The sequence below is a fragment of the Chanodichthys erythropterus genome, chromosome 19, assembly GCF_024489055.1.
Source record: "Chanodichthys erythropterus isolate Z2021 chromosome 19, ASM2448905v1, whole genome shotgun sequence".
Lineage (NCBI taxonomy): Eukaryota > Metazoa > Chordata > Actinopteri > Cypriniformes > Xenocyprididae > Chanodichthys > Chanodichthys erythropterus.
Window position 1 is genome coordinate 20,912,568 of NC_090239.1, and position 57,015 is coordinate 20,969,582.

General features: G+C 36.9%; 3 protein-coding genes across 6 annotated transcripts; 1 reads left to right on the forward strand and 2 right to left on the reverse strand.

Moving 5' to 3' along the window:
- Positions 1 to 3,152: 3,152 nt before the first annotated feature.
- Positions 3,153 to 22,174, reverse strand: slc16a12b (solute carrier family 16 member 12b). Of its 2 annotated transcripts, none has more exons than XM_067369169.1 (7): positions 21,972 to 22,174; positions 12,953 to 13,040; positions 11,163 to 11,266; positions 8,666 to 8,809; positions 7,971 to 8,565; positions 4,533 to 4,792; positions 3,153 to 4,382 (listed from the first exon to the last, which is right to left on the reverse strand). In XM_067369169.1, exons 1-7 carry the CDS (start codon positions 22,027 to 22,029, stop codon positions 4,150 to 4,152), a joined length of 1,482 nt encoding a protein of 493 aa, XP_067225270.1. In that variant the 5' UTR covers positions 22,030 to 22,174; the 3' UTR covers positions 3,153 to 4,149. The 2 variants fall into 2 exon arrangements, with proteins under 2 accessions (XP_067225270.1, XP_067225269.1); XM_067369168.1 differs by lacking the exon at positions 21,972 to 22,174 and adding an exon at positions 14,590 to 14,814 and having other exon boundaries at positions 12,953 to 13,201.
- On the reverse strand, positions 19,162 to 29,295 carry pank1b (pantothenate kinase 1b). 3 transcript variants are annotated; one of them, XM_067369170.1, is made up of 7 exons: positions 28,808 to 29,295; positions 26,772 to 27,124; positions 26,294 to 26,547; positions 24,625 to 24,801; positions 24,419 to 24,542; positions 23,881 to 24,006; positions 19,162 to 22,229 (listed from the first exon to the last, which is right to left on the reverse strand). In XM_067369170.1, exons 1-7 carry the CDS (start codon positions 29,067 to 29,069, stop codon positions 22,170 to 22,172), a joined length of 1,356 nt encoding a protein of 451 aa, XP_067225271.1. In that variant the 5' UTR covers positions 29,070 to 29,295; the 3' UTR covers positions 19,162 to 22,169. The 3 variants fall into 3 exon arrangements, with proteins under 3 accessions (XP_067225271.1, XP_067225273.1, XP_067225272.1); XM_067369172.1 differs by lacking the exon at positions 28,808 to 29,295 and adding an exon at positions 28,009 to 28,787; XM_067369171.1 differs by lacking the exon at positions 19,162 to 22,229 and adding an exon at positions 22,264 to 23,030.
- A 20,368-nt stretch (positions 29,296 to 49,663) lies between these two features.
- LOC137008025 (5-hydroxytryptamine receptor 7) lies at positions 49,664 to 51,809 on the forward strand. Its single transcript, XM_067369812.1, has 2 exons — positions 49,664 to 50,142; positions 51,056 to 51,809. The coding sequence occupies exons 1-2, from the start codon at positions 49,664 to 49,666 to the stop codon at positions 51,807 to 51,809; spliced, it is 1,233 nt and encodes a 410-aa protein (XP_067225913.1).
- Positions 51,810 to 57,015: the final 5,206 nt, after the last annotated feature.

Here is a 57,015-nt window from a genome sequence, read left to right on the forward strand (position 1 = left end):
CCTAATTATTTTTCTTTCCTTTTTTTTTGTTTTTGTTTTTTACTGTAATATATTTTTTTTCAGAAATTTTCTTTTTCAGTTTACTTTTTTTGTAAGAGTATTTTTGTTCAGTCCCATGTAAATATATCTGCTGTGCTTATGTTGTACTGACTTGTTTACTGTAGTGAAGGAAAAAAAATAAAAATGTTGCAACAGCATGTGTGTGTATCTGCAAATATTTCTGTGCATGTGAACAATCTGATACATATTTTAGTATTATGGCAAAGCATACTAAAGATGGGGGTGCTTTTCATTATGCCCAACAGTGTGTAGGTGGTTAGGCAAAAATCTGGTAATATGAATGAAGTGTGTGCCATTTCATGCAAAAGTTTGATTTTGATAATGTTATGTGTAGTTTCGGTTGCAGTGCTTCATTTTGCAGGATATATGAGGTATTTTGCAGTTTGGGTGTGTGGTTTTGTGAATTGTGTTAAGTGTTTTGATAAAACCAGACTAGTTTGAAAAATTGTGTGTTAGCAATTGGAAAAAACTGTAACAGTTTTGAAAACAGTATGTAAGCGTGTGCAAATTGGCCTGTAACGTACACAGAGTTTTGGCAGTTGTTGTGTCTGAGTGAGAAAAGAATTCATGAAATTTGAGAGATGTAGTCATTGAATGCATTCTGTGCAAAAGCAATGATAATTGATCCTCAGTTTAGCCCACATAGACTTCTGTTGTGCTCACTGTGTGAAGAGTTTTGCAAAAGTGACCTAAGAATTGAGAAATGTGTCCTAGCGTCTGTAAAAATCTGTAATGCTTAACAATGGATGCAGTGTTTCCCATAGAATTTTGTGAGATCATGAGGGGTAAATCTCTGTCCCTCTGGTCCGGGGGCAAGAAAAGTGTGTGCAAATGGAACAGTAAAAAGTCTTTGCATCTGGACTTTAAAGTTGTGATACACTTTCTTAGTCTACATTACATTCACACTAGTTTTAAGAAGCCAAACGATCAGAATATTAGAATAATAATATTTATTATTATTATTTTATATTTATTTATTTTATTTATTTGTATTATATTATTATTATTATTAATTAATGTAAGACTGTAATATATATTATAAAACAAATGCATTGTGAAATAAATGTAAATTAAAAAAGGAATATTTCATAAAAAGTACACAATTTTACTTTACACTACAGTAGGGAAATTACAATACTTTGCCTTAATTTCTTCACTTGCATGAGATAAACACTTGAGCATTTACAGCTCTGGAAAAAATTAAGAGACCACTGCAAAATTAGCAGTTCCCTTTCGAGGGAACTCTTTTTAATTGCATATTGACTCTAATATTTAGCTTATCATCCAGAGTGTTTCATTTGGTTGCATTTAATTCTGAGGAATTAACTGGTGAGGCTTTGTGGAGTTTAAATGTCTATATATTACAGTTTTTTTTCAATTGCTAACATACTTTTGTCCATTCTGTAGTCACATTTTCAAAACTGCAGACTGTGAAGAGTTTTGAAAATGTGGTTTCAGTATTGAACAATGCTTGTTAGCAACTGAAAAAAAAAACTGTAAATATTGAGAAATAGCAGATTCCAATCTCAGTTGGAGGCATAGTCAGGTGTGGAAGTTCTTTCCATTACATGGACACACAGTAAAATAGGACTCTTTGAATCGGATTTGTTCAAAGTGTATGAAGAAGAGGAGCAGAGAGAAAATATAATAGATGGAGGAGAGGAGAAGTTGGATCAGGACAAGTGAGAAGAGGTAGAGGAGAGGAGGAAGAATGTGTGCTGGATTGTGCATCTCTGTTTTTTTCACTTAACATGTGCCTATGAAAGCTTAATTCTGTCATGAATAGAAAATGAAAAAAAGGTAATTGTGACTTTTTATCTCACAATTCTGACTTTTTTCTTTCAATTTCTAGTTTATATCTCACAATTCTGAGAAAAAATCAGAATTATGAGATGTAAACTCACAAATGCAAAATAAAAAATATTTTTGATAAAAAGTCACAATTTTACCTTTTATGCTTTTTTATTCTGTGGTGAAAAAAAAGCTTCCATAATAACAAAAGACCATGTATGTTGGATTTGTTGTTGAACAATGGCAGCAATTTCATGTTTCCATTTCAGTAAAAGCTTCATACTACAATTTTACTACAACGATTCCACTAACACTTTTCCATATTTACAAAATATGTGGTCTGCATAGGGCACTAGCTATCATCCCACCCTCTATGGGGGCATCATTAACACCACCCCCACCCCCAGCAAGGGGGACACTGACGTTCTGCACTGAAGTTCTCTCATCTGACCAGTAGCTGCCCTGAGCAATTCTGTCACTTTCTTCTTCTCTTTTTCTACTGTACATTCTGGAATAATGACTCACTTCTGTTGCCAAGAATGCACATTCAACACTCAACAAAAAATGTAGAATGGCTTACATGGACTATAACAGTCCACCTGTTACAGTTGCAGCAACTTCTATTTGCCCAATTGAATCATGATTTTTAGAATATTACTGTGCTTGTGGGGAAAACTGTTAAGTTGATTATCTTTCTAAACAGAATATTACAAAAAAATGTATCAAAAAACATCTTTGTTCTAAATGGAGAATCTCTTTTATTGTTAAATGAAATGGTGTCTTAATGCATTTGGTTTTCAGTATCTTCATGTGACATTCCATAGAGAACACATTGTAGTGATGTTGCATGATTAAATTGTTCACACAAAATGAAAATTTCATCATTATTTACTCACCACCATGTTATTTCATACCTGTATGACATTCTTTCTTTTATGTAACATAAAAGAAGATATATAGAAGAATGTTGGTAACCAAATGTTTTAGTAACCATTGACTTTCATTTTCACTCTTAGATAAAAAGAGATTCAATGGGGTTCTATATAGAATCTTGGCTCAATTTTAAAGAACCCTTTATCCACAAAGGTTGTATATAAAGAGAAATGTCTTAAATGATTACATAATTCTTTCAAGTTTAACAGGTTATTTCAATTTTTCTTGTGATAAAGTATGTTTATGAGTTGTTTCATTCATAAAATTTAATTAAAATAAAAAATGAAATGAAATAATTGAAATTCATTTCGTAAAATGATCCCATGATGCGAACCCATAAAAGGTTATATATATGAAGCACCTGACAGAACCCTTTATGGTTCTATATAGAACCTTTTCTTCTAAGAATGGAAAAAAAACACACAAAAAAAACAAAAAACAACAACAACAAAAACAAAACAGACATTATAGCTACGTTTTTATAAACGTATTTTTTTCACAAATAAAAACCCTGCTTTTTGTATGCATTGCTTGTTATAAAGACAAGCAATGTTTTTACCAGTAACTAATATCACTTAAACTTGCAGAATCATGAGATGACAATATGTGGATTATTACATATCTGTGGAATATTACCTATAATACTTTTTGTTTTTATATAGTCACATTTTTTTAATCCAATGAAATCGATGAAATTCACTATACCTAAAACTATTACTAAACATTTAGTTTAGACTGTTGAACATCAAATTCTAAAGGTTATATATTAGTCCCATGACCTAGTAGCCTCCCTACAAACAATATATCTTCAGCCTCTTTTGCGTAATAGTCCGAAGAAACTCATTTAAAAAATAGTTGAAGAACTGCTTAGCTGTAGCAACTCATGAAGGCATTGTTGAATAAAAATATCAGACCTTTACAAACTGTTTGCAGAGCATGAGCAAATGTACTACCCTTGATATCTGAATTATACAGCAGCTCAGACTGTCCATATATCTAGGGATCAGCACTGTCCTCTACTGGCTTAAATAATGTACTACAACTGGAGCTTCAAGTATAATAACCTAAATTTCTAATTCTGTCCACAGAAACCCCTGAAACACAAAGAATATACATAAGTCTTGATGTGTTGTACCCCACTTTCTTTAAAGGCTGCTACTGTAGATGACAATAAAATACTTTTTTAACAAAAAGTCAACAAAAGGCATGTAAAAAAATGTATACACAAACAGTTCTTCTCTCAATTAAACATTATTAATGACTCTATATATAATAACAATATGTCATACAATTGATTAAAAATAACTAGACGATTTAAAAAAAAAAAAAAAAAAAAAAAAGAAGAAGAAAATTGCTATTCCAATGCTAGGAAGTGGCTGGTATAATTATTGTCAAGTCTTTATTTTTAGAAGTAAAATAGTTCACTTGTTTGCCTTCACATGACACTAATTTTGGGTCTTTGCTCAGGCTGTTCTTTTGGTTTCTCCGGCAATGGCGAATGACAGCAACTGAGAACAGCAGGAGCGAGCTTGAGATCAGGGCGAACCCACTCAAAAAGAATGTTGCTGTGTAAGTCCCTGTGGTGTCAACCAACCAACCTATGAAAGAAAAAATCTTGAGCATGTTGTTGATTTCCACAGAAAATAATTTTGACTCATCACTCAGTGTGACAATGTTCCATTGTAATCTTTAATAGATAATAATAGAACTCTGAACTAATAAAAGTTAAAATACTTTGTGGCTTTTACCTCCAATGGGTGGGCTGACCAGATAGGGAACAGCATGGAGGAAGTAGACAACTCCGAGAGCTGAAGAGAGATATGTTGTCCCTACAACATCTGATGTTACTACAGGAATAAGGGCAACATAAGCTCCATCAAAGTACCCATAGAGCACAGAGAAGGGTACCAGCAAGACAAATGTGTGTAAAAGGGGGATAAAAAGACAACATAGTCCCTCCATTCCCACAGCAAACATGTAGCATATATTCCTGTACTTCTTCAGACACCTGGAAGAGATACAATAAGGGTGTTAGTCAGCATGATCAAAAGCAAACAACTGGCATTCACTATCTGTTTTCCTCATGACCTTTTTTTTTTTTTTTTTTAGCTTTTTGACCTTTTCAAATTTTAAATGACAGAAATTAGTTCAGTTTAATGCATGTTTAAAAATTCTAACATATTTGTATACACTTTGAAGACATGTTCACATCTTAGCCTGTTAGTGTTCCACTGTACCTAGATATACCTTTCAAAAGAGACCAAAACCATCCATATACTCCCAATGGTTCAAGAACAGCATGCAATTTACTTTGGGTATGCCTTTTTTTAGGTGTTTTAGGCAAATTTTACAGGAATGCTAAGGGGTCCCTTATGTAAAGAAAATATATTTACCTATATATGAATGATCAATATATTAAATAATTTAATGGTATATTTGAAAATATACAGAACAATATATTGTATTACAATATATTTAATAATATATAAGGAATTGCCCTTTTCATATATTAACAAATACGTGACAATATATTTACTAATATATCATAATGTATGTAATTTTATTTTCAGTAACACTCTTCATAATATATAGATGTAATGTATGTGATCAGATATGGTACTGAATGTGTATAAATATACTGCAGATATATTTACTGATACAGCATAAACACACATATATAGAAATACAAACCTGATTCCAAAAAAGTTGGGTCACTGTACAAATTGTGAATAAAAAAGGAATGCAATAATTTACATAAACTTAAATCTCATAAACTTTTATTCACAATAGAATATAGATAACATATCAAATGTTGAAAGTAAGACATTTTGAAATGTCATGCCAAATATTGGCTCATTTTGGATTTCATGAGAGCTACACATTCCAAAAACGTAGGGACAAGATGGCGGAAAAGTTAGATGTACATATAAGGAACAGCTGGAGGACTGCAATTTATTAGGTCAATTGGCAACATGATTGGGTATAAAAAGAGCCTCTCTGAGTGGCAGTGTCTCTCATAAGTCAAGATGGGCAGAGGATCACCAATTCCCCCAATGCTGCAGCGAAAAATAGTGGAGCAATAGCAGAAAGGAGTTTCTCAGAGAAAAATTGCAAAGAGATGGAAGTTATCATCATCTACAGTGCATAATATCATCCAAAGATTCAGAGAATCTGGAACAATCTCTGTGCGTAAGGGTCAAGGCCGGAAAACCATACTGGATGCCCATGATCTTCAGGCCCTTAGACGGCACTGCATCACATACAGGAATGCTACTGTAATGGAAATCATTCGCTGTTGCTGGCTAAAACTCTTTAGGTCAAAAAAGAAGCCATATCTAAACATGATCCAGAAGCGCAGGTGTTTTCTCTGGACCAAGGCTCATTTAAAATGGACTGTGGCAAAGTGGAAAACTGTTCTGTGGTCAGACGAATCAAAATTTGAAGTTCTTTTTGGAAAACTGGGATGCCATGTCATCCGGACTAAAGAGGACAAGGACAACCCAGTTGTTATCAGTGCTCAGTTCAGAAACCTGCATCTCTGATGATATAGGGTTGCATGAGTGCGTGTAGCATGGGCAGCTTACACATCTGGAAAGGCACCATCAATGCTGAAAGGTATATCCAAGTTCTAGAACAACATGCTCCCATCCAGACGTTGTCTCTTTCAGGGAAGACCTTGTATTTTCCAACATGACAATGCCAGACCACATACTGCATCAATTACAACATCATGGCTGCATAGAAGAAGGATCCGGATACTGAAATGGCCAGCCTGCAGTCCAGATCTTTCATCCATTGATAACATTTGGTGCATCATAAAGAGGAAGATGCAACAAAGAAGACATAAGACAGTTGAGCAACTAGAAGCCTGTATTAGACAAGAATGGGACAACATTCCTATTCCTAAACTTGAGCAACTTGTCTCCTCTGTCACCAGACGTTTGCAGACTGTTATAAAAAGAGGGGATGCCACACAGTGGTAAACATGGCCTTGACCCAACTTTTTTGAGGTGTTGATGCCATGAAATTTAAAATCAACTTATTTTTCCCTTAAAATGATACATTTTCTCAGTTTAAACATTTGATATGTCATCTATGTTGTATTCTGAATAAAATATTGAAATTTGAAATTTCCACATCATTGCATTTTTTTTTTTTTTTTTTTTTTTCACAATTTGTACAGTGTCCCAACTTTTTTGGAATATAATGTATAATGTAATATTTTATTTTATAATTATTTACATATATGTTATAAATGTTTCATATTTTTTTAAGTTAGTTAACAATAGCACAAGCACACCTGCATGTACTAAAGTATTTAACAAAGACTGTCACTGTGCTGAGGAGCGCACAGCCATTACTTTTTAAATAAAGTAATTATAGTTTTAATGGTGTTTGGCCAATCGTCAACCTCTACTCTTCAGCACAATGGTAACCCAAAAAACTCACACATACCAGAAAAAACTTTTGAATTCCAAAATATTAGAACATTAAACATTCCCTCTATATTAATATTGAGAAAAACACATGAAATAACACTTAATTTTTAACATTTACTCTCCTTTAACAGTCAGAAGCAAAGCATGCTGGGAACTAGAAATATGATGTAACTCATTCCAGGAATGTGTGTATATATGTGTGTACATGCATTCACATTTATATGGGAACATGTAGGTGCAATATATGTACACAATAAAGGATAAAACTTAATGAATATTACATGCAATGCAATTTTTGTCTTCATTTCTAAATATTTTATACACCAATATATAGCCATACATGTTCAATGCATATATTGCAGTATATTGAAAAATATAAGCACTAGTTTCCCATATATAGAAATGTATTATGTAATATATTGCATTATATTTCGCAGTATATTCCCATATGTTTTTATTCCGTAAGCGGTTAAACATTATTATTAAACTTTTAAAGGTTTTAAAAACATTTCTGAAGGTTTAAATTCATAATTCATTAAAGAATTTATCTTAGATTAGGTGTATTAATGTCACTCTATTAAGATCTGGACAAAGAAATTGTGGCTTAATTTTTTTTTTTTTTTTTTTTTTTTTGGATAAATAGGTCTGAAGAAAAGAAAAACAAACAAAATGTGGCTCAGTCAATAAATGACCTATTCCTTTTTTTGACTGTAATGCAATACTAACACATTGCACAAAACAACATACCTCCTGTCAGTGAGCCATCCAAATGTGATGTTTCCAACTATGTCAATGACCCCTAGAATGGACATCAGGAAGGCAGCATGCTGATGACCAACACCTACATCCAGCGCGTACGGCACTAGGTACACAAATGGCAGACTGCACCCACTGGCCAGCAGCAGGAAAGAGCCTGCCAGCACCAGGAAGTCAGGCATGAGCAGGAAGTTGTATTCTTGCATGGACTGAAGGCAGCGCTGTTTAGCATTCACTTCTGATTTATCACCTGCAGCCTTCCCCATATGAACGCCATTTTCTGCGGGCAGATTAATGCTATTCCCACACTCTGAATCCACTGGAAGAGGACAGGCCTCCTCTTCCTTTAGAACGATGGGCCGTAACAGAGCTCCACAAACACACAGGTTAGACACGAAGCCCCCTAAAATGAGGAGGGCCCCACGCCATGAATAGTGTTCGATTAGCAACTGTACTACTGGGGCCAGGATGAAGGTCCCGATGCCACTGCCAGACATGGCAATGCCATAGGCCAAAGCCTTTCTCTCACAGAAATAGATCCCGACCATGGCAATAGCTGGAGTATAGCAAAGGGCAAAGCCAATCCCTAAATAAGAGGAATATAAAATAAAACTGTAAACATGCTGAACTTGCTACATACCAAGTGCAGAATATGGGTCTCTAGGTCAGTGTTTTATGGGGCTTACCAGTTACCACTCCCAGGGTAAGGTAAAGATATTCCAGACTTGTGGCAAAGGAGCTGAGGACTAGTCCTATTGAGGCCAGGAATCCTCCTAGTATTACAGCTACGCGGCATGACAAACGATTCCCAATCAGGCTTCCGAGTGGAGCTGCAAAAGTAAAGTGAATAAACATGTATGTTGTGTAAGTCATACTGAACAATATGTAAAAAATTATGATGATGAAAGTCATATTTAAATAATATTTAATGTAAGCCGGGTTTCCATCCATGTACACTACAGTGTGGAAATTAAAGGGATAGTTCACCCAAAAATGAAAATTTGATCTGCTTTCCCCCAGGGCATCCAAGATGTAGATGACTTTTTTTCTTCAGTCGAACGCAAATTATGATTTTTAACTGCAACCGCTGCCGTCTGTCAGTCAAATAATAGCAGTGATTGGGAACTTGAACAATAAGAGTCGAAAAAACTTCCATAGACAAATCCAAATTAAACCCTGCGGCTCGTGACGGCACATTGATGTCCTAAGACACGAAACGATCGGTTTGTGCGAGAAACCGAACAGTATTTATATAATTTTTTTTACCTCTAATACACCACTATGTCCAACTTCGTTCAGCTTCCGGCTAGTGAGGTCTGATCGCGCTCTGACAACGGAAGTGATGTCTCGCACTCATTGAAGTATATGGGCGAGACATCACTTCCGGCACCAGAACGCGTTTTTTGACCTCACTAACAGGAAGCTGAACGAAGTTGGACATAGTGGTCTATTAGAGTTAAAAATTATATAAATAATGTTCGGTTTCTTGCACAAACCGATCGTTTCGTGTCTTAGGACATTAATGTGTCGTCACGGGCGCAGGTTTTAATTTAGATTCGTCTAAGCAAGTTTTATTTACTGTTATAGTTGAAGTTCCCATCTACTGCTATTATTTGACTGACAGACGGCAGCGGTTGCAGTTAAAAATCATAATTTGCGTTCGACTGAAGAAAAAAAGTCACCTACATCTTGGATGCACTGGGGGTAAGCAGATAAACATCAAATTTTCATTTTTGGGTGAACAATCCCTTTAAGAATTTAATGTTTCTTGAGCACCAAAACAGCATATTAGAATAATATGTGAAGTATCATGTGAAAATGAAGACTAGAGTATTTGCTACTGAAACTTCAAAGTTTTGAACAGGAGTGTATTTTTTAACTAATCTGAAGATATTACACAATTCTCAGATAATTGGTCACTATTACTGCCTGGGAACTGCTTGACAAGCTCCCAAACATGCAAACATAAAACATTGTATCTTTTCATCTGGGTCATTTTCGTCAGTTTTTTTTTTTTCTTTTTTTTCTTCATTACGCATTTAGGTATATATTTAGACATTAAAAAATGATTTACTGGTCAAGTTTTAGCATTTTCAGTTTTAATTTTGAGCATTTTTTTTCTATTTATATTGAAGTGTCAGATATTGTAGTAATTCAAGTTAGTAAGGTGGACAGCAGTAAAAGTAAAACCTTGAGGAATATTTATTTGAAAATGCAGATTTTAATTTAGAATAAAAAATGCTGTTATAATTTCACCATTTATTTTGAATTTGTGTGGAGGGGTGGGATTGGGCTGGGGGTGTGGTTGTTCTGCATTATAAATGTGTTCAAATCTAACCACTTCATATCTGTGTGCAGTCTATTGTGACTGGCTGATATTTATTTGGACCCCTTTATTTTTTTGGTCCCTTGTGGGTTCATAAGTCACAGTCTTGTACCACTCCGATGAACACGATTTAAAAAAAAATAAAAATACAAATAATTTCGGGGAGAGGATGAGGAAAAGAGTTACAGTCACAGCAACTTCTTTTTTTTTTCTTTTTCTTTTTTTTGTGCCAATTTTCCCAGAAGTATACATTTTGTTATCTTGAACACATGAATGGAACAAGTGGAATTGCTTTATTCCCTATTTGTTTTTGAAGAAATTCTTCTGCTAATAAGGGGAAAAGCTGCTCTCTCTTATTACATGACAACATATTACAACATATATGATTTGCAACTATGTGCTTACAGAAACCTCTGAACAGCATTGTGGTAAAAAAAGAACATGTCAGCCAAACACAATATTGGAAAGCTATTGAAATAACAGAATTTCTTACGTCTTTTGTTTACTAGTCAGCAGCCTAAAGATGGCCTTTCCTTAGCGATGTAATTCTTAAGATTGCTGTACTGTCAACAGCAGACATCACCAGGTGTAAGGAAAGCAAACAGGCCTGTTTTTTTGGGTCAAGCTTGCGACACTGGCGTGTCCTCTCAAGATGTTCGCTGTGTGTTGCTGACTTCAAGAGAACTCCCACAGACTGCAGGTCTTTCTTAATTTCTTATGCAACAATATTGTCTCAGATGTGCAGAACTTTGTAACTGAGCTCTGCAGATGGAAAGCCTATTTCTGACTGGCCTATGATGATGACTGTGATGGGCCAATGTGTGATGGCTTTAGTGTCCAGTATGATCATTACGTACCACAGAGCATGGTTGTGCAGTCCACTAATGAATGAATCCATGCTGTCCCAGAGTAATCTCTTGCAAAGTGCATCTGAAACTCAACGAAGAATATGGAGATGCATCTGGAAAAGAGAAAATTACAAAACAACTCTGATCAGACAGAACACAAACACACAAAAAAGTCTTTGGTCTTTAAAGGACCGTATTGTGACACTTCAGCCTAACAACATGCTTTAAAGTCCAGTGCCATTCACAGCCAGTTAAAATGAACAGATTGTGGGTGTCTGGATATGAAAGACTGAGACGAGGTAATGAGGCACAAGCCTCCGCAGTGCCTGTTCTGCACCTGAACAAACAAAACTAGATCACCAGGCAGGTCACTCGGGTCAGAGCATTCAGTATGGGTATGACAGCCAGCAACTCACGTCTTCTGCCACTGAGACAGACGTTTCTGGCCATCAGCCATTAAAGAAGGAGATGTCATTCAGTCAACCATTCCACAGTCAGTGTGAAAACACCATTGGCTTGAATAACACACACATACTTGGATGATAAGAGCTTTTTAAGGGGTTAAGGGTAGAGAAGAGAATATCCATAAGATAAAGAAGAGATTAAAAAGGCACATTTTCTGTCTGAAAACCACTGGCTGCACTTTAAGCTCAAAAAGAGTTTCATCATCTGGTACTCCTTGGGTTGATTATCACCACTTATCTCAGCAGGACTTAAGAAGTGGTCAAAAGAGTGCTTGTTTCAGAGGTGAGGTCAAATTAACTCTTTTGTTCTCACCAGCCCGCTTGCAATTTCATCCTAGTAAATGTTATTAGCAGCTTTGCAGACCTGTTCATCAGGTTCTCGCATTTCACACGATGCACCTCAAAATTTAAATTACAGGGCTTAAGCAACACAGTCAGTTCGTTGGCACATTCACTGCCTGAGGGGGAGCTCAAAATATCTAAATGGAACAGCTTGTCCGAAGCAGTATAAAAGGAAGACATTACCTGTTTAACATATTATATATTATAAAAGAATCCCTTATTTAGGGATTGGTTTTTTATATATATATATATATATATAATATGTTTTAAAGGTGTAAAGTCTTCCCTTTTTGTAGCAACAAATGACACTTACAACAGCACAAAATAAACATACACACACAAAAAAACTCCTTCTAAGAGGCCAATAGATGTAAAAACAACACTGTGTTATCTATATCCATTTGTGAACGCCTAAAAGTTGTTTTCAAGTCTGTCAAATGTAACCTGACCTCAAAGCTGCAGCAGAAACACCAGATAGCTCTTGTCACTTTGTGAACCAATGACTCATTCTAGGTAATTCTCAGAGTGGAATGAACTAAATATAGTGTTCTGTTGTGCCTCATGTACTGTACTATACAAGAGTATGTACTATTTGACAGGTTAAACTCATTTGAGGAACAAATCCAGATATTTTTAAGGACAGAAGGTTTACAAGATTGTGTAGAGAAAATGCAATAGACTTTTCCCCATGGATCTGACTTTTGACCTGGTATGTCTCTTGCTTCCCTCTCCTCTGTTTGTTCTTATTGGATTTTTCATGTATATTTGCATTATGTGTTGTTGTTTTTTTAAATTCAATAAAACATTTTGGTCACAAAAAAAAAAAAAAAATGAGTGACGTTATTCTTCAGCTATTGATTATCACCAAGAACTCAGTCAGTTAATAACCTGTGGTTTAATTATGGCTGAAAACAAAACACCTATCACTATATATCAAACTGTTCTAGTTCTATACAGGTATGAGCAACAGCATACATGCTCCAAAAAGCTTACCTCGTAACAGCTCTTGTGCAAACAGTTACCACAAAGCACCCAGCCACAATCATCCATCCCCAGCCTCCATCCGGAGGAAGGACCCCTCCTTTCTTCCTTTCCTGTGCCATGGAGTCTGTCCTTCCCACTGCTTTTATTTCCCTCAAACTCCAAAACTCCCAGTCCCAAACACACGTTGCACCTCTCTGCCGCCACACTCACTGGTCATGGAATTCCTTCTGCAGATGTGAGGCCCGGTCAGTGACTCCGCTGAGCGAAAGATGACACACACAGCAAAACAGGCAGGAATAAGTAACAAGCTCAGCTAAAATGATCAACAGGCACGCTGGGTGATGCACGTCTTCTGTAAGTACTGTAAACCAGGTTTGGGGCTCCTTTTGGGTCTTACAAATGATTCACAGTGAAAAGTGAAATGATGCATGACTGCATTAATGGGAAGTGTTTCTGAGAGAGAGCTCATTAACTGACGGGTTGCCATATTAACTTGAGACCTTGCAGTCTGCCTTCCTGACCCTTCTGACACTTTTGACCCAATTGAAAAGCTGATCTATTCTTTCAAATGATTTTAAAATCATTTTTGGAATTCTTGTTTTTGATTACCTAAAGTTAGATGGAAATGAACATTTATTAATATGTTTAATAATTTAAAATTTATTAATAAGTTGAATGAATAATAATTAAACAATAAACATTTATTACATTTTAAAATCAAAAGTTCACCTTTTGATTATTATTATTGCCTCTAGTAATTATGTGTGATTTTTAATTTCCAACCTATTATGGGTTCATTTTAATCCAGTCATAGAGTTATTTTAAACAATAGTTGGGTTAAATAAAACTGCCCAGATTTGGACAAACATTTAACCCAATTGCTGGGTTAAAACCACCTAATCACTGGGTTTTCAGAGTGTGCAACATGCTTTGTCGTACACAATGTACACTGTCAGGATAAGACGATTCCATTTTTTTCCCTTATTATGCAACCGAACTTGTAGTTTATGAGCCTTCTAATCTATATATCAGCCGACTGTGTGAACAGTTCCAATTCCACATTGTTTCACTACAGCATAAAAAACACACATCAACTCAATAGATTTCTTTGAAATTGGGCTTGTCTGTGACAACTGATGATTTCTGGGCTTATGCCCTCCTCCTCTCCCTCTATTCAAAGTGAATTATATGCAAATTGTGTCTCAGTTCTGATCTTTGACATGCAAGTCCATGCTAGGACTTGTAAAGAACTGCAGTGGTGGATTCACAGTGGTTCCCTTCAGAAGTTGTCTAAAGGGTGGTGGGGGTGGGGGGTTATTACATCTGGCACAACACAACATCTATTATTATTATTTTGTAGAGATTTATTATTGAAAATTGTTAACATTTAAATAATTTGTGAAATAATCATTTGTAAAATAATAATAATAATAAATAATGTAAAATATAGAATACAGCAAATGCTATGGGAATATATGATAATAACAATAATAATAATGTAATAATTTAAGAAACTGAGAAAAGGTTTCGTTGTTTTTTTGTTTTGTTTTTTTACTGCTGAAGAGCCTATAAGTTCACCAACGTCATTTGCTTCTAGAAACCAGATGTTTGAAACACTTCTCAAAGAGGTAAATTGAGGCACTTACCATTTTCTAAAACAACCGCAGACACGGTCCAAACATTCCCCATTCAACTCTTCTGCAATCACATGAACTGGTCCATACGTTTGAAACTCTTCTGCGCATTAGTTTAATTGAGTTGGTGCAGCATGTTCATGTTCATCATCCTGCGGCTTCCACAAGTGAACAAGTTTGCAGCTGCGGGAACATCACGCCACGATTGGCTACTGAACGTGTTTAAGCGTGAGAGCAGTGAACCTATTTACCTCTGTCTCCACTCCCCCTTACACGTGAAAAGAAAATTATGCAAGTAGCCTAAGCATGGCTGGGTATCGTGAGGATTTCCTTCTCTCACTTGAAACACTGGCTGTTTGGAAGTTGCCCCTGTGTTTGTGGAAGAACAACGCCACTGTTTACAAACATGCTCAACATCGGTTTTACCATTTATACGTAGGCCAACTATCTGTTATTTTTATGTTGCTACTAGGCAACATAAAAATAACAAATAAATAAATTCTTCATTAGACATGGTAAATAAATTCTTCATTAGACATGATGATGTCAGCCGTTCATCATTGCAGAATTTTTTTATTTATTTTTTCATTTTCAATTCGTCCATAACTGAGACGTAATAGAGTGCCCCAGGGATGAAGCGTTTTTGTAGGCAAAACCCGGAAGCGAGTTAGCATTTTAGGACTTCCGGTTCCAACGCTATAAAGCCTATGGGTTTTTTGAATGGGTTTTTGCTAAATCGCCTGAAATAAGGTCTGTGGGAAACAAAGCCTCTAAATACTTTCACGTTTTGATCTATGACATAAAACACACCAGTTATAACCCACTTGTGATTTTTTAAACTTTTACTGCGTCTTCAAATTGGCGGTTGCTAACAAATTGCTAAAAGAGACTACTTCCTTTGGCGGGGACTTTAGGCATCATCATTAAAAACGGGACATTTGGACAGCATTTCTCATGAAAAAGTGGAAAAGTATTCATACACAGCGCAGATCATAATCAATGAGCATGTTTTTAAATAGAGTTGTTTTCTAAATAAAGTTTGAGGACGCTTGGTGGTGACGACGTTGATCCGCAACCATGGTGTGCTGTAGTCCGTTTATAGCCTACTGTTAGCCTTTTATATCTGTCGACTTTATTTAGGCTTCAAAATCTATAAATGTTGTGTTAACTTGTAAAGATTATCTTGATAGACAAAATGTGTCATAACCCTTTGTTAAACACAGAGCTTATTTTCTGCGATTTTCCATAAGTCTATGGGAAAAATGAATAGGCTTTCAGTCGAGGGAACCCGCGCGCCGCTAACTTCCGGGTTGGCCTACAAAAACGCGTCATCCCTGGGGCACTCTATTGTGTGTGTATAAAACAGGCCGCGGTGATTAAAAAAAAAATCCCCATAAAATCAAAATGGTCAATTCTTATTTTTTTATATTGAATATTGTAGCATTCATTTAAATTATTTATTCGTGCAAACGATTTATTAAGGCGGGACAACCTGTCAGTCACATGAGATTGCAGCCATAGAGATAAGAGCGCATTTAGGCCGGGGGAAAACTACCCCAGGGATGACGTGATTTTGTAGGCCAACCCGGAAGTTAGCGGCGCACGGGTTCCCTCGACTGAGAGCATAGACTGTAAAAATGTTCCTAGGGGGGAAACATGGCATAAATGTGTAAGACACACCCCACTGGGGGAAACACTTCTAAATAGAGTATCCCCAGGGATGATGTGTTTTTGTAGGCCAACCCGGCGCACAGGTTCCCTCAACTGAAAGCCTATGCATTTTTCCCATAGACTTTTGGAAAAATCGCAGAAAATAAGCTCTGTGTTTAACAAAGGGTTATGACACTTACACGTTTTGTCTAACAAGATAATCTTTACAAGTTAACACAACATTTATAGATTTTGAAACCTAAATAAAGTCGTTAGATATAAAAGGCTAACAGTAGGCTAAACGGACTACAGCACACCATGGTCGCGGATCAACGTCGTCACCACCAGATCTTCAAACTGTATTTAGAAAATGACTTTATTTATAAACATGCTCGATGATTATGATCTGTGCTATTATGAATACTTATACACTTTTTCATGAGAAATGCTGTCCAAATGTCCTGTTTTTAATGATGACGTCTAAAGTCCCCGCCAAAGGAAGTAGTGCCTTTTAGCAATTTGTTAGCAACCGCTAATTTTAAGACACAGTAAAAGTTTAAAAAATCATAAGTGGATTACATCTGGTGTGTTTTATGTCATAGATCAAAACATGAAAGTATTTAGAGGCTTTGTTAACCACAGACCTTACTACAGGCGATTTAGCAAAAACCCATTCAAAAAACTGCGTTGTAACCGGAAGTCCTAAAATGCTAACTCGCTTCCGGGTTTTGCCTACAAAAATGCGTCATCCCTGAGGCACTCTATTGACTTTGTATTGCGTGAAGCTGCCTCCTTGTCATTTCTGACTTATAACAAAAAAACAGAACAATGCCTTAAAGCTGCTGTGTGACAAGGTGTACAGCAAACAAACTAAGAAACCTAGAACTAAGTTTTTATTAGCTACCGAACCGTAAAAGCCAGCCTTTAAGGAGACAAAAGTGGATACAGGCAATAAGATGTGAAGCATCAGCAGGAAGAATGGGTCAATTTTGGGATCCTAACACTCAGTTTGCCTCAGTAAGCCTACATGTGCAGTAAACATTTAGTCACTGTTAAGTCAAATATCCAAATGTCAGTTTTATATATTATATTTCATGTCGCTGATTACGTTACCCTCCAGTGGGCATAGTTCTAATATAGTAATATAACATGTTAGTTTTTTGGGTCAACAGCTTATAAAAACGTATGGGTTTTTGGTTCTATGATTTTTTAGCTTGTTTTCTGTACACCTTGTCACATAGCAGCTTTTAGACATTGTTCTGTTTTTTTGTTATAAGTGAGAAATGACAAGGAGGCAGCCTCTTTTTTTTCTTGTTGAAGTCAAGAAGCCATTTCACTTGTATATTGTCACAGAAGGGAAGTAGAAACTATCGCAACTTTAATTTTATGTTGACTTAGAATGACATTTTTAGTTTCCCGGTTTTAGTGATATAAAGCATTGCCATGGAAACAGTGAATATTAGAAAATATCAGCTGGATTCCCCGGCTGACCAATCAGTAATAAAGGGTTAATTCAACCAAAAATTACAAATTCTGTTAGCATTTAATTTTCAAACTCCATACGAGTCTGCTCCAGTAGCTGCCTCTCCAGTCTCAGCAGCCGAGCCTGCTGCTCCTGCCGCTCCAGCTACAGCTGCCGCCGATCCTGTCGCTCCAACCGCTGCAGAGGCCCAAGTACCCGTGGGTGGGGAACATGTGGGTGGGGTTCCGGCTGCATCTGACCCGCCATGGCAGCCCACGGCCCCTGACCCACCATGGCTGCCCTTGGCCCCTGACCCACCATGGCAGCCCTCGCCCCCAGACCCGCCATGGCGGTCTGGACTCATAGACTCGTCCTGGAGACCTCCGGTCATGTCCGTCCCTCTCCCTGCACCAGCGTGAGGTCTCCAGGACGCCCACCCCACCATCATCACTGATCACCTGCACCTGGACTTTTATTATCACTATACATTTGCTTTGCTTCTAACCACCCCAAAAGTGACTAGTAAATGTTAAAAAAATGCACTTATTGACACATACTGCAAAGGAAAAGAAAAAGTACTACATTAAATGAACAAGTAGTGCCTTAAATTGATACATGGAATAAGTATTAGTAGGCTATATAACAGATAAATACTAGTATTTAATGATAGAGAACCCTCAGCATTGGTCCCCCCCAGGGATGTATGCTTTCGCCTCATCTGCGGATTCATCTGTTATGATCCTGAAATTTGCTGATGATACCACACTCATCAGACTCAATCATCCAGGACAGCAACGAGTCGGTATACACACAGGAGGTGGACAGCTGAGATGACAGATAACTTTAAAAAAGTACATCTTCCTCTGCCTCCACCCACTATCCAAGGTTGTACTGTGTCTAGCACGGATTCCTTCGAGTTGGGAAAAGAACACCATTAACATAATCAAGCAAAGGATGCTAAAGAAGCACAACATGCCCAAGGACCTGCTGTACCAGTTCTACAGGGCCAACTTGTTCATTCCGTGCCTAGAAGAATTGGTGCTGTCATTAAAAATCATACAGGCCATACAAAGCACTAGTTACAAATTTTTGCATCACCCTAATTTGAGTAAAACTGAATTTTTTGTTGTATAAGTTATATTATTGTCCTTACTTTCATGTTATAAGTTAAATGGATGTTATATTAAACTTAGTCTGGTCAACATTTCAGAAATTATTTTTGTGTCTCATTGAGATATTGTTTAAAATGTTACTTCTCAAAGGGGGTGTACTCATTTATGCTGAGCACTGTAAATGTGCATTGTTGGTTTGTTCTAAATCAGTAACAAATTCCTTGTCTACTCAGGCATACTTGGCCAATAAAGTTGATTCTGATGCATGTGTTTGAATATCCAAAAAACTGGTGTAAGGGTTGATTTTTTTGGATGAAATGAAAGAAAATGAATGAAAAGCCATTAGACAAACCATTTCCCACAAATAACACATTTATTAGATATTTACAAAATAGTTTATTGACAAATGAAGTTAGTTTTTCACATGATATAACTCAAAACCAATATAAAAATCTCTTAGTGACATGAATTTCAGAGCTAGTATCGTGATCAGTTTATTCCTTATGAGGCGCAAGTAAATCAGGGGTTCCTATACGATCAACATCAAATGTTATATCATAAGAAATGCACTTAAAATTTGTGTAGTGATTCTGTTTGAGATTCATATGTGTGCTGAAACTTAAGTTAAATTTTTTTTAGTTTGGAAATATACTCATTAGGATCACATACAACAGACAAGTTTGTCAGGAGATTGAGGTCATTAATATGAGCATGGAATATTAACATCTAATTATCTAAAATGATATGATTTCTAAAGACAATTTAGCTCTAGAAAAAGCTTATAATTCAGCTGTAATGGCGATTCAGCATTCACAATTTAGAACATGCTTCCTGAAAACTGGGCATCAAACATTTACAGTTCGGGGCAGACAGAATACATTTTTGAAAGGAGAAAAAGGTTTCGTACAATTTTTCAAATAGCGCAAAGGATGAACATGCGTTGACATACGATCTGGTTTACAAGAACAGAACCTGATAAAAAGGCAATTTGACTACCTTAGATGGAGCGATTCATCCAAGTGCGACCCATCCAAGGAAAATGTCCTCCCTGTTCAGAAATCGCTTACATGCTTTGCATTGACTCAATTAAAAATACAATGTACCGACACATGCATTCAGTCTGCTGTGGCATAGGAAAAAGAAATCCCCCCTCCCCCTCCCCTCAAAAGAAACTGAAAACAAATACACTGTTAAGGATTAATGTACACAGTGACATCTGGATTTAGCATTAGCGACAATACACAGGATACAGAGATAAAGCCTTGTCTCCAGTAAAAGGCACCCCATAATACTTGGAAGTTACTTTTGTGGCTCAGAGAGATGTTGGGGTGCCATTGTGCATAATCCAGTCATCCAAAGACAAAATGGCACCCCACTGCATAAGGCAATTCTAAAGACTGAGCAGAGGAAGTAAAGCATGAATCAACAGAGAGAAGGAAAAGACATAGAGGCAATGCACTTAATGTACTGTTACAGAAGTTACAAGCAGCTAGAAGACACTTTCATATTAGCACAGGTCTGTTTTTGAGCTACAGTAACTGATGAACATGTAGTAGGTTCAGTACACACACAATAGGTGAATATTTTTGATGGTCAATCCTCCAATAAAAATTACATTACGGTATTATTCTTAATCCACAATTACTTTCTCAAAGAAGGTTTGGTCTTCATGATGATCAGCTTAAAACCCTACAAATTACAAGCTTGAAAACTGTTTATTTTATCAGTGATGTAAAAAATAAAGGATTTAATGTCTTGAGTACATATTTACACTGCTGAAGCCAAATGAGAAAATGCAATTAGTAGAAAAGTAATTGCTGTCATACTGTGGCTCAAAGGGAGGGAAAGGCAATACTTTTTTTCTTGGAAGTGCTTATGTTTCTAATCCGACATATTTAGACAGATTATAGTGACTGGAATAACTATTTTGGAATTTATGATTCCAGCTTCAGGAACACATATTTAACATACATCTGGTTCTGAACAATAACCTTCACAGTTCACAGTCAGACCCAGCTGTACAGTATTAATACATCAACAGTTAAAAGGTGTTTAGGCATAAAGTTAGAGATCCTCACATTGATACGTGAGAAAAAAGGCAAAATATTTAAACCAACAGACAATGTTTAAGCTGAAAATGTTTAAAGGATGAAGGCATTTGCAAGGAGGTTTGACAGTAAATATATATATACATATAAGTCTTGGTTAGCAGTCTCTAATGAAACTTGAGACATCACTGCATAATGGCATGAATATGACAAGAGATGGTTTGTGCAAATGATAAATTAAATAATAAAACAAAAAACATTATATACTACAGTGTATATACACAGGGTAAACTGTTAACACATTCAGATCAGAGAAATATTGGCATTAGGGACTTTAAAACCAAATAAAATTCATCATGGTAAGAAAGGACTTCCTGTATGTAGTGAACTATGAGAATTCTCCATCTGATGAAGATACTGTTTTCCAGTCAATATTAACATTTGGTCCCGACACAATCAGTCTTAGCTCAGGTGCATATGTTCACTGACAGACCAGTTAAAAGGAGGTAAAGATATCTTAGAAACTACAGCTACTCATGTCAACAATCTGCTAATTATACAAGGCCCAATGAAGATAAAACAGGTCTAATGATTTTTTGCTAATTCTGTAAGTAATTGAAAAAGTACTGAAATTCAATTTGCTGTATTAAAAGATGTCAGATATATGAACTTGGACTCACCCTTTAGTGTCCAAAATGATTTTACGCTTAGTAATACAAATGAGCATTTTTAATGTAATCCAGATATGATGAATGCTCATATGTGACAAGAACAGGGAGAGCAAAGTCCCGTCTAAATGACTTTTAAGGACTGCTTGTCTATGTGGTTAATGAATGATAAATCGGAGTTGCGGTTCCAAGCATGATTTGTTTAGAGGGGAAGGTTGTTTTTATACTGTCCCACTTATAAACATAATACTCACCTCCAAACCCTTTACATGTTTATCACAATTATTTTCATAAAGCTCACAAACAGGGTGTAGAGGGAGTATACAGGCATTATAATTAGTGTCCTAAATCATCTTCCACTCAAAATATCAATAAACGGCAAAGCCAAAGCTGTGCTGGATTTATAGAAGCAGTGATGAGGCATAGTTAACATGAGGTGCAGCTCATCACACACTGAAAGTGCGTTGCTGTTGCGTCATTTCCTCTTGGTCACCTGCTTCTGTCACAAGCATAGAAGGGCCGTCGTGTCGATGATTTGAGGGGAAACGGAAACTCGGTCATATTATTAAATGGCTTTTTCTTATTAGAGGATGTGGCTTTCCTGAAATCTTACAGCAGCTTCTGGTTTGCAGGTTGGGTTTTCCTCAGTGTCTCAGGAGTCTTCAGTCATCTTTAGTAGCTCTAGGAAGGCACCAACAGCTCCAAAATATCCCTGCAGTACAGAAGCATTATTATATTTCCATACATGCTCATGTCATATGGTATGATGTGGCATCTGTTAAGGCCTAATGATCAACTGATGGCTGATATTTTGATATACTGTATATAAAGTATGTTCAAACATTTGGGATCAGTAAATATTTCTTTGAAAATAAAATAATACTTTTATTCAGCAAGGATACAATGAATTGAACAAAAGTGATAGTAAAGTCATTTAAATTGTTACAGAAGATTTCTATTTGAAATCAATGCTATTTTTTTGTTGAATCCTGAATAAAGGAATGGTTTCCACAAAAATATTAAGCTGCACAACTGTTTTCAACATTGATAATAATAATAATGATAAGAAAAGTGTCTTGAGCACCAAATAAGCATATTAGAAGTATTTCTGGAAAACCATGTGACACTGAAGACTGGAGTAATGGCTGCCGATTTGCCACCAATATTTTTTATTGTAGAAACATTTCACAATAATACACTTTTTACTGTACTTTTAATCAAATAAATGCAGCCTTGGTGAACAAAAGAGAAAATATTAAAAACATTCTAAACATACATTTGAATAATAGTGTATAAAAAATATAGAATTTAATGATATATTATGAGATGTACACAACATAGCTGAACCTAAATGGTTTATTTTACATAATCTTCTCAAAGTGCACAATATTTGACGGCAGAAATCAACACTATCCACTGGCGTGTGGGTAGATTTTGGAACTTTTGGACACAAGGGGGAGCTAAATAGTCCTGTTAATCAGCAAAGCCATCATGTGACAATGACAAGCACAGACTATTGCAGGGAAGGAAAGACAGGTAAGTTAATATATTCAAATGAAACCTAAATAAACTTGTACAAACAGTACTTACACCTTTGCTTCTAACATTTTTTTAAAATTTCTCATTTATTATATACCTATATATCTTATGAAGGCTACTCATCTGTTGTTGTTTTTTTAATAAATCCTAATGCAACAGGTGCTCATTTACATCTTACTCCCTAATATTTAAATACTCACATTCATCTTCAGTAACACGGTTTACCATCTTTTCTGGTCTCATTTCTCCACTTGTACCTTCTATATTAGGACTGAACAGGACTGAAATTCGCAATGTGAAAAACTAGAATGTCTTGTTATAATCTAAGTTATAATGAATCTGCCTACATGTCTATTAAAAATGTTAGAGTAAATACATTAAAATGAACTTCTAAGTTTTGACTCGAAGAGATGTTATAGAAGCAAAGGATGATTTTGTTTTTGGATGATTTCTGATTTTTGGGGAATTTTCACTGAATTTTAATATTTCAATGTTTTTGTCCAGTCTTTAAAGGCTTCACATTTTAAATGTGTATGAAAATGAAAAGCCACAAAACTCAAATTTTGTGGGGTGTTTAAAAGCACCTAATTTTAATTAATCTGTAATGTCTCCACTATAAATAATGTCACCATTGTTAATAATATGTGTGCTTGTTGGCTGATTCCGATAGTTATAAAATGGCAAATACTGGCTTGGCTGATACATTGACTGAACACTATAGAGAATGTTATGGTAAGTCTAAGATGGACAAACATTTTTAATGAAATTGATTCTAGCACTGACAGGGAATTAAAAGTGATTTTTAAAAAGGAAAAAAATCTTACTTCATGTTCTAAGAAAAGGGCTTTCAGTTGACTGTTAGACCAGAAGTCCATGGCATAGGCTAGCAGCTTAGTTGATACAGTGTTGATCCGAAGGAAATTCCCAACAAAAACCACTTTATCGATATTCTGAAGAGAATTAAACACAAAAACAGGAAGTTAGAATAAACAGTAATACGGTTCAATTTTGAATCTGATGAAGAGAAAGAGGAAATATTCAGATTACACATGTTCTTGACATTTACACCAGAGTATTTTAGGAAAAAAAACAGTCTATCAATCTTGTGGCTGTTCAGTGTGCTGTGATAGCCCTGTACAATGCTGCTTGATCTCCATGCCACAAGACAACACTGTAAAGAAGCTCAGAGCACACAGAGTTCAGGCCCATCTTAAGTACCATGGACTTGGTCTTGATATGGTTTGTGTATCTTTTGTATTTTTAACTAAACAATATCAATTAAGGTGGCTGGAAATATGGATAGACATAATATTATTAAACATAATAAATAAGCTTTTGAATTAAGAGAAAATGTTTTCAAACCTCGTTCACTGCACACATACGGGCGATGGAGCCGATGTTGTTTGTGATTGTGACAAGAGTGGCCCTGGCCAGGTCCTCTTTACTTATACTATCACGTTTTTCCTTGCTCATCATATGACCAAAACTAACAAAAAAAATTACAGATTTTCTTTAAAATCACAAACATGATCATTTTTACATATGAATGCTGGCAAATCTGTCTGTACCTGGATGCAACGGCAGAACCCTGGAGACCAAAGCGTTCATAATCACCACCGTAAATGTCTTTCACCAGTTTGTCCACATTTGTGCTGTCCCCTTTAGTCGCCATCTCTAAGGCCTCTTCAAATGTATCACAGCCGGTCAGCAAGCAACACAGGCCTAGAAACGTACCACCTCCTAAACTGAATTACAACCAATGAAGCAAATGAATGTTAGTCTATTTAAGGAATGTTGCATTGCTTTAGGTAGGTTCATTAGACATCTTGTTTTTACAAAAAAATGTAACAATTTTCATTACAAAATAATGAAAAAGAAAATTCATCATTTGTTATTCACCGTTAATCATTTTTACTTTACAGTTAGATGGATAGTTCACCCAAAAATGAAAATTCTCTCATCATTTACTCACCCTTATGTTGTTCCAAACCTGTAGAAATTTCTTTATTCTGCTGAACACAACAGAAGATATTTTGAGGAATGTCAGTATCTTAAACAGTTGATGGACCCCATTGACTTCCATAGTATGTTTTTCCTTACTATGGAAGTCAATGAGGTCCATCAACTCTTTGGTGACATATATTCTTCAAAATATCTTCTTTTGTGTGAAGAAAGAAATTCATAAAGGTTTGGAACTACTTGAGGGTGAGTAAATGATGACAGAACTTTCATTTTTGGGTGAACTAACCCTTTAAAGCTGCACTACAGAATTTTAGGCTTTTTATTGCCATCTGTGGCATAAAATTGCAAGTTTGCAAATTTCTTTTTTTTTTTTGGGCATTTGATATCGTGGCCACGAATTAAGAATTTGTTCCCACACTTTATTGATGAATGTCCACGATTTATAAATTCTTTCCTTTGTTTTAGCTAGATCATTAAATCGATTTAAAATTATAGAAAAAATTAGTACAAACATGGTCATGATTTAGTGTAAGATCAAACAAAAATTTGAATTCTGTCATAATTTACTTACCCTCATGTTGTTCCAAACCCGTAAGATTTCTGTTCATCTTCGGAACACAAATGAAGATGTCTGTCACTTAAAGAAGTTCATAAAAAGATTGTAAAACTAATACATATGAATCAAGTGTTTTAGTCCACATTTTCTGAAGAGATATGATCGCTTTATATGATGATCAAATTTAATTTAGGCTTTTATTCACATATAAACATTCATCAATGCACACATCAGTTATGGTAAACGGAAGCTCAAGCATGTTTGCTTGATGTGTGAGAACCAGTGAGTTTCATTCTCATGTGGACTGTCAGTGGAGGAACAGAAATCTCTCAAGATATCATTTAAAAGGACTTCATTTGTGTTCCGAAGATGAACAAAAATCTTACAGGTTTGAAACAACATGAGGGTGAGTAATTGATAATTTTTTTTTTTTTTCATTTTGGGTGAACTAACCCTTTAACTAAAATGACAAAAATGAACAAATTAATGCTTTTTTGCGTGAATAAATCTGATGGTTTGAGGTATATCTATGGTTCTGTAATAACATGTCTGATAAAGCCCATCAGGTCAGGAAGTAAAATTAAGCCAGGAAGTAAAATATCTGCCGCTGTAGTAGCCAAATCAAACTTATGCAAGCGACATATACAAGCAAGGACAAATGTCATAAACCTGAAATGAACAATGCTTTGCTACAAGAAAAAGGTGATGCAGAAATTCACCTGGTGCCCGTGACCCGCTTGTAATCATCCTTGGAGTAGACGGCCAGGATGCTAACCCCCGAGCCAATGTTTACCAGCAACATAGGGAAGGGGTTCTCCAGGCTAAATGGCCTCTTGACACAGTTTTCAGGGTCAGAGGGATTTTGGAAAAAATAACACTCGGGATGGCCATTGAACCCGACTGAGTCAACATACAGCAGACCATGAATAAGACAGTCCAGTTCATCCAGCTTCTGCAGCTCCAAATCAGCAATCTGTAGGAAGAAATATATACAATCATAAATGTGAGAGGCATATCCGATGTTAGCAATTTCTTTTCCTGATAACAGGAATAGGATAAGTGGTAGTAAGATAATAAAGATAATATTATGTCAACAAAACATTAGCCTGGCACGGATCAACATATTTTTCACATTCAACCTTTTGTGAATTTCATAAATCCCATTATTATGTTGCCACTCCTTTGTGGGTAATGTACCGTTCTAAAGTCTTCCTCAAACTTGTATGCACCCCCACCCGTGGCGCACAGCGTGGTGTGCAGGCTGGAGAAGTTCTTGTCTCTGCCCATTTGGATGAAGCGGTGCATGTCTTGAGTGGGGAACCGAATGAAGTGCAGGTTGCCTTTGCGGCCACACATGGTGAGGTTCTTCAACTCCAGGTGAACGTCACGGATACCCGTGTTTCCATAAGCCACGTTGGAGGTCAGGTAGCGGCGGATGCTCTTCAGGCTCTCCACTTCCTCTTGTTCTTCTTCAGCAGTTATGTCCTTGGGCTCAAAGTAAACCAGCTTTACCAGGGTGCCTCCAATATCCATACCAAACCATGGAAAGGCTGAAACCAAAACACAAGTTTTAGGAAGGGAAATTTCACTATTTCTTTCCCCCAATAAGCATAACCTGAATCTTTCTGTGTGGTATCAATTGGTGTGAAATGGGACTCGAAAAAAGTGATCTTGCATTATTGGTAATACTTAAGTTTTAATATGTATTTTAATGAATACTGTCTGATTGCAAATTACTATGACTGCTTTGGCAGGGGGGAAAAGAAGTATCTCGGTCTATTCACACTGTGGCTTGTGGGGCCTTTTGTTGCCATGGTAACAGCAGTTTAAAAGAGACTGCATAGCGATTCAGAGAAACATCCTGTATTTAAAAATAAAAGTTACACATCTCACACAATCTGTCTAGCATAAAATAAATCTTAATAAAATCTGTTTAGACTTACCTTACTCATAGAATCAGTATTTCTTATAGTAACCTTAGTGAATCAGTGAAATCGCTTTGCAGAGAAAGCAGTTTCTTATGTCATCGATTAGTTAAGGCAGTCTGTGTTTAGATCACTGATGATAATGTAGCTGGCAGACGTACATGTGGGTGAAAGGTGTGTGTACTCCTTGTCTCAGAGAGCAAAGTACTCCAAAGTCACCAAGAACACAGTGACATTACAGAAGTTAGTGCACAAAAAGTGAGGTTACATTAGTTTACAGTAAACATATTTAAAAACAATATTGAATATCAACAACGAATGACTATATACTTATACTAGTTATAGACATTACTGTTACTGCAACTACTTGTTTAGTAGGTTTGACAGTACACTTCAAAAGATGAAAAGCAATTGATACAAACAAAACTGTATAATAAAACGGATTTTTTTGTTTGTTTTTGTGTAGTGTACTGATTTTATTGGCTGAATAATATTACCTAAGATCTTACCTGGCTTCTTCACAATTAGTTTCATACTTTCAGGTGAGACAGGCAGGATTATGCAGACAGCAATGTGAAGCACGCAGCGATCTAATATAGCCTATGTATATCATTCAAATGCAGCTGTCAGAAGAATAAACGTGTTCATGGCAGCTTGCAGGTGTGCTACTGCCTTTTTATGTTCATTTTACAACAACTGTAAAGTCTGCAAGCTCATACGGAGCGATTTTCCCACCCCGTTGTGTTATACATCAATCTCATTGGTTGATCAAGCATGCCCTTCATATCTGGCGTGTTTTGGTCACACCCCTTGATTCTGATCTGGCCAATGAAATCTGCACAGCGAACATCACATTGATTTCACAACACTAAATAACCCGGTCTTTCAAACACAAAATAAACCTCTTAATACAGGCAGGTTTGAAGTGTGCTTAGAGTTTAAGCTATTTCTCTTTTAAATAAACCACTTCTTTTTTTTTTTAAATTCCGAAGAATAGTTGAATAAAACACAAAAAGAAAACCTAAAAATTGGTTCATTACTTCCGGGACTTCATGGCACTGGATAGGCTCTCTCATCCATCAAGATATTGATACAAATATGAATAAAAACAAAATGCTGATGCCTCGTTACAAACACTTTAACCAAACAGTGAGAAAATAAAATTGAAATTTTAACGTACATTGAGATAACCTTTATTTATATTGACGATACGAAAAATGCTCGTTCTGTTGTGTTAATTGTGATTGTTCAGTTTAAGTTACAATTTAATATAGGCCTATTGATAAAATGCTGAAAAACTCGACTTACGAGGTCTGTTCTTCTTTCCCGAATCCATGCGTCTTCTGAGTCTGCAGCGCTTTGCAGGCGAACCATTGTTGTGTACATCCTGATGAAGATGGTGGAAATTTTCAATACCATTATGGCCACCGCTACTGTCACTAGCACCCAGACCACCACCGTTAGACGAAATACAGTCCCCGTTACCGGACTGAGGGGTGTGAAATCCGTTCATTAAACCGTTCGTGTAGTGCGTCGTTCCGTTTTGATCGGATGTTTCAGCATTTTCCATTATTTACTTAGCAAATGTAAACGCTCGGAAGACAGATGCGTAACGACTCGACGGTTCGAAGGCGCTTCAAAATGTCCAAGTGTTTTTATCAGAATCCTACATAAATGCTGATGTGTTGTAAAGAGATGAAGACAATAGGTAGGTCTACAACATCTCATTCGAGGTCACTGTCGGTCATTTCTTCTTTCACGCTGTATGGCTGTTTCCGAGTCAAACAGCCGGTATATGCGACGTCACTAAGGAAAATGCCTCCACTCCCTCTGCTGAAACGTCATGTTTCAGAGCCGCCTACTTACATACAGCATTGGCTACAATTTGCTATTAGCCTTCTGTATGTATCCTACACTGGTATCCTAAGCTGACGAGGCGTTCGTGTAACATAGGCTAAGTTTAATTAGCTTAATTTTAAGAAAGTCTTCTTCAAATGTCACTTTTTAGACTGACTGGTGTCTAAAAAGTGTAGAATGTTGTCTTCTTTGAATAGCATATTCTCCACAATTCCAACATAAGAAAGCAAAACAATAGAAGCAAGCAAAACAATTGCATTCAGATTTTTAGGTTCTCAGAACGATTGTCTTGCAACATGTCCATAGTAACACTATGTCAGTTTGATTTTGATAATTCATTACATGCAAAATGCCTAATTCAGGTTATAAATTCATCAAGGCAACAGCAGACTTCTTGTTCAAAAAAACAAATTGACCTAGGCTATTTTCATATACCACATAGTTTTAAAGAACAATTGATTAAAGTTAACGTAGGCCTATCTTTGTTTATGAAAGCGCAATCACATTAAAAAAGTAAATATATTTTAGAAATAGCAAAACTATGTAAATTACACATTTTGCACACCAAAAGTAAATCAATAGCGCTTCCGTCTTAAGATTAGAGTGGCATTGCCTCAAAAGAGAGCTATAAGCGTGATATAAGTAAAATTTTCACAGTCACAAGCTGTATATTGCAAACACCAACCCTACCCCTAAACACAACCCTCATAGAAAACATTCTGCATTTTTACAAAAAAAAAAAAAAATCTTATGATTTATAAGCTTATAAGCTGTCCTCTCCATATGTAGGGTATATATATATATATATATATATATATATATATATATATATATATATATATATATATATAATCAGTACAGTCCAAAAGTTTGGAACCACTAAGATTATTAATGTTTTTAAAAGAAGTTTCGTCTGCTCACTAAGGCTACATTTATTTAATTAAAAATACAGTAAAAACAGTAATATTGTGAAATATTATTACAATTTAAAATAACTGTTTTCTATTTGAATATATTTCACAAAGTAATTTATTCCTGTGATGGCAAAGCTGAATTTTCAGCATCATTACTCCAGTCTTCAGTGTCACATGATCCTTCAGAAATCATTCTAATATGCTGATCTTCTGCTCAAGAAACATTTAATGTGTACAATTGTACAAAATATTTGTGTACAATATTTTTTTTCAGGATTATTTGATGAATAGAAAGTTCAAAAGAACAGTGTTTATCTGAAATCTAATCTTTTGTAACATTATAAATGATTGATTTAATGCATCCTTGCTGAATAAAAGTATTAATTTCTTTTCAAAAAAATAAAAATAAAAATTCTTACTGACCCCAAACTTTTGAACGGTAGTGTATAATGCTACAGAAGCTTTGTATTTCAGATAAATGCTGTTCTTTTGAACTTTCTATTCATCAAGGAATCCTGAAAAAAAAGTACACAACTGTTTTCAACATTGAAAATAATCATAAATGTTTATTGAGCAGCAAATCAGCATATTAGAATGAGTTCTGAAGGATCATGTGACACTGAAGACTGGAGTAATGATGCTGTAAATTCAGCTTTGCATCACAGGAATAAATTACTTTGTCAAATATATTTAAATAGTACACAGTTATTTTAAATTGTAATAATATTCGAAAATATTACTGTTTTTTTACTGTATTTTTAATTAAATAAATGTAGCCTTGGTAAGCAGACGAAAACACTTCACCACCGTATAGGATTTTCGTTTTGTTTACCGAAAGTGTGGTTTATGTCAGCTGCATGTGCAGGGCGCCTGTCAGAGAAGATGAGGTGACGTTCTTTTGAGCACTATTCACAACCAGTGGTTATTCAGGAAAAACATTATCTGAATGCGCCTCGTGAAACATGGATTTGGTCTGACGAACTTTTAGCATTGTGTCAGTTGATTTAGATTATTATGTGTGAGGTAGAGAGAGTGCAAAGACGGTGCAAAAAGGTGTCGTGTGTCTCTTTGGTGTGCTGATTGGACTCACCTGAACACGATTACTTTAATCACCCTGCTCAAGCAATATAAGGACCTGCTAAGCAGTTAGTGTTTGTCTGGCCTTGTATGTGGTACTTTGACTGGTTTGCTGTGGATCACTGTTGGACTATTCTTTGGATGTACTTTTCTTATATTATCTCCTGTCCTATGTGGATTCCTTTGTTTCTGAGAATATTACAGTACTTACCTGTTTCTTGCCTTTGATGAAGGACTTATGTGCATGTGTGAAAAGCTGTCTGTTTGAGTTTTGGGTGTTATTGCTAAACCGTTTCTGAAGGACATAGTATCTGTTTGCGTTATTGCTTCTGATTTCAACACCTTCCACAGAGACATTGAGTTAATTACTGCTCTTGTTGTTTTTTTTTTTTTTTGCATTCTGATAGATTTACTTGCTATACTAATTTGAAGTCCTGGTCTCATTGCAAGCACTAGATTTGCCTGACTTGGCAACATGAGAATATTTCTTTGTTTTCTATGATGAAATACTTAGTGTCTTATCTGAGTGTATTTCTGTTGAATAAACCCCCACACTGTGTCCAGAGACCTGCCTTAATTTCTTTTATTACAGAAGGCCAGTCTGATTAACATGAACTCTGTTGGGGCTTTCACTTCAAGTATGGACCACCAGTTTGGTGAGATGAAATCTGGGGAAGACATTCTGTGCTCCATCAATCAAAATTGGCCACGTTCTTAAGATGTATGTGGTGGAATTTGTCCAGTATTGCCATTAATTCCCTGGGATGATCCATTTCTCATGGATTTGTTCTGGATTGGATTAGACCATTACCTTGTACAACTGATACCACCAGACAATCCAACCATCTCCCTGAGGCAATATCTGTACTGGGTGTTGTGGATTTGTGGCTCTCCCTTTACAGTTGAAGTCAGTGAGGTGAAGGACAACAATGCCACTAAGCATCTATTCTCCGGTAGCCAATCCCTTCCTATGTGTCAGTCTTAATTTTCCAGCTTCAAACCAGTAACAACCATTGATGGCGCTAAGCCACCATGTCATCAGGGCTAGTTGGCCAAGCACAGTTTGGAGAAATCAACTCCAGTGAGTATTAGGCTGGATTCTAAACTGGAGGATTTTCCCACCATGTCCGTCTGAGAGCTTGAAGATCAAGATCAGCAGTTCTAAGTCTGCCTATCAGCCCTCAGTTTCCTGCTTGTCCATGAGTCTGCTCCAGTCCAGTCTGTTACTGTCAAAACACTGTCATAGTCCACTCCAGCTTCTGTACTCTGTCAAATACCTGCTCAATCCACAAAGCTCAGTCAAGAATGCACTAAGACCCCAGAGATTTGTTACAAGTCTGCTCCGACCCTGGAGCTCATCCCAGAATCTTTCACCGCTGCCAGTCTTAGCACCACACTATCCCCAGCTCAAAGGAGGAGGGTAAGGAGGAAGAAACGGTTCTCCCTGTGGTTGGAGTTTCCCGGAGGGAAGATGATGTGGGCTTTTGGAGGCGGCACATTCCCGGCACCCCCGTACGTACCTCCTGACGTCGGATGCCATGTTGGGCCACCAGAAGCACTGTTTCAACAACGAGAGGGTTTCATTGACCCCTGGGTGGCCAGTGCCCAGTGAAGTGTGTGAGGAATGGATGAGGGGAATGGAATATACTGCAACCCTTGGGGGCAACCCGGCGGCACTCGGCTCGAAGAGCGTTTCTGCAGACCAGGTAATGGAGCTGACAAAGGAGGAGGGTGAGGAGGAAGAAATGGTTCTCCCTGAGTGTCCTGTGGGGATATTCAGTTCAGTGGCAGCTCCATCCTGAGCATGGTTCAGTGTCTACTCCAGCCCCAGAATCCAATCTGGCATCTTCAAACTTGTACACATTCTTCAGAAGTATGCAAGTATGCAGTTCAGATGCAAAAGCCTCTAAGTTTTCTTCTAAAATGAGCAAACTCGTATGTTTAGGTTCAGTAATTTCACCTTAATGGCAATTAATAGGTCCTTTTCATTGCCATTAAAGTGAAATAACTGAACATAAACGTACAAGCTCGATAAAAATGCTCATTTTAGAAGAGAATTTCGGATGGCTTTGAGGCTTTTGCATCTGAACTCTTCACATAAATATATATATATATATGTATATATAACAACATCTGGGGTGTATTCCAGAATGGAGGTTCAACAAAATTTGAACTGAGTTGACTTACCCTGAGATGGGAGTTTTCATTTTCAGAACAGCTTAATCGAGTTAAATCAACTCTGAGAAGGTTGACTATGAGTTAAGTGCATGCACTATGATTATGAAAAGTCATGCTCAATGGAGCTCTGATATCACGATTCACCATGGCAACAGCACCATACAAAGAGATGCCTGCATACTTCCAAGTTAAATTCTTATCACAATATATTATAATATCAGAGGTGAAAACTGGCAGAATGGTAAGTTATTTAACTAATATTCATTTTCATGGTATCCCACGGATAAAAAATAAAAAATAAATACATGAACAGAATGCAATAATAACAGAGATAACTGTCAAATAATTTTACTTAAGTAAAATGCACTTAATTTAGAGCCCCCCACACCCAGGAAACAAGACTAAATATCTTATATCAATTTCTTATATAGAAAATGCATCTTGATTTAAGAATTCTTAGATATTTGTACTTGAAATAAAACAAAAATACTTGGTAAGAAAAGCATCTTTGCAGCATGAATGAATGAATGAAATATTTAAACATCACTTAGACTCTAAAAAGTGGGAGGAAAGAAACCATGAGTTTACAGAAGAAATCCTGCTCCCGACCAGGTTAGGTTCACATAGTAAGACAGCAATGAGAGAGTATAGAGATGAAATTGGTATTTTGCTTTATTTCTTCTACATTTCATATATTTCTTATCAGAATCTCACGTCTCCTCTCAAAACTGTCAGAAATTGTGCTCATATTTGGCATAACAGTCTTGTCAAAAATTCTTCAAAAAAAAAAACTGAGCTATGCAATTACTATAATAGCTCTATACTCTATATAATAATGTAATGCAACAATTGTCATTTGTATCTCAAGGTATAGGAGAAATATCTTAAATAAAACCACTGAAAGGTCTCCATTAGCAATAAAATAAATAAAATTCATGCTTCAGAAAAGTTAATATCATCTACAGAATATAGTCAGCCCTGATAAAATAGTACATAATCAAGTGGTATTATCTACAGTACAATACAAGAGACATTATAAGTACTTGTAGTGCGGCAAAAATGTCTTGCTGTCTCACAACCGCTGGAAGTAATATAACTGTTACATACAGAAGGGGACGGAGACACAGTTATAGTTAAGATTGAGTTTATTGAACAACCAGAGATGATGGGCAGAGTGCAGATGAGTGAAAGCAGGTTAAGTTCGTGACTGAAGATGATACTGGATCTGATACTTGTCTTTGTCTTTCCCAGGGATCGTGGATGCAGGCAGGCGTGGAGCAGACGAGACACAATGACACTCACAGGAGACGAGGAGACACTGGGAATCACGGAAAACGCTGGAGACAGGCAAGTAGACGTTAGCAGAGTCCTTAAGGGAAAGCATAACAGGTAGGTATGCGTTAACGAGACCGGACAGTGACTGGTGCTGATGAGTGTCAGGTGTGGCTTGTTAATACTCAGGAGAGGGAGTGCGTTGTGATTGGGTGAGTTTAGAGCCTGGCGTGTCTGTGACAATAACTCCCCTAAGTTCAGAATAACAATGAAACAAAAAGAGAAATGTTAGTCAGACCCTGGTTTACAATATATATATCAAGACGTCTGGTTTCATTACCAGACTCTTCATGTAAGCCCTGGAGGCAATGGAATGGAAGAGGATTTTGTCTGTTGAAGGCCACAATAAGAATCTTAGGCACAATAACTGGCTCTTAGTATAAGGCATTTTTCCCTTTTAAAAACATAATGCATCCCCTTACTCTTTTAAATGTGCTTTTAAAAGTTTTATAGATAAAGACATGAATAGTACTTTAAATATGTTTAAATTGATGCACAATTAGATGGCACTATGACTCATATCAGTAAGTAAAGTTGTTGTAGTTTACATGGAGATTTCTGTTTGTGTAAATATGTTAAAGGGATTGTTCGTCCAAAAATGAAAATTCTGTTATCATTTACTCACCTTCTTGTCATTTCAGTGAGGTCAGTGTAAAAAAAAAGTCAGTGAGGTCCAATAATGTTTACTTTCATTGTATGAACAAACAGAGTTGAAACCTTTTAAAAAATATCTTCTTGTGACTGTAAGCAAAGACTTAAACAAACAAAATTAAATTTGGGTAACACTTTATTTTACATCGTCATTGTTACATATGTTACATGTTGTTACAATAGTAATAACTATAAATTATGCATAATTACATGCAACTAACCCTAAATCAAACCTAATCCTAACATTATAGTAAGTACATGCAGTTACTTAACATTACTCAGTACTTAAATGTATAGTTACAGTGTAACAAAGACACCTTAAAATGAAGTGTAACCGAAATTTGTTACAGATTATTAAGCAGCGTCAAAGACCAGAACTCAATTCAGTGCCAACATTCTCAAAGCTTGATTTAGCTGTAAAACATTCACAATGCCATGGCATACATTTAGTAAAAATCAAACAAGAACTTATCTTGTGACTGAACTAATGGATGGATTGTTTAAAAGAGTAGATGAATAATTTATTTCAAAGCTATACCCAGGAGAAAAAAAGTACATTTCAACAATGTACTTAAAGTGCTCTATTTTCACGCACTAATTTTGGACTTACAATACTAAAATGTCTTATTTAGTACTTCTTAAGATAATCTTGAGAACATTTAAGTGTACTCAGCTGTGCTATTTTGAGAAACCATGAAATATGAACTAAAATGTGTTTTTAATATACTATCTGTATTTAAAAAAATATATTTAGTTACCACTTGTAGTACACTATGGGTTCAAATGTATTATAAGTAGTATCTAAATACATTTTTTAAATACAGAGATAGTATATTAAAAGAACATTTAAGTTCATATTTCATGGTGTTTCAAAATAGCACAGTTGAGTACACTTACATGTTCTTAAGATCTCCAATCCGCTCTCGCAGAACCCGACATAGTAGATAAACTGATTAAAAAAGATGTCAAGTCAGGTTTCATGATCGGCCCGTTCGACAACACCCCTTTCGAAATACACTGCTCAAAAAAATTAAAGGTACACTTTTTAATCAGAGAATAGCATCAAGTCAGTTAAACTCCTGGGATATTGATCTGGTCAGTTAAGTAGCAGAGGGGGTTGTTGATCAGTTGAAGCTGCTTTGGTGTTAATTAAATTAACAACAGGTGCACTAGATGGGCAACGATGACCCCCAAAACAGGAATGGTTTTACAGGTGGAGGCCACTGACTTTTTTTCCTTACTCATCTTTTCTGACTGTTTTTCACTAGTTTTGCATTTGGCTAGGGTCAGTGTCACTACTGGTAGCATGAGGCGATACCTGGACCCTACAGAGGTTGCACAGGCAGTCCAACTCTTCCAGGATGGCACATCATTACGTGCCATTGCCAGAAGGTTTGCTGTGTCTCCCAGCACAGTCTCAAGAGCATGGAGGAGATTCCAGGAGACAGGCAGTTACTCTAGGAGAGCTGGACAGGGCTGTAGAAGGTCCTTATCCCATCAGCAGGATCGTTATCTGCTCCTTTGTGCAAGGAGGAACAGGATGTACACTGCCAGAGCCCTACAAAATGATCTCCAGCAGGCCACTAGTGTGAATGTCTCTGACCAAACAATCAGAAACAGACTTCATGAGGGTGGCCTGAGGGCCCGAAGTCCTCTGGCGGGCCCTGTGCTCACTGCCTGGCACCATGGAGCTCAATTGGCATCTGCCATTGAACACCAGAATTGGCATGTCTGCCACCAGCGCCCTGTGCTTTTCACAGATGAGAGCTGTTCACCCTGAGCACATGTGACAGATGTGAAAGGGTCTGGAGAAGCCTCGGAGAACATTATGCTGCCTGTAACATCGTTCAGCATGACCAGTTTGGTGGTGGGTCGGTAATGGTCTGGGGAGGCATATCCATAGAAGGTCGCACAGACCTCTACAGGCTAGACAGTGACACCCTGACTGCCATTAGGTATTGGGATGAAATCCTTGGACCCATTGTCAGACCCTACACTGGTACAGTGGGTCCTGGGTTCCTCCTGGTGCATGACAATGCCCGGCCTCATGTGGTGAGAGCATGCAGGCAGTTCCTGGAGGATGAAGGAATTGATACCATTGAATGGCCCCACACTTGCCTTACCTAAATCCAATAGAACACCTCTGGGACATTATATTTTGGTCCATCCGACACTGCCAGGTTGCACCTCAGACTGTCCAGGAGCTCAATGATGCCCTGGTCCAGATCTGAGAGGAAATACCCCAGGACACCATCTAATCATCTCATTACATGCACATGAGTACCATTTTGAGTTGCTGCAATGAAATTTCAGCAAAATGGATTAGTCTGCTGCATCTTTTTTTCACTTTGATTTTCAGGGTGTCTTTGAATTCAGTCCTCTGTAGGTTGATAATTTTCATTTCCATCAAACGATGTGGCATCCTTTCGATCCTAACACATTACTCAGTCCATATCAAGAGCCCTCCCGCTCAGTTTCCAACTTTCCCCTTCTCCGTCCACCAAGGCTTACCTGTCTGATGCCGTTGTAATTATTGTTATGTGCCATTGTTTAATGTTATGTTAATGTTGTTTAATGTTATGTTAATTATATACACTAGGGGGCAGGAAAACGTAGTTAAGGTTGAGGGTTTTGGGGGAGACAACAGGAAAGAAGAAGTTAAGTGTGTTGAAAAGCATGTGTGAAGCAGAGGGAGACTACTGGAGGAATAAAATGTGCTAATTCCTACACCAGCCTTGACTGTGATTAATATAAGAACATTATACTGGCGAAGAGGAAAATATGGCAAACCAGATATTACCTGCTTTTCCCCAATTTGTTGTGAATAAGGACCACAGCTCTGTAGGTGTAAGATGGAAAAAAAGGCTACAATGGTTTGACACCAGGAAACACTACACTCCTATACTATGCTGGAGATGTAGTTCAGGATATATTTGACACACTATCTGAAACAGGCCAGGCTAAAGACTACGCTGTTGCTGTTAACAAGCTCAATATTCATCTCCGAAGGTAAACACTGCATACGAAACATACATTTTCAGAAAGGCTACTCAGAAAGCTGGAAAATCGCTTGACGCCTGTCATACGAGGCTGAGGCAATTAGCTGCAAAGTACCAATTCACTGACATTGACAGAGAGATCAAGACTATGATTATTCAAACGTGTACATCGAGTAAACTTTGGCGTCAGGCACTTCAGAATCCTGATTTGTCTTTAACTGATTTGTTAGCGATGGGACAAGCCATGGAGGTGGCAGAGGTGCAAGCTGCAGGTATAGAACAAAAACAAAACTGTGCTGCAAATTCACAAGATGTAATGACCGTATCCAGTGCAAGTAATCTTGGCAAGAAAACAAGGGCATTTTGCTAAATGTTGCCATTCAAAGCCACAGGGAGGCGCCAAAACCAAACGACAACTTAATCTGGTTCAAGCTGAGCCAGCTGTTACATCAGAAGAGGCATACCTCTACACAATTTCAGATGTAAAAAAAAAAACTCCTCAGACAGACATTAAAATCAGAGGCAGAAAAATCAGATCAATGATCGATGCAGGAGCGAGTGTCAACATTCTAGATGAAAAAACATTCAAGACTGTGTGATCCACCTGTCCTAAGTAAAACAGATGTGACTATTTTTGCATATGCTTCCCAGATGCCTCTGCCGGTCCTTGGAAAATTCACAGACGTACTTGAAACAAAGTCACGATTTCTGACAACTTTTTACGTTCCTAAGGGAGGAAGTACCACATAACTTAGCTATGAGACTGCTTCTCAGCTAGGTCTTATCAAAGTAGTGAACAGAGTCCAGTCCAAACAAGACATGAAAGTGCAAACTCCTCAGGTGACTATTCGCATTCCCCACAACACACCCAATGTCTTCTTGCTGAGTACGATGACCTCTTCCAAGGCGTTGACAAACTGAAGGACTTTCAAGTTAAACTTCACATCAATAAATCTATCACACCAGTCAGTCAGCCGCATCGTAGGGTTACCTTTCACATCAGAAAACGTATAGAGACTGAGCTTACATGACTGGAACAGCTGGACATTATTGAAAAGGTGGACGGCCCAACGCCATGCGTTGACAATAGGTGTCCCCTATTGTTGCATTTACATTACATTTACATTTATGCATTTGGCAGACGCTTTTATCCAAAGCGACTTACATTGCATTATACTATACATTTGTATCTGAGTATGTGCAATCCCTGGGATCGAACCCATGACCTTGGCATTGCTAGTGCCATGCTCTAACCACTGAGCTACAGGAAAGTTGCAGTGCCAACATGCATTAAATGGAGCCAGGTACTTCTCTAAACTTGATTTAAACTTTGGGTAGCATCAGAACCAACCTCAAGATACATTACCACTTTTTCCAGTCATGTAGGCCTAGATGCTACAAGCCACTTAATTTTGGCATATCCTCAATATGGACATGGTCGCAAACTCATTAACATGGAATGAGCTAGTCGTGGATGCAAGTCCAGTTGGCTTAGGGGCAGTGTTAGCCCAAAGAGACTCTCCTCATGAACCAACTCTGGTGGTTAGCTATGCAGCCGTGTGCTCTCTGATATTGAACAAAAATTTTCCCAAACTTAACGTGAGGCTTTGGCCATTGTCTGGGGATGTGAACATTATTTTTATATGTATCTCTATGGAGCACAGTTTACTCTGGTAACTGATCACAAACCTCTTGAATGGATATTCAACAATCCAAAGTCAAAGCCACCTGCGAGGATAGAAAGGTGGGGTCTCTGGATGTAATCATATAATTTTGTCATTCAGTATAAGTCAGAAAAGGATAACCCTGCAGACTACATGTCTCATCACCCCCTGCAATATACTTCTACCTCACAATCAAATGCGGCTGATAAGTGTGCTGAGGATTATGTAAATTTCCTTGCTGCCAGTGCTGTGCCAAAGGCCATGACGCTACAAGAAATACAAATCGCCACAAAGAATGATGTGACCCTCTCTAAAGTTGCAGAACTCATCAAACATGGTGGGTGGGAGGATGCTGTAAAAAAGTCACTGGATGATAACATTGACAGACCTGCACTAATCTCTTTGTACAAGATACAAAGTGAGTTATTTATTATAACAGCAGGGGATGTGGTACTAAGAGGGACAAAGATAGTGGTGCCAGTGTTCTTACAAAAAAGCTGTTTCCCTTGCACATGAAGGACACCAAGGTATAGTGAAAAAAACAAAACAATTGGTCCATGAAAAAGTGTGGTTTGCTGGTATTGACAGACTAGTTGAGAGAATGATAGAAACCTGCATTCCATGTCAAGCTGTTGTGCCTACTAATAACAGAGAACCACTGGGAATGTCTGAGCTGCTATTTAAACCATGGGATAAAGTTGGAGTTGATTTCTGTGGCCCATTTCCCTCAGGAGATTACCTCCTTGTCGTGATTGATGAATATTCCAGGTATCCTGAGGTTGAGATTGTTCAGTCCACATCAGCTAAAAGCACCATTCCTAAGTTAGATAAGATTTTCTAATCTTTTTTCTAATCTCACCTTTTAATGGACATGATTTTGCTGATTTTTCCTAATATTTAGGGTTCAAACACAGGAAAATCACCCCACTATGGCCGCAAGCAAACGCGGAAGCAGAGTGGTTTATGCGTACACTGGAGAAAGCCATTCAAGCAGCTCATGTGGACAGTTTACCACTTTCCTTCGCAATTATCATGCCACCCCACATTGTTCAACAAAAAAGTCACCTGCTGAAGTTTTGTTTGGAAGGCCCATACGTACGAAGCTACCTGAGCTTTCTCCGAAACAACCAAGCTGAGAATGACATGTTTTGCCGTACAGATGCTGCAGTAAAAGAAAAAATGAAATGGCATGCAGATTGGAAACATCACGCCAAACATCCAAACCTAAAGGTGGATGACATTGTTCTGTGTCGATGATAGAAGAGTGGGAAGCTCTGTTAAGCTTTTGTGTTCCTCAAAAATTCACACAGAAGGAAAAGAAGAGGGAAGAAAAATGGATGATGTCTGGGAATTAAATATTCCAAATCAAACCAAAACAGTGACACCAGCAACACTGTTTCATCAGCAGCTGGTCTACAGTCACAGACACGTCAGAAAATATCTGCAGAGAGAGCACAGAGGACCTCCAAGAAGACTAGCAGATTATGAAATCCACGATATATAAATTGAGGAGCTCTTTGGATACTGAATAATATGTTCAATATTCACTGTTAATGTTTATTTGATTCATGTGAAAATATCTGAAGGTGGGGGAAGGAAAACAGGGTGTTGGGGGAGACAACAGAAAAGAAGAAGTTAAGTGTGTTGAAATGCATGTGTGAAGTGGAGGGAGACTACTGGAGGAATAAAATGTGTTAATTCCTGCACCAGCCTTGACTGTGATAAGAAGATAAGAACATTATAGCCGTGAGTTTTGATCTCCCATTGGTCGCTGCGAGAGCCCTCCCGGTCAGCTTCCATCCTTTTATCCTTATTCCGTCTGGCTTACCCGTCTGACACAGTGAGTCTTGATCTCCGGTCGGATGCAGCGAGAGCCCTCCTGATCAGCTTCCATTTTGATTTCCTTCTCCATCCGGTGAGGCTTACCCGCCGATGCCATGAGCATTGGTCTCCTGGAGCCTCGGTCTCCCATCGGATGCCGCGAGAGCCTCCCGGTCAGTCCTCATCTTTCCTCATCCAGTGAAGCTCACCCGTCCGAGGCCCTGAGCATTGGTTGCCTGGAACATTGGTCTCCCGTCGGATACCGCGAGAGCCTCCCAGTCAAGCCTCTGCACTTTACTTTCCGCCTGTCTGCTAGCAAGGCTTACCTGTCTGATGCCAGAGCATTGGTCTCCTGGAGCCTTGGTCTCCCATCAGACGCTGCAGGAGCTCTCTTGGCTGGGCATTCCAATTCCGTTCACCCCACTATCGACCAAAAGGTCCCGTTTCTGTCAGATGGTAAGTGGGCCCCTTTTTCATTTGGTCGGTCGTTCCTAAACCACGCCGCCCCTCGTCTTTCAGTTGGTAGGGCTCACCTCTTCGACGCTGTGAGCCTTGGTCTCCCGTCGGACGTAACAAGAGCCCTCCCGATCTGGCGCTCCAAATCACACACTCCTCATCAATCGGTGGTAGGGCCTGTCCACCCGGCGATGTATGGTCCCATTAAAGGCAGCACGGGCCCCCCTGGTCAGACGGTTTAACTCATACTGCTCCTCATTTACTGGCCAGGAGGGCTTTTCCCATCCTATACAATGAGCATTGATCTCCCGAAGACTTGTCGACTAGTCCCAACCGCCTTGGACAGTGAGAAGCTCTTGTCAGAGGCAACATGGGCTCTCCTGGTCAAGCAGCCAGGCTTCTTGAAATGCCAGTCCACCAATTCTTGGCGTCTTTTGGGGGTCTTTAGTCTGGTGGCTGTCCTTTTGCTCTTTTTTGCTTTTTGGGGGAGTACTCTGGGTTCGGGCCAAAATTTCAAGCTCGGAGCCCTCCCCCGGACAGCATGCCAAATATGTATTACTTCACTCTATCTAATTATATGTATATGTGAACTTGTGAATGGGGACTTGGTTCTAACCATTGGTTGTAGATTGAATTTTGAGATGTGAGCAATGCACTCAGAAGGGAAGGCAGATGAACATGAGGCAGGGAAATGCATACATCATGATGTTTTGTTTGAACATTACAAAGTCAAAATTTTAAAAAAATGAAACATGCACAACATGCATGAATTGTTCACAATAAGATCTATAATATGCATTTAGAAAATAGGTAGAATGAATTTTAATTTTATGTCAACTTTAAATGGTTAGGTATACTTTTTGAATGCTCAATAAGGATAGTAGTGCTGACCTCAAGGCTTCGGAATAAGGCGACTAATCTCAAGCCTTGCTGGCAGAACTGAAGAAAATGAAGCCAAGAATATAACAGCGGTCATGATGAGCTGAATAAAATTAACCAAACCTACTTCAGGAATACACATGCTTAGCTAAAATATCTAACTTCTGCCAGACCGTCTTCCGTTTTCAACTTGCAAAGAAAGTGTAAAACTCTCACAGTTCATAACGCTTATGGTACATCCTACGCCTTCCGTATTCAACTCACAAAAAAAGTTCCATCAGTTATGATTTTTTTAAAATTTGAATACGGAAGGCGGTCTGGCGAAATATAGATATTTCACTTTATAACTTGTTAAATATAGATATTTTTCTTGCACAAAAGCTTCAGATGGCCTTTATTAACCCCCCGGAGCCATGTGGAGTACGTTTATAATTGATGGATGCACTTTCTTGAGCTTCATACTCGTTGGTCACATTCACTGCCATTAATAAAGCTTGGATGCATCAGGATATTTATTAATATAACTCAGATAGAAGAAAGTCATATACACCTTGGATGACTTGAGGGTGAGTAAAGCTTGGGGTTATTTTCATTTTAAAGTGAACTAATCCTTTAATATTGTTGCTGTCATCTTTGCTGGCATTTTGTAAGAAATGACTAAAAAACTACATTTAAAATAGCAGTTTGGTGATCTTGGGAAGACTGGCATCATCATACTTCATATGTGTGTCAAGAGTCTGAATATTTAATGCTTCTTCACCACTAGGTGTAGCTGTTTTGAAACTCCTCACACTTTCAATTTTTGGATGTGTTACAGATGGGCAGTCTGAAATTGCATTTTATATGTTAAATTATTTCTTATTTTAAACTTTATTTGACAATTATCTTTTTTTTTTTTTTTTTTTTTTTTACTCTGTGGAGGAAACTAGGCTTCTATACTTTCTCATACTCCATAGGGGGAAAAGGATAAATAAGAGGAAAAAAATAGGGGTGTCACACCTGGACTCAACGGATTTTACACAATGAGGATTATTAACATAAATGAATAATTTATGTATGATTGAGTTATCTAGTGACTGGCAGATAGAACTGTCAGCAGATTAAGTAGCAGTGACAAAATTATGATACTGTAAAACAACAACAATAATAAAATAATAATATGGAAATCTAAGGGTTCAATAATCCTGTTACGTTTTTGTAATGCGATGTAATTCTTTGTCTCTTTTTGTTGTTTATATTTCTCTCTATTTTTATTTGTATTCTGCTTTATCTATGTTCTCGTCACACATATTTTACCAGTGTGGTGTAGAAAGGGTTTGTAGCAATATTGTTTCTTCTCCTTAGCAGTGACCTGTCCTTGTGCAGAACTTAATGCTAATGCTAAACACTCTGAGGATGAATGTTGTGGGGTGGGGAGGAAAATGGGGTCCACAACTGTTTCCATACAAGACCTGACCTTGACTCTTATGGTTACATTTATTCTGCTGTATAAATTCAGGAACCATTGTGAGTATTATAATTTGGATTTTGAAATAATGCCAAATCCCTTGGGTGCTTTCACTTTTTACAAGGAGGTAGAGTCAGTTTTCATCAGCAGATGGATATTTCTGAAGCTGCCTTTCTCCTTTATACATCTCCCAGTCCAGACATTTATTATGCATGTAAATGTCTTTTGGAGAGATAAATAAATTTCACTAAATTCAGATGACAAATGACCCCAGATAATATATACTTTTTTAGTTTCCGTAGACAATCCTCACACCCATGAGGTTTTGCAGAAATGCAGAAATGGAGTCCACCAATTCAAAGAATATGTAGATAAGGCATAGTGTTCAGTCTGTCTGTCATTATCGCAACCTTAACAGGGTAGTCAGGAACCCAACACGATGCCAAGAAAAAAGGTCCAGTGCAAGTGGGCTTTGACTAATTAATTTTAATTAACATTATTTTATTTAGCTGTTTGAAGAGACCTTGGTTAGGATATTGGTTATGCCCTTTTTGAGCACTGGAGATTAACTGAGACTTGAATGTTTGTAGACACTTAAGAGGCTCTTGTGTTGACCTTGATTTATTGCATATTGAAGTGCTCGGTTGTATTTTGATTTCAGAAAATAAAAATGTGATCGCTATCCTCACAAATCAACTGTTTCTTGTTTTTCACTGGCATGTCTTTTAGGTCTTATGAAAAAACAAAATAAATGTAATGAAGGCCAAGTTCCAATGAAAATATATTTGTAATCATCCTTGATGTCTTTACATTTATTATTTTGTTTGTAATTGGCAAGTTCTCTGATGAGGTTGTGGAGTGTGACAGCATCGATCAGAGTAGAAATACACAAATGAGTTCAGAGTTGCAGTGCATCTCTTTCATTTGTTTAAGTAAAAGCAAAGTTTAGGATGGTCAAAAGTAGCCATTGTGAATGGACAGTATGTGAACCCTTCACAAGGTTAAAAGATGAAAGGTTATGGTAGCACCACAATAAGGTTCATTGGTTAACATTAGTTACATTAGTTAACATGAACTAATAATAAACTGCACTTGAACTAGCCTGACTTCGTCATACTCATATTCTAGGCATATTCTAACTTCCCGTCCAAAAAATGTTGTGGACGGGGTTCGGGCTGGCACCCAGGCTACACTTGAACAGCATTTATTAATATTTGTTAATGTTAATTTCAACATTTACTAATACATTATTAAAATCTTGTTAACATTAGTTAATGCACTGTGAACTAACATGAACAAACAATGAACAGATGTATTTTCATTAACTAACATTAACGAAGATTTGTAAATACAGTAACAAATGTATTGCTCATGGTTAGTTCACATTAGTTAATATATTAACTAATGTTTAACTAATGAACCTTATTGTAAAGTGTTACCAAGGTTATTTAAAAAAAAAATTCATGGGACAGATTTAATGTTTGTGTGACTGGGCATGTTCATGCATAAACCCAAGTAATAACTGAAAATAATATGGATCATAAATTTAATATCTCTATCACTTACTTGCTTAGTGGAGAAGAGGATAGAAATATCCTCAACTAAGCTGGTAAGAGCTGGTCGCACATGTTCTGTTAAAAAAAACAACAACTTATATATATATACAAACCCGAGTCCAAAAAAGTTGGGACAATGTACAAATTGTGAATAAAAAAGGAATGCAATAATTTACAAATCTCATAAACTTATATTTTATTCAAAATAGAATATAGATAACATTTCAGATGTTGAAAGTGAGACATTTTGAAATGTCATGCCAAATATTGGCTCATTTTGGATTTCATGAGAGCTACACATTCCAAAAAGTTGGGACAGGTAGCAATAAGAGGCCGGAAAATTAAATGTACATATAAGGAACAGCTGGAGGACCAATTTGCAACTTGTTAGGTCAATTGGCAACATGATTGGGTATAAAAAAGAGGCTCTCAGAGTGGCAGTGTCTCTCAGAAATCAAAATGGGCAGAGGATCCAATTCCCCCAATGCTGCGGTGAAAGTGGAGCAATATCAGAAAGGAGTTTCTCAGAGAAAAATTGCAAAGAGTTTGAAGTTATCATCATCTACAGTGGATAATATCATCCAAAGATTCAGAGAATCTGGAACAATCTCTGTGCGATCTGTGCAATATTCCGGTCAAGGCCAGGAAACCATACTGGATGCCCGTGATCTTCGGGCCCTTAGACGGCACTGCATCACATACAGGAATGCTACTGTAATGGAAATCATTCGCCGTTGCTGGCTAAAACTCTTTAGGTCAAAAAAGAAGCCATATATAAACATGATCCAGAAGCAAAGGTGTTTTCTCTGGGCCAAGGCTCATTTAAAATGGACTGTGGCAAAGTGGGAAACTGTTCTGTGGTCAGACGAATCAAAATTTGAAGTTCTTTTTGGAAAACTGGGACGCCATGTCATCTGGACTAAAGAGGACAAGGAGAACCCAAGTTGTTATCAGTGCTCAGTTCAGAAGCCTGCATCTCTGATGGTATGGGGTTGCATGAGTGCGTGTGGCATGGGCAGCTTACACATCTGGAAAGGCACCATCAATGCTGAAAGGTATATCCAAGTTCTAGAACAACATATGCTTTCATGGAAGACCTTGCATTTTCCAACATGACAATGCCAGACCACATACTGCATCAATTACAACATGATAGCTGCGTAGAAGAAGGATCCGGGTACTGAAATCACCTGTAGAAAACATTTGGCGCATCATAAAGAGGAAGATGCGACAAAGAAGACCTAAGATAGTTGAGCAACTAAGCCTGTCAGCCTAGGCCTGACACGAATGGGACAACATTCCTATTCCTAAACTTGAGCAACTTGTCTCCTCAGTCCCCAGACATTTGCAGACTGTTATAAAAAGAAGAGAGGATGCCACACAGTGGTAAACATGGCCTTGTCCCAACTTTTTTGAGATGTGTTGATGCCATGAAATTTAAAATCAACTTATTTTTTAAGTTATTTGTTGTATTCTGAATAAAATATTGAAATTTGAAACTTCCACATCATTATATTCTGTTTTTATTCACAATTTGTACAGTGTCCCAACTTTTTTTGGAATGGGGTTTGTATATATATATATATATATATATATATATATATATATATATATATATATATATATATAATTTTTTTTTTAGCAGAACATGTGAACATGTGCATACTTCTTAAAATGTGTGTGTGTATATATATATATATACATACAGCTATAGAAAAAATTAAGAGACCACTTTACATTGATTTCTGTACTTGGAGTGGTCTCTTAATTTTTTCCATAGCTGTATATATATATATATATATATATATATATATATATATATATATATATATATATATATATATATATATATATATATATATATATATATATATTAGATGGTTGAGCTACAGAAAATCAATGAGTTGTTTTTGAAAGGATTCTTTGAAAGTTACAGATTTAAAAAACTAAAAAGACAGTAATAAAGAACCATTTTAGCAGAAAACTTAACATATGGTTCTAAATAGAATAGTTACTATGAGTAAAGAACCATCTTTTTAGAGTACAGATAATCACAAATAATCTGTTAATAAAACTCATCTTTCTGTTTGACATTACATAATAAATTATGATTCTACAATTCCCACTTACATTCATAAACCTAATTTAAACTTACCTTGATGTCTCTCCTTTCACTCTCTTTATACTACTATTTAGTGTACTGCCTCTTTCCATGTTTCCTTCCTTCTCTCCTTGTTCTCTAGCGACTCATCCCTCTCTTTTTCTTACCTGCCTTTGCTGCCCAATGTTTTTTTTTTTTACTCCTCTTGAATAATACATGGCCTCACCTCTTTATTTCTCTCCTGCAGGGTTTTTCTGACTGCCGTTGTCCCTCGTCGTGAGCTGAGGTCATTCTGTAGAAGCAGAAGACACCATCATATCCTACCTCAATGAGTTAATGATGACTGGAAGCCAAATACTGTTCCTGTGCCTCAGTGTTCGTCCAATTTTGGAAGCTTTATTCACAAGTACTACAGCTTTCTCTGCAAATCTAAATTATTATTTAAAATTATTCTGCATTCTTATACAATGCTATACACCATAGTTTACAGGTTTCAATCATTTTCTCCTTATTTCTTAAAGTTTCATTCACCTAATGCCATGCTACTTAAATTTTAAGAAATATATTATTAAACCGCTTGTTTTGCTAAACAATTTACTGGTTAAGGAGAATCAATCTAAAGAGAACATTTATAAAAGTGTAAATACCACTATGATCAGACAATTGGTTATCGCAATTCTATATAAGGCCATGAGGTGGTAGTAGAGAAAAGTCTTTCTAAAGCAAAGTCTCGGAAAATATTTACAAAACAGTTTTACTTTTTCTTTACATTAGCTCACAATTCTTTTTTAAAAAATGTCTGTTTAATGTGCTGTGATGTTTAGGCTGCTCTTTTTTTTTTTTTTTTTTTAAACGCAGATGATATTGTCATGTTTGGCTTGTCTCATAAGCTCCCATTCCTACAGTCATCGTCACAACACTGCACATTTACAACAGACACTTCAGCTCGTCTTTTTTAAAGAGTTACGCCCATAAGCACCTCACGTCATTACGCACAGTCAAGACGCCAATAAAATAAAAGCCGTGAAGAGCGCGCGGTTTGTTCCGTGAGCATTAACTTGACAATTTGCGTGGCTCTTCGCGTGTAGCTGGGAAGTTCTTCTGTTATTTCAGATAGAGCCAGAAATCAATGTAGTGCGATTACACATAATGTATTTAACTTGGACACTGATATCTGATGGATAATGAGAGCAACATCTGTTCAGAACCAAGGACAGCTCTCAACGGTCAATATGATTTCGGCGCTGATGAAGGATCGCGTGCAGGCACTCATGACCAGTTTGACATCTGAAGTGATGGATGTGCGCTTTCTTAATAAGATGCACGACACCACTACAACTTTGCCGACGGCAAGTTTTATAGATAACGAGACCAGATGCGGAGAGCAGATTTTGAGTTACGGACATGTTGAGAAAGTGTTCATCGGAGGAGTTCTGACATTGCTTACCTTTTTAACAGTTTGCGGGAATCTGCTGGTGGTCATATCAGTGTGTTTTGTGAAGAAACTAAAGCAACCTTCTAATTATTTAATCGTTTCTTTGGCCGTTGCAGACCTGTCCGTGGCGGTGGTCGTAATGCCGTTTGTCAGCATCACGGATCTCATAGGAGGACAGTGGATCTTTGGTCGTGTTTTCTGTAATGTTTTTATCGCCATGGATGTGATGTGCTGCACCGCTTCAATAATGACACTGTGTGTCATAAGCATAGACAGGTAACGTATGTCTCCCAGAAATAAATGCTGTATGATATAAAGCTAACAAAGTAGAAGTTACAAGTAAATTGGTTGAACTAATCAATTGCTAAACTGCATTCAGATTAAATGTTTCATTGAGTCTGTATATTTATGTAGAGGAGGCCGGGGCAAGTTGTCACACTTTTTACTCCAGTGAAAATTTCAGTCAGTTTCTGTATAGGGATAAGATAAGACTAGAAATAAGCTACTGAACATTTTCAGTTTATTTAACGCACATTTACCTGTTGTCACAGTTGGACCTGCCATTAAACAGCCTATAATAGGCTTTTCAGACAAATCTAATTATGAAACAAAAAATGTAAAGAGAGAGATTAAAGAATTAAATAAAAGTACAGCATACAATACACTGAAAAACGAATATACCTAAATTAGAAGGTTTTATTTAAGTAAATATATATATTTCTACCTGATTTAATCTAATTTTTATTGGTTCAATCTGGTAGAAATTGCTCTTTAAGGTAACAATTGCAGGCTACCACTTTTTAATATATGTTTGACTATTGTCTGAATGTATGTCACTGATTTTATTATGTTCACTTGTTTATCAAACAGATATTTTAAAAAAGATCATCATTTTAAAAAAATTAGTTTGGAGGACAGAATTCAAATATATTATTCTAATTTATAATGGTTTTGAACTAGATGATGCAAACCACCAGACAAAAACACTCATTAGCTATTGAAATTTAGCACTTTTGACAATTAGCCAGGGTCTCTTTTCAAAAAGTTATAGATTGTAATATTCCAAAGAAGGTGAAAGAGAGTCACTGTGAAACTGCCCACCTTTATGCATTCTATGACACTAATGCACTTTAACAGTTCTTTTTTCCCCCTTCTTTCTTTTTTCCCATTCTCCACTCCATTTGCTCAGGTACCTGGGCATTACTAAGCCATTGACGTATCCCGTGAGACAAAGTGGAAAGTGCATGGCCAAAATAGTGCTCTCTGTATGGCTTCTCTCTGCCTCCATCACCCTACCCCCACTGTTCGGATGGGCTCAGAATGTCAACGACGACAACGTGTGTCTGATCAGCCAGGACCTGGGCTACACTATATACTCCACTGCCGTGGCCTTCTACATCCCCATGTCCGTGATGCTCATTATGTACTACCGGATATACAGGGTGGCGAAGCTGAGTGCTGCCAAGCACACGATCGCTGGCTTTCCCAAAGCGGAAGACGAGGAAAGCGTGAACTGCATGACTGCAGCCCTGAAGCTGCAGAGGGAAGTTGAGGAGTGTGTGAGCTTTTCTCGCCTTCTCAAAAGTGATCGTAAAAACATCTCCATCTTCAAAAGGGAGCAGAAGGCGGCAGCCACCCTTGGGATTGTTGTAGGGGCTTTCGCCGTGTGCTGGCTGCCTTTCTTCCTGCTGTCCACGGCGCGTCCGTTCATCTGTGGAGTGCAATGCAGCTGCGTTCCTTTGTGGGTGGAGAGGACGCTGCTGTGGCTGGGCTATGCCAACTCACTCATAAACCCCTTCATTTATGCATTCTTCAACAGGGACCTCAGGACCACCTACCACAACCTCATTCGCTGCCGCTATCGGAACATCAACCGCAAGCTCTCAGCTGCCAGCATGCATGAGGCTTTGAAACTAGCTGAGAGACCTGACCTGGTGCTGTAGGCTGTCCGTACCCTTCATGTCTCTCTAGGGACAGATGCAGGCACACGGAGGCTGAGAGACGTTTTTGATGAATTCCTTATTGCTCTCACGGAGGAGCTTTTCAGTCACTTCAATTAAGTCAAATTGCAATGACTTCAATTTAATGAAATTGGAACAGTTGTAAAGCTTCATTAAATGTTTTATAAAATACTTCATAAATTAGATCTTATTGCTGTAAAATGGGCTTGATGAAAAAAATCTAAATCAATGAGCGATGAATCCTCCGTTATCATGTTCGTATTTCATACAGTATACTTTATGAATTATATATTCCTCAATAATAATGAACCCATGGCAGCATGGAGTTGACATTGATAAAAAAGGATTGTTCAGCCAAAAATCAAAATTCTGTCACCATTTACTCACCCTCTTGTCATTCCAAACCTCTATGAGAAAAGTCATTGGATCCCACTGACCTTTATTATATGGAAAAAAACAAAACAACAACTGACAACTTAAAAATACCCACCCCCCACCCAAGCAATCATAAAGCTGATCTCTTCACTTCGTTGCAGTCCCGTCCCTTCTGCCCTCCAAACAGTCACCTGATTTGACCATCAGTGATTGCCACTAATAATGTGACAGCAAGCTCAGCGTGTCTCACCCATAGTTGTATTATTAGAAGCAAGGCATTTATTGTCTTCTAGCTGTGAGAAAGGCAGGGGTGGGCAGGTGTCTTTAATTTCTGTCAGCATGCTTGGCCAACAGATGGTAAACAATACATCAACACTAAGTGGCCCTGTGTATTCATCAAGCATTTTGGTTTTGGATATGAAACATCTATGCATATGAAGCTACAATTAATACTGTAAGAAAAAGTACTGGACATGAATATGTTAGAGTTTGAAGTAGGTTATTAAAAGGCATGTGGTAGAAAAAGAAAAGAAAATTCAATACTACAGTGAAAGAAAGATTGAGCCACCTGAGTGAAAATATAGCAGACAGCTCTATCTGCTATCAAAACAGTCAAAATTACTATAATAAAACTATTAAAATTGAATAAATTTAATGAAATTCTAATAACAAATAATACAATTAAATAGAAAATTCCTTTTAAAACAATAAAATGAAAGAAACCAGTTATATAGAGGTAAATGCATAACATAAAACTAGGGAATGACTGATTGTAGCCAAAATATAAATGTTTCATGTTATGGCTAATTAGTAATAAATATTATACTGTTTTCTCTAAATAAATACATATTTATAATGGACGAAAAAGTAAAGTGTTAGATGACAGCAAAACTTATCTAAATTTAAAAATAGGGGCATACACTATTAAATAGCCTGTACTGACAGATATCTTTCTAATATTGACTAATAATGAATATGGTCTCGATATGGTCTCCCATCCCTACCTAAAAAAGAATTACAGGCCTGAAAGAGAAAAGCATCATTAAGATGCTGAGGGCACCAACAGGCATAAAACAATGAATCTGTTCTGAGCAACCAGCTGTTGTTTGAATTTATAGAAGATGGAAATTTTGGGAGGTTTTGTGAGGAAAATAAATATAACTGATGCTCATTCACAATGACAAATTGCTATTGCTAATTAAATAATTAAAAAAAAAAAAAAAATTGAGATTGTGCTGTATTGGTCATAGTACTATACATGAACAGAAGTCCACATTAATCTTTCATTGTTACATTTAAAATGTTTTTAATATAATGGTCTGCATGCATCCCATGTGAGGTGATATATTGTATTTTATTTTATAAACAGAAGGAGAAATTAATGTGGATGTCATCAGTGTAATATATGAAACCTCCAAGATTAAAAAGCAAAAGATAGCTCTATTAGTGGTATAGAAGTTATTAGTCCACATTACAAAAAGCAAAGAAAAACAAGAAGGACTTTCAAAGAGTTTCAGAATCTATACCAGACAAGAGGTTTTGTTCTCATGTTATACCTGAACTGAATGTGAACAACTGCTCTGTAAGTTGTACCTCTTTCTGAATGCTGTGACAGCGACACGCTGCCCTGCTGAGTCTTTCAGCCTTGTTTTTCAATCTATGGCAGCACCACATGAGGGCTGCTTCCTGTGCATTTCCCAGGGGGCTTTTTGGAATCAGTGTACCTGCAAATATATTCTGATTTAAGGCTTAAATGTGATAAGAAATAGCTGTGTACTTTATTCACAGAGGATATCTGTTCGTTTAATATTGTAAATTATAAGGTTAAAAACTGTATTCCTGTAGTTTAATTCTAGACATGTATAGCATTGTTCTGAAATGGTAATTTTAAACTTTCAGTGATAACTATTAAATGAACTTTGATATAGTTTATTGTTTTTGATATTCACCATGCAGTCCGGCAAAAACTGATTGATTAATTGAACAAAAACAGTATTTGGAAGGCAGCACTGTCTTGATATTCCACAAACATTTAGATAATGGTTTGTTCTATTGATTTTAAAAGCAAAAGTATAAAAGATATTTAAGAAAATCTCCCATTGACTTTCATTAATATGTTCTTTGGCAAATTGCATAAACTTAAAAGTTAGTCAACTATTTTTTTCAGTATCTTTAAAGTCAGTTACTTAAAAAGGTAGATATAATTTGAATCAGAAAGTAAGACTGATTACCTATTTTCTAACTGCCAGTTGGTAAAACTAGACACCAAAATTCAAATTGTAACTTACAGCAATGGCGCCTTTGTAATAATTGCATAAATGAATTACAACTGGTCTTCTTTGTTATTTGCATACTCAATTGTGATCAGATTCTGAGTGTCAAAAAAATAGCCTAACAAACACTAAGCCTAAACCCTAAAATTATTTAAACCTTTAACACCATTGACATGTTTTGCTGCCTTGCAAACACTTGTATTAATGTTGGGAAATGCAAATCTTGTAGTTAAATGAAAACGAATAAGATGTATGTCATTTTCCACAGTAAAAATTATTAGTAAACAGTACTAATCATCATATTGTGGTGAGGTTTATATTTTTCTTGCCCCATATTTACAGATTATCGCATATGAAATCCAAATACTGACAGTTTTATAAAAAAATGTTGGTAATTATGAGTGAAGTCAAAGTAGATTAACTTACTCATAAGGATCCACTCTTTGTGGTAATCATACTTTAGATTTAATATTGTCACATGGAATTGATTTTGATGGCATTGCAATTCTACAGCAGAGCAATTACATCTCAGATCATTATCTAGCCTTGTGTATACTCCATAGCCAAGGCTGCAAAATCAATTCCTTGTTACAAATTGTCATGGTGGGTTGTCGAGAAACACACGACAAATGTGTAGAAAGCAGAAACAGTTTTTATTAAATCCACATGGAACACACAAGAGATCATGGAAGATCATTTATAACAGATGTTACCAGACATAGGCCTACAAGGAAAGTCAGGGCTTAAATACATGGGGAACTTAATCAAACAGAAAAAGAACAGGTGTGTGGAAACTAATTAACAGCCAGGGAAACTAATTAGGCAAACTCAGGCAAACAGAAACAGAGCAAACAGAGTAAAAACAAAACACAACAGAATATGTTACACAAATATGGTATAACTATCACTTATACTACTAAATATTGCTTTGTAAATAATCTTCTTGATTTGTCTCAATTCCTCAGCTTACCTGACAGCTTAGAAAAACTTGAGGTTGCAATAGAAACTATAGATTCTCTTTTCTAGCACTTTTTAGACTCAGTTGCTCATTTACACTTAAAGAATATTAAGGAGAACAGTCTGACACTGTGGAATAATGAGCAAACTTGCACCCAAAAGAGAGCAGCCCGGAAAATGGAGCGCATCTGGTAGAGAACAAAACAATTTTTTTTTTACATTATGTGGAAGGATATTATATCTACCTACAGAAAGGTCTTAAAACAGCTAGATCTGCATTCTTCTCAAAGAAAACAAACACAATACTCTATAATAAATACTATTTATTTGATACAGTGGCTAAATTAATGATAAAGCATCAATGACTTCAACACAGCAGTAATGACTATGAATTTCTTTCTTATAATATTGATACTATCAGAGATAAAATTATAACTATGCAACTGTCTGCTACAGTATCGCATCAGACCATGCACCATAGACCCCCTGAGGAACAATTCCATTCATTCTTTGCTAGGATAGGAATACTGTAAATGTCTAAACTTGTTAAATCGTCTAAATCAACATGTATGTTAGACCCAATACCGAATAAGCTACTGAAAGAGACGCTTCCAGAAATGATAGATCCTTCTTAATATTATTCATTCATCATTGTCATTAGGGAAATGTCCCAAAAACTTTCAAGCTGACTGTTATTAAGCTTTGCATTAAAAAATTCTCAAATCTCCTTTTTCTGTTAAAAATACTAGAAAAAGCAGTATCCTATTTTCCTTCTGAGAGGAAGATGACTGCGAAGATTTCCAGTCATGATTTAGACCATATTATAGAACTGAGACTGCTCTCACCAGAGTTACAAATGATGCTCTTATCATCCGATCAAGATTGGATCTATCTATTAGTGTTACTGGATCAACCATAACATCATAACCTTTTGTTTTTGTTTTTAATAGGCTCGAAAATTAGGTTGGCATTTGTTCTGGCATGGTTCAGATTTGTAGCAGAAAAATGAATTTTGTAGCAGTAAATGAGGTATTAGGTATTATATAAGTCACCATTCAGTACCGTAAGGTTCCATACTAGGACCGCCACTTTTCACACTGTACATGCTACCCTTGGGAGATATCATTAGGAAACATGGCATCTGTTTTCACTGTTATGCTGATGTTACTCAGTTCTATATTTCATCAAGGCCCAACGGAAACTAATGGAATACATAGTTACTAAAAAAAATGGATGACTTGTAATTTCCCACTACTATAAATAAACAAAAAACAAACAAACAAACAAACAAACTTCCACATGTAATAACCTAGAATACTGTCTAACACTTGATGGCTGCTCTGTGAAGTCTTTGTCTTTAGTTAGGAACCTAGGTGTGCTTTTTGATCTTTCTTTTGAAAGCCACATTTCTGGCATTTGTAAAACCGCATCTTAAAAATATCTCAAAATTGCAGAAGAGTTCATTCATGCATTCAGGATCTCAATACTAGATTATTGTAATGTTTTACTGGGTGGTTGCCCTTCAGGCTAAATAAACAAACTCCAGCTGGTCCAAAATAGCAGCTAGATTTCTTACTAGAACC

Excerpts from the sequence above, each read along its gene's own strand:
- slc16a12b (XM_067369169.1), bottom strand. The coding sequence starts at position 22,029 with ATGCTTGTGACAGAAGCAGGTGACCAAGAGGAAATGACGCAACAGCAA. Across the intron at positions 8,566-8,665 it reads TACCCTGGGAGTGGTAACTG|GGATTGGCTTTGCCCTTTGC; the intron begins GTAAGCCCCATA and ends CCTCTTATTTAG. Across the intron at positions 4,383-4,532 it reads GGTCAGCCCACCCATTGGAG|GTTGGTTGGTTGACACCACA; the intron begins GTAAAAGCCACA and ends TTTCTTTCATAG.
- pank1b (XM_067369170.1), bottom strand. The coding sequence starts at position 29,069 with ATGGAAAATGCTGAAACATCCGATCAAAACGGAACGACGCACTACACG. Across the intron at positions 24,007-24,418 it reads GTATGTGTGCAGTGAACGAG|AATATCGATAAAGTGGTTTT; the intron begins GTTTGAAAACAT and ends AATTCTCTTCAG. Across the intron at positions 22,230-23,880 it reads CCCTTTTCTTAGAACATGAA|GGATATTTTGGAGCTGTTGG; the intron begins GTAAGATTTTTT and ends TCTGTACTGCAG.
- LOC137008025 (XM_067369812.1), top strand. The coding sequence starts at position 49,664 with ATGATTTCGGCGCTGATGAAGGATCGCGTGCAGGCACTCATGACCAGT. Across the intron at positions 50,143-51,055 it reads TGTGTCATAAGCATAGACAG|GTACCTGGGCATTACTAAGC; the intron begins GTAACGTATGTC and ends CCATTTGCTCAG.